The sequence below is a fragment of the Carya illinoinensis genome, chromosome 11 (assembly GCF_018687715.1).
Source record: "Carya illinoinensis cultivar Pawnee chromosome 11, C.illinoinensisPawnee_v1, whole genome shotgun sequence".
Lineage (NCBI taxonomy): Eukaryota > Viridiplantae > Streptophyta > Magnoliopsida > Fagales > Juglandaceae > Carya > Carya illinoinensis.
The window spans coordinates 14906128-14974536 of NC_056762.1; the positions used below are offsets into that span (position 1 = coordinate 14906128).

Here is a 68409-nt window from a genome sequence, read left to right on the forward strand (position 1 = left end):
AACAAGAATGATATTGGACATGATGGTTGAAGGGGAGCTACTATCTCAGAGCAATAGCAGAGGTACCCAATGTTGTTCCTCAAGTGATGTTTAGAAGGCTCTCCCATCAACCTAGTTTAAAATTAATTGGGATAGTGCTGTGGATAAGTCAAATGGATTGATTGGCATAGGAGTAGCAATAAGAGACTGTAAGGGTTAGATCATAGCCACCACGAGACATAAGAAACAGTTTTTCCATGACCCTCTATTGGCTGAATCATAAGGAGCTATTGTAGCTATTCATTTGGCTTTGGATTTGGGATTGCAAAAGATTTTCATCGAGGGGGACTCACTTCAAATAACAAAGGCCTTCCAAGAAGATAAGAAAGTTTGGAGTAGCTCTAGCATATTTATGTGTGAAGCAAGGTTATGTCTTAAATATCTTGCAAAGTGAGATATTTTTCATGTTAGGAGAAATGGCAATACTATAGCCCATTTACTTGCAAAAGATATTCTTACCATTTCTGATTTCATTGTAACCATGGAGGAAGCCCCTCCTTGTATCTCATCACTATTATAATGAAATGGCATAAGGGTATTACCTTTTTAAAAAAAAATAAAAGAAAAAGTTGAATAAAAATATTATAAAATTAAATTATTGATAGAATATAATTTTTTAATATAATTTTTGTTTGAGATTTAAAAAATTAAATTATTATTATTTTTATTTTGTTTAGATGTTTAAAAAAGTTGTAATGATTAGATGAAAAAATTAAATATTTGAGATTGAAATTTTTTATATTTATAGTATTTGGATTTTGATATGAGATGACTTAAGAGAAATTTGTTATCCAAACTAGGTTTAAGAAAAAAATGTTATAAATATAATATATATTTTAACTTAATTAATATGTGATTTATTAGTTTTATTTAAATATAGAGTTTTGTTATTTATTATTCCCATATATTATATTTTTTTTAGATTATTTTTTTTAAATTAATTGAATTTTTTTATTCATTATCCATATGTTAAATATTTGGTAAAAGAAAAAAAAATATGATATATGATATACGATGGTAAAGAATAGAATTATTCTTAAATATATATTATTTTTAATTAGAAGACAAAGAATGATAAATCACATAAATTGTACTATCTAATGGAGGTAGAATTTTCTATAAGGCGGCCTAGAATATAATTTTCTTCAAACTTTCCTTCCTGTCTCTCTTGCTGTCTGTCTCTCCCGCGCAGAAAATCTGAAGCACATGGATCCAAACAAGGAAGAATTTCTCAAAGAATTCGGTGCGGATTACGGATACCCAAACGGCCCCAAGACTATCGACGAAATCCGAGCTACTGAGTTCAAAAGATTAAATGGTCGGATTTTCTTTTTCTCGATTACAAGGAACTCGATACTTTCAAAGTTTCACTTTTTGTTTTTATTTTTTGGTTAGTCTCTCTCAAGAAACTATAAACTTAGCTCGATTAGTAGTGGTTGAGTATCTTGTTTGTTTATTTCGATTGTTTTGGTTTGAATTTTTGGAATGGTAGGTCTTGTATACTTGGATCATGCTGGGGCTACTCTGTACTCTGAGTTGCAGATGGAGGCAGTCTTCAAAGATCTCGCCACTAATGTTTATGGAAATCCTCGTATCCTATTTAAGCCTTTCAGTTACCATTGGAATTATTTGGGTTGTGTTGGGATTTGATGGGCTAACTCTTATCAGTTGGAATGAAGGCTGGATTAGGAGATCATGGTATGGATTGGAGGGGCTTGAGTGTTTTTTTTAATCTTTTTAAAGGTGGTGCGTCAGTTCCTACTATAAGTTAACCTGAATGATAAAATCACATAAAGAACGGAATAATCCACATTCGCTGCTACGCTACACATGAACACATTGCTCTTGTCAGGGTTAGAAATATCATTTGAAAATGACGTAGGACTAACTCTTTTGAGAAATGGATTTAGCGTGACCGCTTTCTTTTGGTAATTTTAAATGCAAATATTAATAGATTTCAAATCATCCATTTTTCTTACAAAGATAAAACAGATCGTACATTCTAAATGATTCACATGAACTTTAGATTGGAATCCATTCTTCCCCAAATTATTAATCCAAGCACAAGGTGCCAAAGCTTGAGCTTCCTTTAGCGCATAAAAGTATTTTGAAAATGTTGATAATAGGATGCCTAATATAGAGAGTAGTGTGTTCAATTTAAATACTGTAGTGGACAGGTTCTCTTTCTAAGGAATATCCTAATGCCTATAAGATTAGCTCCATCAGACGTGCAGCATATTTTAGGTTTAAGCAGAGCATATTCAGGAAAATGACTAGTGTCAACTTGGGGAGTTAAAAGGGCAAGTGAACTACCCAAGTTAAAACATTATCAAAGCTATGGATGTCTTTAATTAGTAAATTTTCTTTTTCGGACTGACATTATTCGTTAATCTATTTCTTAGCCAAATCTCATATTTGAATAAGAATTTGCTTGGATTACTCATTGCTAAAATATAACTTAAAGAATTTAGTTTATTTTTTTCCATTAGCATAAGCTTTTAAGACAGCTAGTGATTTAAAACTCATAATGTTGGCTTAAATTGCTAGAGTCACAAATGTTTAAATTAAATGTTTAACCCCTAGGGGTTGGCTTAAGTGGTAAAGGCCTTGGGCTTGAGGGTATGCTTCCCCCCCAGGTCTAAGGGTCAAATCCCTTTGGGTGTAAACAATTTTTAGGGGCGATCAGACTGGGGGGTTTTCTCCTTGAATTACCTGAGGTGCACTTGCGGGAAACTCTTTGCCGAGGGTCAATGCACCCTTGGGATTAGTTGGGATGTTGTTCCCAGACACCTGGTGCCAATCAAAGGAAAAAAAAAGGTTGTTGGATCAAGCCTTCGACTTACGATGCACTTTTAATTTAAATTTAGGGTCCATGGAAACTTTTGAGTTAGTTTGGAAAGAATAGTGGTGTTATACTCTTGCTCCTTTATCTCCTGCTTAATTCCCTATTGTATTTATTGGTAAGTTATGCAAGCACTTGGTGGATCTTGAACATAAAACCTCATTCCCAAATTCATTTTTAGAGGGAGGGAGGGAGGGAGAGGTTCATTCGAATATGAAGATGAAGTAGGTATTTTCGATGGGCAAGAGAAAGTTCCATCTGAGTCAGAATAATTGACTGTACTAATTGCTTTATGGGTTTGGAAAAAGTTTAAGAACAATTTTCAGTGCTCACCGATACCTTGTGGTGGATTGGGGGTGCATAATTTGAGGGTCTTCAACAAAGCACTTTTGGGGAAATGGTTGTGGAGATATCATATGGAAAAACGAGGGGGGGGGGGATTTGGGAGTATTTGGGGGGCTGGTTTTCTAATGAAGTTAGGGGGACATATGGTGTGGGATTGTGAAAAAATATTTGATCTGGATGGGAGAGATTCTCCAAGTTTTTCAGATTTGCAATTGGAAGTGGTCATGGTGTTTATTTTTGGCATTATGTCTGGTGGGGTGAAAGGGCTTTAAAGCAGGTTTTTCCCTTGTTCTACCAAATTTCTATTGACAAAGAGGCTGTTGTGGCTGATTTATTGGTGTTTTCTAATGGTTATGTCCGGTGGAATGTTAGTTTTTTGAGAGCGACTCAATATTGGGAATTGGATATGTTCGCTGATTTCTTTGACTTGTTGCATCCTATGTCATATGACAACGTGTTGGAGGATAGGATGATTTGGAATCCTAGTAGAAATAAAAAGTTCTAGGTGCATTCCTTCTATAAGGCTCTCTCAGGATTTTTTTAATGATCATTGTTTTCCTTGGAAGGGAGGATTTTCTGTTTGGGACTTACTTTGGGTCTTTTGTGGATATTTTAATATAGTCAGGTTCCCTAGTGAAAGGGAGGGGGCATCCACATCGACAGGCGCAATGGAAGCTTTTTCAGAGTTGATATTTGATTTGAATCTTGTGGACTTGTTGCTGCAGGGGGGGCTTATACTTGGTCCAATTGTCTACGGGGGTCCCGATTGAATAGATTTCTAGTCTCTTCTTCTTGGGAGAAGTGTTTCCCGGATCTATGCTAGAAAAGGTTGCCACGGGTGTGTTTTGATCATTTCCCAATTTTGCTTGATTGTGGTGGCATTCATGGGGGTAGACGTTCATTCAAATTCGAGAATATGTGGCTGGAAGTTGAAGGATTTGTGGGGAAGGTAAGGGATTGGTGGGATGACTATTCTTTTGATGGTACTCGTAGCTTCATTGTGGTGGGTAAACTTAAAGCTCCCAAGTTTGATGTAAAAAAGTGGAATGTAGAAGTTTTTAGACATACAAAAGTGCAGAAAAAATATCCTATGGGAAGAGTTGCATGCTTTGGAGGAAGGGGATGTTAATGAGGCTTATTTGTCAAGGAAGAATGCGGTTGTGATTGAAGTTGAGAAAGTCTTGCTGATGGAAGAGATATCTTGGAGGCAAAAATCTAGGGTGCTTTGGTTGAAGGAGACAAGTGTACCAAGTTCTTTCACAAGGTGGCCAATTCACATAGGCGCAACAACGCTATTGAAGTCCTCCATTTAGGCTCACAGGTGTTGCATTCTACTGAAGAAATTCAAGACCACACAGTGCAGTATTATGAGGAACTCCTTGCTGAAAAAGTAGATTGGCACCCCAAACTTGATGGTTTAAGTTTTGAACAGCTGGGTTCGGAGGTAGCAGAATGGTTGGAGAGGCCGTTTGAGGAAGAGGAGGTGCATCTTGTGGTGAAAGGTATGTGTAAAGACAAAGTCTCGGGCCCGGATGGTTTTTTCATGGCTTTCTTTCAAGAATGTTGGGATATAGTGAAGGAGGAAGTAATGAAGATTTTTCATGATTTTCATTCTAGTCATAAGTTTGAAAAGTCACTAAACGCTACATTTATTGCTCTCATTCCGAAGATAGTGGGTGCCAATGACTTGAAAGATTTCCGGTCTATTAGTTTGGTAGGTGGGAGTTATAAAATCATCTCTAAGGTGTTAGCTAAGCGCATGAGCGTGGCAATGGATAGTCTCATATCCAAACCTCAAAATGCTTTCATTCGGGGCCGGCAAATTTTAGACTCAGTCTTGATAGCAAATGAGTGTCTGGACAGTTGGTTAAGGGAAGGCATTCCGGGGGTCCTTTGCAAGCTAGACATGGAAAAAGCTTATGACTATGTGAGCTGGGATTTTCTTTTCTATATGCTTAGAAGATGTGGTTTTGGGGATAAGTGGCGTGAATGGATCAAGCATTGTGTATCAACAGCTTAGTTTTCAGTTCTAGTGAATGGAAGATCATGTGGCTTTTTCCAATCTTCTAGGGGTTTGAGACAAGGAGACCCGCTATCCCCTTTCCTGTTTGTTATTGTGATGGAGGCTTTGAGTCGCATGGTGGAGGCTGCCGTAAAGGGGGGCTCTCTCTCTGGTTTTTCAGTGGTAGCAATAGTAATGTTAGCACCATTTCTCATTTACTTTATGCGGATGATACCCTCATTCTTTGTGATGCAGATAGTGGCTAGATTCGAACCCTAAGGGCATTGTTGTTGTGTTTTGAAGATGTATCGGGGCTCAAGGTGAACTTAGAGAAGTCAAAGTTGGTCCTGGTGGGGGACGTGAGCAATATAGTCTCTTTAGCGGAGCTATTGGGTTGTAAAATTACGTCCCTTCCTTTAAAATACTTAGGACTTCCCTTGGGGGCACCTTATAAAGCAATGAGCATTTGGGATGGAGTAGTAGAGAAGATTGAGAAAAGATTATCAGGTTGGAAGCGGTTATACCTATCTAAAGGGGGAAGATTAACTCTCATTAAAAGCACCCTATCCAATCTTCCCACCTACTATCTTTCCCTGTTCCCTTTACCGGTGAAGGTGGCAAACCAAATAGAGAAGTTGTTCAGAGCTTTCCTGTGGGGGGCATGGGGGAGGAATTCAAATTTCACCTTGTAAGTTTGCAAAGGGTGACCTGGCTGATTGTGAATGGGAGGTTAGGGATGCAAAATTTGAGTGTGTTTAACAAGGCATTATTGGGGAAGTGGTTGTGGAGATATCAATTGGAAGGGAACTCGCTGTGGAGGGAGGTCATTGAGCAAAAGTATGGTTGTGCGTGGGGGGAATGGTGTTCTTTAGAGGGTAGGGGGTTATATGGAGTAAGCCTGTGGAAATTCATAAGAAAGGGATGGAATGCTTTTGAAAAACATCTAAAGTTTGAGGTGGGTGATGGAGCACGAACCCGCTTTTGGTTAGATGCATGGAGTGGGGAGAGTTCTCTTTGTACTACATTTCCTGCAGTATTTAACTTGGCTGGAAACCAGCAGGCCTCAATTTCAGAAATACTATGTCGTGCCAATGGGACGGTAACTTGGAATTTCACTTTGACAAGAAATGCTCAGGATTGGGAACTTGAAGAGCTGGTAGATTTTTACAGCTATTTGTATTCAGTAAATCTAGGCATCAATGGGGTGACCGTATGTTGTCGACTCACACGGGGAGTAAAAAGTTTACTGTTAAATCTTTTTATAACGCCTTGACAATCCAACAGACTACTTTCTTTCCGTGGAAGAGTATATGGAAGGTGTTAGTACCTTCTAAAGTTGCTTTCTTTACTTGGACAGCCGCTTAGGGGAAGATTTTAACGATTGATAACCTTAGAAAGCGATGTATGGTTGTCATGGAGTGGTGCTATATGTGCAAAAAGAGTGGGGAATTGATAGATCACCTGATTTTACATTGTGAGGTGGCTGGGGAGTTATGGGCCGGAATCTTTAGTAGAGCCGGGCTAAATTGGGTTATGCCTAGGAGTGTGGTGGAGGTATTTGCATGCTGGAATAGATCTCACAACAGCGCTCAACTAGCAGCAGTGTGGCGGATGATACCCTTGTGCTTAATGTGGTGTTTATGGTCGGAAAGGAATGAGAGGTGCTTTAATGATAAGGAGCGTGGAGTGGGGGAAATCTGGAACTTTTTTGTATTCCCTCTGTTTCAATGGTTTTCTGCTATTGTTCTAAAGGGCAGGAATGTTCATGAGTTTCTATTTTCTTTATAGCCCACTAGAATGTAACTAGGTGTCTCACTTTGTATACTCCCTGTGTACTTGGGCATTGCCTAGTTTCTTCATATTCAATAAAGATTATTACTTATCAAAAAAAAAAAAAGGCAATTGGTGAGAGATACTTGAAAGTGACATTTTTGTTATATTGGAACTGCTATTTGTAAGGAATGGAAGATTGTAACACCCCTTCTGAAGGGTTAGTGTCGTAACTGAGCACCTAGGATTTTGAAATTAATGTTCCTTTTTTTCTGGTTCAAATAATTTTGAAGCTTGTCTCAATTTTCTGAATTTCAGTTGCTATTTGACTGTTTTAAAGAAAAACTTTACAGAAAGGAGTTGATTTTTATTTGCACTGTTGTAGGAGGAAGAAACTAATTAACAAACTAATATATTAAATAAAAACTCAGACACAAGCACACATGTATAACACAACTGACCTACTAAAAAGCATGCATGCTTAATACTTATACTAACATAAACAAACATGTACTATGCACAACTCATTAAACTTATCTTTCCCTTTCTTTAATGGTCAGCACACCTTAACCACCTTGTGTAGGGTTGTGCACGGAATCCACTGACTGTGGCCACAAGGGTAATTGCTTATTTTATTATAACATACTATGGTGGACCATGCTTAGGTCCGTGGCTTGCACATCCACCCATAACTGCATTGGTACCATGCATCTCTCGTGGCCAATATTAAAGTTTCTTTCATAACTTGTTTTTTATATTTCTTACCATGATGCATATAGAATACATAATGACATAGCTTATCATAATCCTAAATGAAACATATCATGATGCATGTAAAACATAAAATAACATGACATTGGAACTCACTTTTATCATATCATAACTGGGTACGTAAAAGGGAGCTTTCAATAAAAAGGCCATACATACATAATACTTAAAAAACATTATGTGCCATACATGTAAGGGTATGATCATGCTACTTACCTCTCTGGTTCTATTGATAACAAATGCATCAATAATCGCCTACTTGAAGTTTCTGGAAAATGGTTGGACTTGATAGGGTGAGGCTGGTTCTTTTTTCAATCTCCTGAAATTGCAGCAGTTATCGAGGGTTAGGGATTGGTTTTCTTGTAGAACATCACATGGGATTGTTATAAAAGCTTTCCAGACTCACAGCAGCCTCTGTTTTTTCTAGTTTTCAGGCCATACAGTCCTTTTAAGGAGACATGAAAAACCTAATAATAGGGCTGTACGAATTAACTCAGTTTGTTTTGGAAAGGGGTTCTAATAATCCTAATGGCTAGGAGTTCTATTCTTAGGATCCATTTAGGAGTCATAAATGGGGCTGGTTTCCACTTTTCACAAATTTAACAGCCAAAAATCAGATGGGCTTTGGCTAGAAAATAATTGGGCTTATCCATCCATATATGGGCCTAATGGGCTGAACCTACTCCATTTTGAATCTAGATCCAAAATTTCGTATCCAATCCTATCTCCTCAATGCTAGATCCTCAAATAATAAAACATAAAAAGATTGGGCCCTTGCTCCAATCTTATAAAGCCAAAAAAATTGGGTCTGGATGTAACACTTTTGCCCTTCGTCATTACTTTTCTGTGTTATGAATTATCCTATTTTTAGAGGGAAGGTATATTTGTATGTTTGAATCTTTATGATTGCATTACATCAAGTGAGATGCCTTAATCTAAACCTAGATAGCCAAAGTGACTCCAGCTATGCTACTTGTGACATTGTGAGGGAAGCCCGACAGCAGGTACCATATGTTATCTTTAGGAGCTTGTGATGTGTGTACATAAGGTTTTGGGAATATCAGGTTCCACCTTTATCTCTGCTTTATTATAAAGGATCTTAATTTTTTTTTTCTCAAAGTTCATTTTCAAAGTTATCTGCAGACCTTACTTATGGTTCTCAATGCTCTCAATTATTGGTGGTGACTGATATTATGTTTCCATCTTTTGTTTGTATGCAACTGATACTTTGTTCCAAGTTTTAGATTTTCCACGAGTTGTTGACAGTCGTGTGAGTGCCCAACAGGTCCTTGATTATTTCAATGCATCCCCAAAAGAATACAAATGCATATTCACTTCTGGGGCAACTGCAGCATTAAAGCTAGTTGGGGAGGCATTTCCATGGAGCGACCAGAGTTGTTTTATGTACACGATGGAAAATCACAATAGTGTACTTGGGATCAGAGAGTATCCTACTATTTAAGCTTTCTTGATCATCCTATTATTGGATGGGGCTAAGCACTCTTTTTCACCATTTTGAGTATTTTATGTATAGTTATGCTTTTCATTTTGCTTAATGTGGTAGCCTCTACTAGGAGGATGACTGCTACTCCGAGCCACCACAAGTAGATATTATAAGCTGTCGGCAATAGATGATTGGCTACTTGTAGAAACAAAGATGTGAAGGCAGTTACAAAACCACTAGTTCTCAAGTTTTACAGACACTGATAGCAGGAACCCAAGTTTTATGTTGCTTTGTGTGGGTGAATCGAAATGGAAAAGCTGAGGCATGTTTCTCCTTCTAAAGTAAATTTGTTGACTAATGTGCTGTTTTGTTGAGCCGCCAATGAGCTTAGCCATGTATGAGTAAGTAGAATCTTGGCTCAGTAAGAGCTCATATATTTTGTTTATTTTTGAAGTGGTCCTTGATGCATTCATGTGAACGAGGAAATTGTTTCGAAGGTACCAAATTGACAGGCATTATTATTATTGTTGTTGTTATTAATATTATAAAAAAAGTATTATTATTATTATTATAAAAAAATTATTATTATTATATATGTCAAATATACAAACAAATCTATGTGTATATGTATAAAATACATTCTTATGCATGTGTATTTGTATGTTAGGAATTCTGAAATGAGTTACGCTACATGTAGTCACTTTTGTGTACTCCTTGTACATTACACTGATATAATTGGCCAAAGCAATTATTTTATATTAAAAAAATAATGTAGCCAATCATATCAGTGGAATGCGTAATGAGTACGAAAAAGTTACTATATATAGAGTTTTTGTTTTGAAATAAAAGGGAATTACATTTAAGCGCCTATTTTGTTAGAAGTTTAGGTGGTGCAATGTTAAAAGTTGTAGTATGTTAAACATATCAAGAATCATGAAGTTGATGTTTAAAGCTGAAGTGAACCTAGACAACTCACTTGACTCGCCCCTAAATGATGTTAGAGCATGATATTCTTGTGTATGCATATTACCTTGGGATATAGTGCTAATCTGGTGATTGCTCCCATGTTTATCTTTTTGCAATGCCATTGCTGTTGCATAAAACCTCGATTTTGTAGATGAAGTTTTTAATAGACATGCCATAGTTTCTGCCATATTCCATGGCTGTATAATCCTTATCAAAATTTTAGATATGCTCTCAGTCAAGGTAGTGCAGCCTTTGCAATAGATATTGAAGAGTCTTTGGACCATTCTAGGGGCAATCTAATGTCTGTCAAGGTATCCCAGCACCAAATACAAAGGAGAAATGAAGCAAGATTCTTTGAAAAAGAGCCAACAGGTAACTCCAAGGTTAATAACGGACACATCTAGTGTTGTTCCATCTCACATCTTACTAAAACTTTTATATAAGCCATTGGCATAGATTATTACATGGTGATCATGATTTTAATGGTCTTAAATGGATGTTAAATTATTGATGTAGTGATGAATATTTTGCTTCTTAAGGAAATTCTAGATATCAAAATCATAATTAGCTCTTGTTGCACGAGCTTGGGACTTTGATGACTTGCATAAAACTGGCTACGCATTAGCTTTCAATGATTTTGGCTTGTGCCTCACTAAATTCTTGAATTTTTTATTTCACTGATCATTTTGGTAATAATTTCATTTGTCTATCTCTGTCTCTCTCTCTCTCATAATTTCCTCCAATATGCTTTATCTACGTTGAAGTTCTTTGAGAATTATATGTGATTTGCAGAATCTGATGGTTTATTTATCTTTCCATCTGATCTTTAGTTTCAAAGACTTTCTTGTTAATGTAATTTCTTTCTTGTTTATCTAATTTCTCTTCTTTCCTTAATATCTGCCCTTTCTGAAATAAGCCGGGCTATTTGCCACTTTATTTACCATCCACAGCCAACCCATTTTGTAACACCCCGTTCCCGTAGGATAGAGACGTTACTAACAAACATGATAAAATGCCCGGTAAAGAGACTCATTACTCTGAAATACCTCATTTATTGAAAAAAAAACTTAATCCTTGTGTAAATGACACTTATTCATCTCTAAATTCTTATACTAAATCTACTCCTGGTCATCCAGCTCTGCATCATCATAATCACCATCTGTGGCAATCAACATAGAAGAAAACAAAAATACAAACAACAAAAATGAGTCGAATACTTAGTAAATAATACATCATACCGTAAAATACTATCTAGCTTAGCATAAATTTGGTTTTTAAAACCTTATCATAACTTTCATATAACATTCATGGATTAACAAGAGCGGAAACATTCATAATCATGGCAAACATGAAGCGTGAATGCATGAGTAACTTGTCTATCTTGAATTGTACTTATTTCATGGCGAACCACGCTTGAGTCCATGGCACCACATAACTTGTCATGTAGTGAAACACGCTTGAGTCCGTGTTTCACTTAACTTGCATAACATGAAGCGAAATACGCTTGAGTCCGTATTTTACTTATCCTGCTTGACGTGGAGTAAAACACGCTTGGGTCCGTGTTTCACTTATCTTGCTTGACATTGAGTGAAACACGCTTGGGTCCGTGTTTCACTTATCTTGCTTGACATAGAGTGAAACACGCTTGGGTCTGTGTTTCACTTATCTTGCTTGACATGAAGTGAAACATGCTTGCTTGACATGAAGTGAAACATGCTTGGGTCCATGTTCACTTAACTTGCATGACATGGAGTGAAACACGCTTGAGTCCGTGTTTCACTTAACTTGTGGTAACCACGCTTGAGTCCGTGGTACCATCTTAGCATAATTGTGGTAAACACGCTTGGGTCCGTGTTACCTTAAAATGTTTATCTTTCTTGATGCATGATAATTTTCTTGGACTTCTTAGACTTTTCTAGCATGGCATATTCTTGTACATGGCATGGCATAACATGATATATTCTTGTACATCGTATAGTATAGCATGACATGGCCTAACATGATTTAATCATTTTATGACATTTCATGGCATGCATGATCTGAGAACTAATGACCATGTCATACATGATCTGGCTATTTATTACATGGCATGCTTGACTTAAGTTATTGCATGAACAATACATGGCATATATGGTCTAAGTACTATATGAATGAAGCATGCATGATCTGGCTATTTTAATTCATAGAATACCTATCTTAAATTATTATATGATCATATCATGACTTCCATGTGATTTTAGTAACATTTAATCTATCAATCAACAATTCATAAAAGCATAACATATATAGAGGCTTACTTTCATGTAAATCATTGTAATTCATAGAAGTTCATGAAAGCGATCGAACCTTGACTTGGCTCTTAGCGCAACGTAGATAACCATCAAAACCATATCATATTATCATACCCAATTATAATATTTACATTACGCATACATTTATATGATCATACTATTTACCTCTTAGCGCTGCGTCCGAAATCTCACGTCGTAGCTCGTGACCTATACGAGGCATTAGACTTTACTAATCTTTCTAGAAAACGTGTCGTAGCAATCTAATTACTTAAAATATTACCATAGAGATAATCTAATAAATAAGTAATTAATAAAAAGAATAAATATAATCATAACATAAATAAATAATTTCTAACTGAATTAACCTAAATTCTAGGTTCGTATGTTACACATGTGCAACTATCTCTAACAAGTTAGGATTCGCTTCAGCCCTAGCTTCTTCTCTCAGATTTCAAAAGTCTTCTATCTTTTCTGATAAATTTAAATAATTTGCAACCACAATTAGCATTTTACACTTAAAAAAGCTAAGCTAAGAGTGTATTTTATTATTGTTTTGGTTTTGTTTGGAGTCTTTGACACTATCTCACTATGTACTTTACCTATTGCAGGTGGTGCGTATAACCTATTTGCCTTTCCCTCAGAGTGTAATTTCTCAGGATTGAGATTCAGCCTTGACTTGGTGAAGATTATTAAGGAAGATTCAGATAGAATTTTGGAAGGCTCTCCATTTTGCAGGTATATACCTTGTACCATGTTATGCATTATTTTTCCTACTTTACTGCCCAGTTTCTTCAATGACATATTAGAGTGGTGTGGGCCAGACTCCCCTATAGCAAGTGGGCACACGTAGAATATTTAATTATTGGGTTGAAGTGTGGAGTTAGAATTCGACCTTAAGACCTCTGCTTTGATACTATGTGAAATTATCATTTGTCTTAAAAGTTTAAGCTAATGGGAAGATGTAGATTTAATTATTTATAACCTTAACAAACATCATCAACTGGAACTAATTCTGATTGTGTCAAATTGATTTTCAACCTCGACATGGATTCAAAACATAGAAACAAGCTTCACAAATTGCATAAGTGCTCACAAAAAATTAGTGTCATCTGCAAAAAGAATATAAGATATGAGTAGATTGTCTGTGTTCCTTTGCCCATTGAGAAAATTGATAAGCGTCCCCATTCCCCTGTTGCACACGACCTTTTACTCAGAGCTTGCATGACCACTCAAAGAGGGGAAGGTCACATTGATGCCAATTGCATGAACTTTTTTTAAACACACAGGGTGTGCTGATCAAAGGAGATAATCGCACAATGGGAACACACTGTCCTGTCCACTCACACCAATTCAAAAACCACATCTCAACAACTAAAATAAAAATCCCATTGATGTGGCCATAATTTTTTGCAAAATTTAGTTTACATTACACCCTTGAGATTTAAATGAATTCTGTCGTCTAGACATTCATCGGCAATCACAACTTCGTCTAAAATCTGTCTCCCTATGTTGAATACATTCGGGGCTGACAACATGACCTTTTACAATGCAGTTTTCATCCTGTTAGCCACGACTTCGTAATTATTCTCAGAAGGTTGATGGGTCGAAATTTCCTTATCTCCACACCCTCTTCTTTCTTAGGAATAAGTGCTATAAAAGTGGCATTAAGACCTCGTTCAAATTTACTTTAAGTCCCTCTATATTAGAGTTGTGTTACACTTCCTGCCACAGTGGAGTGGGCCACTGGCTGCTCGTTTACATCCCCAGTTCTGGAAGTATCCCTCATATTCATCACCTTATTGGCTTGTGGTCTAAACATAGGAGAGCCAACTTCAGTCATTGTTGTTGACTTCTGAGCCTTTGGTAGCATCCACAACACAACTGGAGTCTATGGCAAGATTTCCCAGTGACTTTTGGCCTAGGTTCTGACAATCAGCATTTTTGATAAAAGTCATGGTTTGTTTTGAAAGTAGTACAACTGACGCACCCAACCCAAACCTGCTACTTTGTTAGTCAGATTGAACATTAGAAGGTCCTTGATCTAAAATCCAGTCTTGGCATAGGTGCAAAGGTCTTTAGAGCCCTGCCCACATCTTACGTTTCACTGTAATGTGGGCTGGTTCTTAATCTTGTTCCTTTAGTATCTATCATGCTGGGCTGGACTTTTTTATAGCTGTCAATGAAATAAAACTGCAGCAGCCAGAGGCCATTACAAATAACACCCATGTGAGCTCACCATACTTTGCTATGGCCTTATCCTGGCTATGGATGCTTGAACAGAATTTGAAGATATATGTCTCACTTCCTACCCTGGTGGGCTTTGAAAATCCAGTTAATTCTTTCTTCTGAATGAGCTTCTGTTGTTAATTCAAACTACCATACAACCCTCCTCAGCGCAAAACTCAAAAAGTTTTGATTCAATGATAACTCTGCTAAAAAAACTATCCTTGAACACTATGGTCATGTATTTTGTGAAAGTGAGAGAATTTAAGAATTTATGACAAAGAATAATGGAAAGAATCTGCTTTTCAGGCTTCTCATTGTAAGCGTTTATGGAGGAAAAATACTTCTATATTTCTTTAATTGATGTACAAACATATATATATATATATACACTACATACACTTGACACTTATACCCTCACACACTTATAATAATTACAAACATATCTTCTAACACTCCCCCTCAAGCTGGGGCATATATATCATATAAACCCAGCTTGAAAAAAATATGTTTTAACTGATTCCAACACAAAGACTTAGTAAACACATCTGCAAGTTGATCAGTAGACTTCACAAAAGGTATAACAATGTCACCACTTAGTATTTTATCTTAAATGAAGTGACAATCAATCTCTATATGTTTAGTCCTCTTATGGAACACAGGGTCAGAGGCAATATGCATTGAGGCTTGATTATCACAAAATAACTCGAGATGGGTGTGAGCTGGAAACCCAATCTCTTGAAGGAAGTGTTGCAATCATGTCAGCTCACTAGTAGTGTGAATCATTGCCTCGTATTCAGCTTCTGCACTAGACTGAGCTACTACTCCTTGTTTTTTACTCTTCCATGTGACCAAGTTACCTTCTACAAAAGTATAATATGTAGTAGTAAATCTTCTATCTGAAGCTGATCCTGCCCAGTCAGCATCTGAAAAGGCTTCAACCCTAAAATGTCCATTTGGTCGATACATTAATTCAAGACCAGGTGCTCGCTTAAGATAACGAAGAATATGGATTATAGCATCCCAATGTGAGACCCTAGGCATTTGTAAAAATTGACTCAGTTCACTCACTGCATAAGAGATATCTGGTCTAGTAATAGTGAGATAATTCAATTTCCCAACAAGTTTTTGATACCTACCTGGATCTCCAAACAACTCCCATTCCTCTTTCAAGAATTTACGATTTGGGTCCATAGGGGTGTCAATAGGTCGTGCACCCAACACGCCGGTTTCTTTAAGAAGATCAAGTACATATTTCCTCTGAGATAGGTTGATACCCTCTTTAGATTTACTGACTTCAATTCCAAGGAAATATCTGAGCTTGCCCAAGTCTTTTGTCTGAACCTGATAATATAAACACTATTTCAACCTAGCAATTCCAACAGTCACTCCCAGTAATTACAATGTCATCCACATATAAAACCAACAAAATGTAACCTGCATCACTATGTAAGTGAAATATCGAATGATCTGTTTGGCATCTAATTAGACCAAATGAAAATACAACATCAGAAAACTTCCCAAACCATGCTCGAGGAGATTGTTTTAAACCATATAATGCATTTTTTAACTTGCATACAGTACCTCAATACTCCCATTGAGCAGTGAACCCAGGTGGTTGCTCTATATAAACTTATTCATGCAAGTCGTCATGTAGAAATGCATTCTTAACATCCAACTAAAGTAAAGGCTAGTCTAAATTAGCAGCAAGAGACATCAACACTCAAACGGAGGAGATTTTGGCAACTGGGGAGAAAGTCTCCTCGTAATCAGTGCCATATGTTTGAGTGTAACCCTTAGCAACCAAACGGGCTTTTAGACGTTCCACCGAACCATCAAGATGAAATTTGATTGTATATGCTCATTTACAGCCAATAGGTTGCTCACCAAGTGGTAGTGGAGCAAGTTCCCATATCTCATTATGATGAAGGGCATCCATTTTATTTTTCATAGCTGTCCTCCATCTCGGATCGGATAAAGCATCCTGAATTGTCTTAGGAATAGAAAGTTTTGAAAGTTGAGAGGTAAAGCATGAGAATGGAGGAGATAGAGCATGATATGAGACAAATTGACTAATTGGATGTCGAGTAACACAAGATCGAGTACCTTTGCGGAGAGTAATAGGTGGAGAGTTTGAAATACTAGATAACGTAAGATCCGAAGATGGAGATACGGTTGGTGAAGGCATGGAAGCTGGCAGTTGTGAACGACAAGAGTAAACCTGTAAAGGAACCAGGGGAGGGGGTGGAGGAGGAGGACTGGCGACAGGAGGAGAAAGTGTAAAAGTAAGTAATGGTAGAGGATTATACTCAACACTCAAGGATGTGTCAGAGAAATAGGGTATAGACTCAAAGAAGGTAACATCAACACTAATGAAATAGCGTCTAAGAACAGAACTATAACAACGATACCTTTTTCGAGTCCGAGAATAACCAACAAAAAAACATTTGGTAGAACGAGGATCAAGCTTATAAAAACCCGGGCTAAGGTTATGAACATAGCAAACACACCCAAAGATTTTTGGAGGAAGGATAAATGATGGAGATGAAGGAAACAAGATGGAGAAAGGAGAGGAACCGTCAAGAACTGATGAAAGCATACGGTTAATAAGATAACAAGCAGTAAGAACACCATCACTCCAAAATCGTTTAGGAACATGCATGTGCAATAAAAGTGCTCGGGTTATATCTAACAAATGACGATTTTTGCGTTCAACCACTCCATTTTCTTGGGGTGTATAAGAACACGAAATTTGATGAACAATTCAAGTAGCAAAGGCACTAGATAGATACTCTCTAGCATTATCAGAATGCAAAACCTGAACCCTTTTATTAAATTGAGTTTTAATTTTTTTCCAAAACACTTTGAACACAGAAAGAAGTTCAGATCTTGCCTTCATCATAAACACCCATGTCACACGAGAGTAGTCATCAATAAATGTGACAAAATACTAAAATGTGTTTGATTCAATGTTGATTGGACCCCATATATTAGAGTGAACCAATTCAAAAGGACTCGAGGCTCTTTTATCAATTTGAGGCATAAAAGACACACGATGATGTTTACTAATTTGACATGCTTCACAAGGAACGGGAGACATATTTCCTAGATTTTTGACCTAACGCTTCAAAAGGGAAAGAGGGGGGTGACCAAGACGACAATTCCATTCATAAGCAGATGATGAGGAGGATGTAAGAACTTGAGTGGGTGATTGTTTAACATCTAGATAATATAAGCCACCAGCTTCATGCCCCGTACCAATCTTGTTTCCTGTATTGAGATCCTGAAAAACACATGAAGAGGGATAAAGGTCACTGAACATTGAAGACTTTGAGTAATTTTACTAATGGACAACAAACTAAATAGATAACTAGGAGCATATAGAACAAATGACAAGGATATAGAGTCAGCGACCTTAGTGGATCCAATGCCTGTAACTTTAGCAAGAGAACCATTAGCAAGAGTAACACTTTTTGGAGATGTCGTAGTATCTAACTTAGATAAGATAGAGGATCGACCAGTTAGATGTTCATTAGCTCGCGAATCAATGATCCACGGATTTTGAGTGGATGAGGCAGGACATGGGGACGTTGAAACCCGTGTGCGACCCAAAAGCTTCTCATACTCATCATTTCATATACTAATAATTTCTTGGCAAATGGATGCAGAAAAACAAATATCACAACTGAACTTGGAGATTGTAACTCCACACAATATCTTAGAAAAATCACAATTCAACTTGGAAAAGTAGAGAAACACAACCTGAAAATGTAGAAACTTATCCCAAGTACCTGGAAAATAACTCTAAGAACAAAATTTTGGTCTGTATGAGCCGAAATTGGGCCTGTTTCGGGTCTGTCTTGGACTGTTTCGGCCTGAACTAGCCTGTTTTGGATGAATTTCAGCCTGTTTCGGGTCTGTCTAGGACTGTTTCGGCCTGAACCAGCCTGTTTCGGATGAATTTCGGCCTGTACCAGGTTTCAGCTATACTGGCTTCAAAAACTAATCTGAAACGGGAATAGGTTATTCCTAACCAAGGATAAGGTAAGTTGGGTTTACCTTATACGTGTTACCAAACAGGAGTTATTCCAGATAGGAATACACACTTAATCGGCTATTCAAACTCAAGATTAGATAGCTTGTACCTGCAACCAAACAGCCCAGAACTTTAACCTTTGGCCGGCGACAGAGGCCCTTCCCGGCAGCAATGACTATGCAGGTAGCCACAGAAAATTCCTGCGAGTCTACCCCTGCTGCCTGGTACTAGAGACGACGCTGGAAAGTGGCCGGAAAACACTTCAAAGAGCTTCCGGCCGCTGAAAATGTTTCCTCCAACCATCACAAACTGATCGGAAAGCTCAGAAAACCACCAACACTTCAAACAACATCTCTGATACCATGTAAACATTTATGGAGGAAAAATACTTTTATATTTCTTTAATTGATGTACAAACATATATATATACACTACATACACTTGACACTTATACACTCACGCACTTTCTAACACTCATAAATAATTTTCTAGTTGAGACTTGCTTTAAAGGGATTTTGTACAAAGGTATATTTTTTGATCGACAAACAAGATTCTATTGAGCATATAGATTTGCACATAGGTAATGTTTATGTTGTTAGTTTGATTGATCCTGATTTGCCTATCTATGAGCTTCTTTCTTACAAATGTATGTCTAGAACTAAGCAAGCACATAAATCTTATCTAAATTTGCAGCAAAGAATTTGTAGTTATTCACAGTATTTCCACATATTTTGAATATTCAATTTTAGTTGTGCAATCACAACCATTGGTAAATGTTTATAAAGCTCTCCCCCAATTTGTCCACTTTTGGAAAAGAAATGATATTTGCAATCGTGGAATGCGTAAGCGCTACACAACCCTTTTGAAAAAAGTGAATAAATACGAGACCTAGATGGAAAAAAACTAATTTTTTTAATAGTGGACCCCACTATTTTTCAAAAGGATTGCGCGGTCTTTGTACACTCCACGACTATATTTAGCATTACTCATCTTATAGAGGGTCTTGACTTTTTCTTTCTAATTATTGTTAGAGGACATAGTTGTAATTAGTGTAAAGAGGACATGGTTGTTATTAGTGTAACTTATGAGAATATAATTGTCATTTGTATGTAGTATGTATATGGTGTGGAAAATCAATGAATAAGTATTCTATGTATGACTACATGTATTAGAGTGATGAGTAGTTGGTTGGTGGTGGTTGTGCGATGGAGCTATTGGTGGTTAGTGGCACAAAGTAGTTAGTGGTGGTTAGTGTGGTATCACTGTCATTGTTTGTGCACTCCAATGGTTTTTCCTCTTCGTCGTTGGCAACCGGTAGATTTTTTCAAGGTGTTTTTGGTGCTCTTAGGGTGTCGTCTCCAGTACTGGGCACCAGAATTGAGCTTGCCGTCATTCTCTATGCACTCTAGCAAGTTTCCCGTCGTCATCGGCTGCCAAAAGGCTTGTTTGTAGCCAGCGACGTCCAGGTCTTAGAGTGTTTGGTTGCAGGCCTCAACTATCCAATCCTTGAGTGCTTATGCCCCCAAGCTGGAGTAAGAGCTTATTCCTATCCGAAATAACACTTGTTTGGTAATGAGAATATGGTAAACCCAGCTTCACTTATCCTCGTTTAGGATAACTTATTCCCTGTTTTAGGTTAGTTTTGAAGCTGGTACTAGCGATATCTGATACAGGCTGGTTCAGACTCAATATAGGCCGGTTCAGGGCTTATACATTTCGGTTTAGACCCGATACAGGCCAATTTTGGGATGATACGTGCTTGTTTTGACTGGTACAAGTTGATTTTATTTGATACAGATCTGTAATTTGGGTTCTTAAGCTAGGTTTCTACTTTTCGAGATTGTGTTTCTCAGTTTTTCGTCCAAGTTGTGTGGATTCATTGTCTCCAAGTTGAATTGTGATATTTTTCTCCACGGCAACTAAATTTGAGTCACTGACTCTTGCACCAAACTTTAATATGCCTATGACTTAGTGAAGTTGAATGGAAAAAATTATTTGTTGTGGTCAAAATCTATTGAAATGTTTTTGAAAGGCAAGGGTCTTCGTTCCCACTTGGTTGATCCAATGCCTGACTCAACTAGTTCTACATTTGCTCAATGAGATCAAGAAGATGCTCAAATCTTGTCTCAGATATCAACCATTATTGAGCCTAATATTTGCACTAGCTTAATACATTTTGACACCACTCAAGAGGTGTGAAGGCATCTCAAATAGATGTATTCAAGTGTTGGGAACATAACTCGTATTTGTGAGTTGTCTTAGCAATTCTTTGGGTTGGAACAAGGTGCTTTGGGCTTGGAAGAGTATTATTCTCAAGTGATGAACATATGTGAAGAACTCAAAATGCATCAACCTATCACTTTTGATGTTTCAAGTATGCTACAACAATGTGAAGAGTTTAATATTATTCGGTTTCTTGTTGGCTCAAAACCTGAGTATGAGTTGGTGTGTTCTCAAATTTTGGCAAGTCCATAGCTTCCCTCATTTCTTGATGTGTTCTCTCGACTTCAATGAGCCACATTATCAAGACAAGGATCTTAGTTATCTTTTGATCAAAGTAGTGAGAGATTCGGTTTAGTTGCCTCCTTTGTTGCTCCTAGTGGGCGTGGAGGCTCGGGTGGTAGAGGTGCACGTGGGGGACAAGATGCTACATCATCGTCAACGAGCTCCAACCTGACTCCAAAGATGATTAGCATATCAAAGGATGAGTATGATAAGCTTTTGGGTCGCACACGTTCGGCTTTATTTTCCATAGCTACTTTTGCCCATTCAATTACAATGTCTGCATGTCTTGTCCCATCTACTGAAGATATATGGATCATTGATTCAGAAGCTAATGAACATCTGACGGGTTTGTCTTATTCCTTATCTAAGTTAGATACTATGACATCTCCAAAGAGTATTGCTCTTGCTAATGGTTCTCTTGCTAAAGTTACAAGCATTGGATCCACTAAAATTCTTGTCATCTATTCTCCATGCTCCTAGTTTTCCCTTTAGTTTGCTGTCCATTAGTAAAATTACTCAAAATCTTCAATGTTATGTATGACCTTTTATTCCTCTATATGTATCTAGTTTTCCCTTTAGTTTGCTGTCCATTAGTAAAATTACTCAAAATCTTCAATGTTATGCTCTATATGTATCTTTCATCATCTCAAGATAGGGAAGAAGATTGGTATGGGGCATAAAGCTGGTGGTGTCAAATAGTCACCCACTTGAGCCTTCACATCCACTCGTACCCTCACATCCTCATCATTATCTACTTTTGAATGGCATTGCCGCCTTAGACACCCATCTTTTTTTCTTTTGAAACGTCAAGTTAGGAATCTTAGAAATGTGTCTTCTTTTCCTTGTGAAGCATGCTAGCTTAGCAAACTCAATTGTGTGTCTTTTGTACCTCGAGTTGATAATCGAGTATCTAGTCCTTTTGAATTGGTTCATTTTGATATATTGGAACCAATGAACGTTGTATTAAACATGTTTCAGTATTTTGTTACATTTGTTGATGACTATTTTCGTATTACATGGTTGTTTCTGATGAAGGCACGATCTGAACTTCTTTCCATATTCAAAGTATTTTGGGAAGAAATTAAAACTCAATTTAGACGAAAAGTTCAAGTTTTGCATTCTGACAATGCTAAAAATATCAATCTAATGGCTTTGCTACTTAAGTAATAAAGGAATTGTTCATTAAACTTCATGCTCTTATACATCCCAAAAGAATGGAGTGGCTAAACACAAAAATCACCGTTTGTTATATGTAACATGAGCACTTTTACTGCACATGCATGTTCTTAAACATTTTTCGAGTGATGGTGTTTTTATTGTGTGTCACCCTATTAACCGTATGCCTTCATCAGTCCTCGATACCTCTCCCTTCTCCATCTTGTTCATTTCCTCTCCATCTTTTTCTCTCCCTCCAAAAACTTTCGGTGTGTTTTCTATGTTCATAGCCTTGGCTCAGGCCTTGATAAGCTTCATCCACGTGCTACCAAGTTTTTCTTTGTTGGTAATTCCCGGACTCAAAAATGATATCACTGCCATAGTCCTGTTCTTATACGTTACTTCACGAGTTTTGAAGTCACATTCTTTGAGTCCATATCCTATTTCTCGGACACATCTTCAATTTTTGAGTGTGATCCTCTACCATTACCTACTCTTACCCTTTCTTTTGCATGCTCACCCATTTTTACCCAACTCTCCTCAGTGCCTTCTCTTGTTCAACCCATATTTACAAGTGTACTCATGTAGCTTGCGAACCCCAGCTCCCATGCCTCCACCAACCTTGTCTCCATATTTAGATCATGAGTTACCTAGTATTTTAGACTCTCCACCTATTGATCTCTGAAAAGGTACTCGCTCTTGTGTTACTCAACATCCAATTAGCCAATATATCTCTTGTCATGCCTTATCTCCATAATTTTCATGTTTTACTTCTCAACTTTCAAAATTTTCTGTTCCTAAGACAGTTTATGATGCTTTATCTAATTCGAGAAGGAGGACAATTATGGAAAATGAAATAGATGCTCTTCACCATAATGAGACATGGGATCTTGTTCCTATACCACTTGATAAACAACTTGTTGGTTGTAGATGGGTATATACAATCAAATTCCACCTTGATGGTTTTGTGAAATGTCAGAAAGCCCGCTTGGTTGCTAAAGGTTACATTTAAACTTATGGTATTGATTACGACAATACCTTCTTCTCAGTTGCGAAAATTTCTTCTATTTGAGTATTGATCTCTTTTGCTACTAATTTGGATTGACCCTTATTTCAGTTGGATGCTAAAAATGCATTCCTACATGGCGACTTAAATGAGGAAGTGTATATGGAGTAACCACCTGGGTTTGTTGCTCAGGGGCAGTGTCGAGATACTGTGTATAAGTTAAAAAAGACATTATATGGTTTGGAACAATCTTATTGAGCATGGTTTGGGAGGTTCTCTGATGCTGTATTGGCATTTGGTCTTCATAGATGCCAAACAGACTACTTGGTATTTCACCTACATAGTGATGCAGGTCATATTTTGTTGGTTGTATATATAGATGACATTGTAATTACTAGGAGTGACTCGGTTGGAATTGCTAGGCTAAAACAATTTTTACATTATCAGTTTTAGACAAAAGACTTGGGCAAACTTAAGATACTTTCTTGGAATTGAAGTCAGTAGATCTAAAAAAGGTGTTGACCTATCTTAGAGAAAATATGTACTTGACATTATGGAAGAAATTGGCATGTTGGGTTGATACTCTTGACCCAGATCGTAAAATCTTGAAAGAGGAAGATGAGTTGTTTGTAGATCCAAGTAGGTATCAAAGACTTGTTGGGAAATTAAATTAGCTTACTATAACTAGACCTGATATCTCTTATGTAGTGAGTTTAGTGAGCCAAATTCTACAAACACCTAGGGTCTTACATTAGGTTGCTGTAATCCATATTCTTTGTTATCTTAAGCGAGCTTCTAGCCTTGGATTGTTGTATAGATCAAAATCAAATGGACATCTTAGAATTGAAGCTTTGTTAGATGCTGATTGGGCAGGATCTCCTTCACTGAATATTGTACTTTTATGGGAGGTAAGTTGGTTATATGGAAGAGTAAGAAGCAAACAGTAATAGCTTGGTCTAGTGTAGAAATTGAATACAGAGCAATGGCTCACACTACTAGTGAGTTGACATGGTTGCAACACTTTCTTCAAGAAATTGGGTTTCCAGCTCCTATCCCTCTTCAATTATTTTGTCATAATCAAGCTGCAGTGTATATTGCATTTAATCTTATGTTCCATGAGAGGAATAAACACATTGAGATTGATTGTCACTTCATTCGGGATAGGATACTAAGTGGTGACATTTTTACACCCTTTGTGAAATCTGCTGATCAACTTGCAGATATGTTTACCAAACCACAGTGTTATAGTTGGTTAAAGCTTATTTGTTCCAAGTTAGGTTTATATGATATATATGCCTCAGCTTGAGGGGGAGTGTTAGAGGACATAGTTGTAATTAGTGTAAAGAGGACATGGTTGTAATTAGTGTAACTTATGAGGGTATTATTGTCCTTTGTATGTAGTATGTATATGCAGTTGAACATCAATGAATAACAAGAAGTATTCTATGCACTACGACAATTATGAAGAGACATAATGGGGTGAAATAGTGAGATGAAATTGAGTGCTAGATTTAAGCAAATGAGATGACTTGACTTGCTGAAAATATGCATAATCTTGAAGAAATAAAATCTTCAGGCGGCCTTTAGCCACAAGTGTTTGTGTTCCCTTTTGCAGAATCTTTGACCATGTTGTGCATGCCAATAAGTGCATGCAAGTTTGGTCTGAACTTTGATCGTTAGCATATTTTATTGTTGCTGTTGGTGTATCTAAAAGGATAGCTCTTTGCTAGTATTCTGTTTCCTGAAATTGATTTCAGTGATTTGTATCATTTGATGAATCCAAAATTTATCTTCTTATTTCACAACAGTGGACGCTGGATGGTTTTAATTGACGCGGCAAAGGGTTGTGCAACACAAACACTTGATTTATCAAAGCATCCTGCAGACTTTGTTGTCATCTCCTTCTATAAAGTATGTGAGTAGATATGAAAACCAGCAAACCAGCTATAAGAAACTACTACCTTCAGATATTGATCTTTTATCTCCATATTGATTTTTTAAAGCTATTTGGCTATCCAACTGGGCTTGGAGCTCTCATCGCTAGAAATGGTAAGTGTTGATGCCAATAGATTGGTTTTTTATTTTAAATTATTATGTTATGGTGGTCTAAGAGGTTTTTCATATATTGTGTGATTGCTTCCCGTAGATAAAATTTGCACAGCACATCTCACACACACAAGTGTACATATGGTGTGAGAATGAGAGGGTATTCCATTTGTTCTTGTTTTATTTTTTAATTTTTTTGTTCACTTTTTACGCCCATGATTCTTGCAAAATGTGCTATTGTCTTACAATTTTGATGCCTAGGTAAATGAACCATTGTTTACAAGTATTCACTTCAGTTGTGTCCTTTATGAATTTTATATAATGTAGTAATGATGAGGTCTATGAAGTCCATTGTGAATCTACTCTTGTAGCTCCAGAATTATCTTTGTGATATATATGATGGTTTTATGTATTTAAAACCCATAAGCTACGCACTACCATCTTGGTCACAATTTCCAATTTGTTTTAGCCCTGCCTTCCACTTCTTAAGTAAATTCTGAAACATCATTTGCTTCTCCTTTTCATTCAACCCTATACACGACAAAATTCTTGACTTCATTTTAACACTGTTTGAGCCCTTACCCTTAGCTCTGCTCTCGTTTGCCCACTGCCTCCTCTGGTATCATATTTTACAGAGCAAGTTAGGAGAACTTTCCGAACATTGTTCCTATGCTCAGCTGGCATCAATGGCAGTGAAGATAGCCTGCACCTCATCCTCAAACCCATCAATGGCATCCCCACAATTTTTTAATTTTTTAATTTTTATTTATTTTTATTTTTTTAAACTTTGTGCAATACCCATTTTGAAGAATAAGGGCTACAAAAAACAGGACTATTTTCTAACGGCTCACAAAATCTCGTATTACCCCCATTCAAAACCACCATCTCAGTGGAAGCGAAAGAATTAACCCCAAGGGGTTGCCTCAAGTGATAAGGGCCTTGATCTGGGGGGTATGCTCTCCCCAAGTCTAAGGTTTGGACCTTTTGGGTGCAAACAATTTCTTGGGCCCATGTCCCTTAGTGAAAAGCTGATGATTTACCTTATCCGTGTGATGAGAATGCATTACACGGGTCCAGGCTTCACTGGTCAAACAACAATGTGTTTCCACGGTCTTCGGGATTCCTCTTCATCAAAGGAAGGTGCACGAGAATTGATAACCATGCCATAGTGATTGGTTGCTGCCTCGCTTTCATTTATGAATTAACCATTTCAGCTTCAGTAAGAGGCAAAATATCATCTCCCATGGCATTATCAGCATTCTCTGTGCACTTCCCCCAACTGTTTGCCCCCCTTCATATCAGCTTCTTTCACTGCAAACCTGTTTGCAGTGAATAACCATGTGTACTTAAAATTAGATTTATTTTTTTAATATTTTGGGGATATCTATATATTGTTTTTCAATGATACAACCACTTTAGTATTTTGTTTCTACCTTCACCCTAACTAGTTCCTGCAACATTATTTTATTAATAGTTTTTTATGTTCTGTATTTAGGAAAGGAAACAATTGGTACTATGTATCCACCTATAACTTTTATGTATGGTAGTAGTTTATATTTTTCCTTTATTCTCCTTTTTCGTTTTCTTTTCCTTCTCTATCTGATCAATTTTTGACCTCAATACCACATCTAGTAAAGACCGAAAGAACCATTCTTGTGCTTTTCATGCCAACATGTCTTATTTGTTTTAGTGTTTGTGTGTGTGTGTTTCTTTTAAGGAATTTGATTGTTTTCAGTGCATCATCTGATGAATGTAAGCTTTAGAAGTATCAATTTTATTAGACTTACCGATCTTTGAGAGACCAAAAAAAAAAAAAAAATGCTTGCCCTTATTTTTCTCTGTGATTTTTTTAATCTGCAGATGCTGCAAAGTTATTGAAGAAAACTTACTTTAGCGGAGGTTTGTGCTTAGATGTATGATTTGCAATTAGTACACATTATGGTTGTACAATTGTTTCACCATAAGAGCTTTACAGGCACAGTTGCTGCCTCAATTGCTGACACCGACTTTATTAAAAGAAGACAAGAGATTGAGGAATTGTTTGAGGATGGAACTACTTCATTCTTGAGCATAGCATCCATTCGTCATGGTTTCAAAATGCTGAATTCCCTAACCATGCCTTCAATATCTAGGTATGTAAAATTGGTTTCTTTATAGTATGTTATCGTTTCTATCCATGATTAAAATGGACAAATCTTTATTTGTTTAACAATATTCTGTTATTATATGGTGTGGTTGATCGTTGATAGAAAAAAGCTATATTCCTTGTTATTGTATTATAGTCAAATAATATAGATTGTTTCTTTGGGCCTTTGCTCAAAAACTTCTTTATGGAGGTATTATACTTGTCTCTGTTATAAAATACATCCTAGTCCAATGATGGGATTGCATTCACTTGGTTAACATATTAATGGAATGGAAAATGGGTGTGAAAATGAGTTAAATTACAGTTTCTTGTCATGCAAATTCATTACATTATATTAGAATAAGAAAATCTCTCTTAGGGGATGCTTGCAGAGTGAGATGCGATGAGAATTTTGTGAATAGTAGTAAGATGGCTTGTGAATAGTAGTGAGATAGTTTGAGTTAAGTATTTTTTGGTTTTTGAGAAAAGACAAAAAGTTGAATAAAAAATATTATGACGTTAAAATATTGTTAGAATATAATTTTTTAATATAATTTTTGTTTTGGGATTTGAAAAAGTTGAATTGTTTATTGTTTGAAAGTTTAGGAAAATTGTATTGATTAGTTTGAAAAAGTTTTTTTTTTTTGATAGGTAAAACAAAACTTTATTGATCAATGAATAGGCATAGCCATGTATAGTACCAAAAAGAAAGCCAACAATGCCCTATACTAAGTAGGCACATTAGCGACAAGAAAATCATGTAGGTCCATGCCATTGAAATCCACAGCAATGGCCCAAGTACAAAGAGTTCTATAAAATAAAACTTTAAGTTCCTCAAGCGATCTGTCTTTGTCTTCAAATGTCCAATCATTGCATTCCTACTACAGGTATCACATTATGCATATAGGGACCATCTTCCAGACATCCTTGATCTGTTGCATGCCTCTTAGATGTGACCAACTGGCTAGCGCTGCTACCACTGTCTCTGGCATTACCCAAGCCAAATCTAATCTACTTAACACCTCGTTCCTTAATACTCTAGTGGTCTCGCAATGCAATAGGAGATGATTCACATATTCGCCCCCTGCTCTACACATGCAACACTAGTCTAAGATGATCACCCTTCATTTCCTCAAGTTGTCGGTTGTGAAAATCTTACCCAAAGCAGCTGTCCACATGAAGAAAGCGGCTTTGGGGGGCGCCTAATTTCTCCACAACTTTCTCCATGGAAATTGAATATTAGACTCTTGAGTGAGAGTCTTATAGAAAGAGCGGACCGAAAACCTACCTTTACCTACAGGCGTCCACCACAAGACATCTTCTTGCTGATTGCTCGGTTTTATAGAGTAGAAAAGGCTGAAAAAATCTACAAAGCTGCTCATTTCCCAGTCTTGTACTACTCGACTAAAATTGGCGTTCCATTGGAGTTGCCCCTCGGATATCTCCCTGACTTCCGCTATTGAAATATCTTTATTACTAGCAATTTGAAAGAAAAATCCTCTTGGTGAGTACTATTATTGCATCAAATGTCTTTCCAGAATTTGATCCAGGAGCCCTCCCCCAAGTGGAATCTAGTATGTTGAGAAAACAACTCCCATCCCCTTCTAATGTGTTTCCACAAACCCACCCCCATACATGTCTCTTACCTCTCTAGTGCACCAACCCCCCCATAGACCTCCATATTTGCTTTCAATCACCAACTTCTATAAAGCTTTTGGTTCTTTATTATATTTCCACAGCCATTTACCATGTAATGCCCGATTAAAGATCCTCTTATTTATGATGCCCAACCCCCCATTTGAGATAGGGTGATATACCGTCTCCCACTTGACTAAGTGAAACTTGAACTCCTCCCCCACTCCACTCCACAAGAAATCTCATTGGAGTTTCTCGATTCGGAACACCACACTTGCAGGTATGGGGAACAAAAATAAAAAGTAAGTTGGTAGATTGGGCAAAGTGCTCTTAATTAAGGTGACCCTACCTCCTTTCGACAAATACATCATTTTCCATCCCGCCAGTCTCCGCTCAACTTTTTGGATCACAGAATCCCATAGAGACACCGCTCTCAATGGAGCTCCCAACAGAAGGCCCAAGTAGTTCATAGGAAGAGAGGCTATCTTACACCCTAGTGTGTTGGCCAGCTGTCGTATATTGCTAACACCTCCAATAGCACCAACTCTGATTTGCCAAAATTCATTTTTAACCCAGTTGCTGTTTCAAAACAAAGTAACAAGGCCTTCAGAGCTCGAGTCTAGTTGAGATTTGCCTCATAGAAGATAAGAGTATCATCTGTGAACAACAAATGAGAAATGTTAATGACTCCCTTCACCGAGGTTCCAATCGAGAAGCCAACCACGAAACCACTAGTAACCATTGTTGAGGTCATCCAGCTTAGCACCTCCATCATGATAACAAATAGTGAAGGAGACAATGGGTCCTGTCTTAAGCCTCGGGTGCTGTGAAAAAACCAACTAGAGAGCCATTTAACAACATTGAAAATTTCACTGTTGATATGCGCTAGCAGATCCACGAACACCATCTCTCGCCAAAAACACACCTCTCAAGAAGGTATAGGAGGAAATCCCAGTTCATGTGATCATAAGCCTTCTCCATGTCAAGCTTGCAAATGATCCTGGGTGTGCCCTCCTTCAATCTACAATCTAGACATTCATTTGCAATAAGAGCCACATCTAGAATTTGTCTCCCTTTTAGAAAAGTATGTTGGGGATTTGTGATGATCTTCTCCAATACGTCTCTTAGTTGGTTCACAAGCACTTTGGATATGATCTTGTACACCCCATTTACTAGGCTAATAGGCTGAAACTATGAGACCTCGGTAGCCCCCCCACCTTCTTCGGAATCAATGCAAGAAAAGTGTTGTTAATACTTTTCTCAAATTTTCCAAACACTAATTGCTCTTGAAACACCCTCATAAGGTCTTCCTTTAGCACTTCCCAACATGTTTGAAAGAAACCCATAGAAAAACCATCTGGCCCTAGTGCCTTGTCTTTAACCATTTTCTTCACTACCTCAAAAACCTCCACGTCCTCAAAAGCCCTCTCCATCCGAGACACATCATTCAGCCCCATGGAGCCAAAGGTAAGCCCACAAGGGTGGGCCGCCAACCCACCTGCTCAATTAGTAGTTGCTCAAAGAAATCCATTGCATGATTGTGAATTACCTGCTCTTCCCTACATTCAACACCGTCAATTTTCAGCATTTCAATGTTATTGTTTCTCCTTTCAGAGTTTGCAATTCTATGAAAGAATTTTGTGTTTTGGTCACCTTCCCTTAACCACAAGGCTCTCGATTTTTTATCCCAAGACGTCTCTTCTAATAATATAATCCTTTCAAATTCCGCAACCAACAACGCTTTCGCACTAGTTCTTCCTGTGTAAAAGCCTGTGTCTCTTGGAGCCTCTCTAGTTCCTTGATCTCCATCACCTTACTTCTCTTGCGCTCCCCAATATCTTCAAATGATTGTGTATTCCAAAGCTTCAGATCTTTTTTTAATGCTTTCAACTTTCCAGCAAACACGAAGCTGGGGTGCCTTCAATCTAATACAAGGACCACCATTGTCTTACCCTGTCTACAAAACCTTAGGATTTCAGCCACGTGTTTTGATATTTGAAATACCGACGACTTCTTCGGAGACCACCAAAATCAAGCATAATAGGCCAATGATCCAAACAAAGACGAGGCATTCGCTTTTGCCACACATCCGGATAATGACTTTCCCAGTCTAGTGATATTAAAAATCGATCTAATTGAGACTATGTCTGATTATTAGACCGCGTAGCGGAACCCCCAGCTAAAGGCAAATCCACCAAGTTCAACTCAAAGATGCATTCTAAAAACTCTGTCATTGTTGGCCTCATTCATCTATTGCCCGAACACTCACTTGGGAATCTTATGACATTAAATCACTTGGGAATCTTATGACATTGAAGTCGCCCCCAATACACCAAGGGAGGTCCCACCAGCTATGTACACCAGCTAGTTCTTTCCACAAATATCTTTTATTGTTATCTAAGTTTGGACCATCTACACCTACAAAAGCCCACAAAAAATTATCTGTAACGCTCTTGAAAAAGCATGCCACCAAGTATAGCCCAATAAACTCCTTCATTTTCTCCACCACCCGTCTATCCCACATCACCAAAACACCTCCTGATGCCCCATTAGAGGCCATAAACACCCAATCCATGTGTACACAACTCCAAATACTTCGTACAATTTTTCTATCAATCCTTTTCAACTTAGTCTCCTGTAGACAAATAATGTCCGCCTTCCACTCCCAAAGCAATTTTCTTACTTGTAGACGCTTGTTAGCCTTGTTGAGCCCGTGGACGTTCCATGATACAAATTTTGGAATCATTGGGTAGAGGCCAGCCCTTTCCCCTTCGTTGCTGGAGCTGCCCTCAGAGTTCATAGACCAAGTCAACCATTTCAGCTCTCACTGTTTTTTTTATCCAATTTTTCTATGACTTTGGTGCCCTACTTCAATGGCTGTAAGGGGTCTTTTTTCTCGCTCCATATACTTCTATGATTAGTTTGAAAGTGTTTGTATTTGAGTGATATTTGGGAATGAGATGAGATGGGATGAGATAAAAATAATTTCCAAACATCTCCTTGGAGAACAGAAGATTAGAATCAAATAGAAAGGAACATCTACAGCACATTTTGTGCATCAAACTTTGAAAGATATACCTTTGAGCTGTATTTTCAAATGACGAAAGAAAAAGAAAAGAATTGCAACAAAGAATAAGGGTGCAACAAAGAAGTGCCACCCAGCCCTTGCCCCTGCCTGGGCAGGTTGACCATATTCTACCCCACCCCCGGCCCTGCCCTAACACCTTGACCACCCAACCCCAGAGAACGGGTGGGTGGATTTTCCAACCAATTTTCTTGCCTCGTAAATCCAAACCCCAAATGCATAGATCCAAACCTTAAACCTAGAGATCTAAAGCCCAAATTCATATATCCAAAAGAATACTCAGATCCAAAAAATATACACATCAAAACAAAATATATGTAGATAAAAGAAAAGACAGATCTGCATAGACACACAAACTGGTTTTGGGTTTGCGCAAAGACCAATGACCAATTTTGACCATGGATCTCCTTAGAGACGCATGGCTCGGCGTGGCGGTGGGTGTGTGCTGTGGAAAAGAGGATGAGAAGAAGAGGAAGACAAGGAGGAGATGAAGAAGAGGAGTGTGCAGCTGGAAAGAAAAAATGAGGCGGACGGGAAAAATCTAGGGTATTTTCAAGCAGGCGAGTAAAAATCTGGGTGGGTTCCCTGCTCTCCCATTCCCCATGGGGGGGCGGAGGGTGACCCAGCCCCCACCCTACAAAGAATGCAACAAAATTAAATGAATGAGTTTTGAGTAGAAGCTAGTTAAACATATAACAGTTTGTAAGTATGATACACTCAGAAACTATAAGAAAACAAGAAAAAAAAATTATCACACCTCACAAAATGGGGACTCACAAATAAGATTAGCTGAAGGAAAGAGATGAATGTGTCTTGCCAACTACAAGTGAGAAAAGGATCTGTTGTTTATTTCACGGTTCTCTACTATGAAGCCATAGTTCCTATTTAATTTATGGCCGTAAGACAAAATCATGGTCCATGTTTTATTTAGAATAGGAAAGAATGACTGAAGTGAGTTCATGGATTTCCCAATCAAGTTATGGGCTAATCATTTAATGTCTACTGCTTTAATTATATGCCACTTCTTGAACTGATTTTAATTTATTTAAATATCGACGTTTTTGTTACTGTCACAAATCAATGTTTTGCCATCAAAAGCCAAGCAAAAAATGTCTGCCAACTCTTATACTTCTTTTTAAGATGAGTCTGCCACATAAATTAATGATTGGTGTATAGATGTATATTTATTATTCACCTTGCTGTTCATGCTCCTTTTTTTATCTCTACTTTTATTGTTTACTTTATTTCCTTTAAGAGGGTCTGTGCACTTCTGAGATTAGTTGGAACTTTTTCCTGGACACCCAGTGCCATTAAAAAAAAACTTTATATTATTATGTTTTGTTCTAAAGTGTACATCACCATTACCTTTCAGGCATACGACATCACTTACCACATACGTGAGGAAGATGCTCTTGGCCTTAAAGCATGAAAATGGAGCCAGTGTGTGCACACTTTACAGAAGTGACAATGTGAAGGTTAATTTTGTTAATTAAGTTAATAGCTAATGTTACTATTTTAAAGTCGCCGCAGTCTGCACTACACTCATCTGATAGTTCATTTATCTACCATAATGGTGTGATGCAAAATCATAATCATTGATATTGTTGATATAGTAGATGCTATCACAGATACAATCAATCATACTCAATCCTATTGAACTACGTGATGTTAAACTTTAGGGGAAAGGCTGCCAAAGTGTTTACTTAAAAGAATGGAATTTGTTGAGTATTACTCTGGTTTTTAGGTTACGAGTATTACTCTGAAACAGGGGTAAATCCCTCTTGGGCTTTGGCCATTAAAGTATTTTTGTAATTTAAGTCTTGTCTGGACATTTGGAATATCATAGAATTATGTGAATAGTAGTGAAATGGTTTGAACTAAAAGTATTTGGGAAAAGGAGAGAGAAAAAGTTGAATAAAAATATTATAAAGTTGAAAAATTGTTTGAATATAATTTTTTTTATATAGGTAAAACTAAAGGTTTATTGATATAAGAGACATCGCCCAAGTCCACTGACACTATACAATGAACATGCCTAATTAAATCTAAGCACTAGTGAAAGATACAAGCAAATCAAGAAGATTTTCTGTAATACAAATAATGGCCAAAGCCCAAGAGGGTAAAGTCTTGTAAAAAAATCACTTCAGCTCATCCAATGAATGCTCCATGTCTTCAAAGCAACTCTTGTTTTTCTCCTGCCACAAGCACCACATAATGCAATGAGGGATCACAAAGTGGGGACTGGGTCCAATATTTCTTTTTGGCATGATGTTTGGTGTGGTGATTTAGCTCTTAAATTAGCATTTCCTAGCCTTTTCAGGATTGCTAAATGTAAAGGGGCGGCTGTGGTGGATTCTTACTTGTTTTCTAACAACATGTTAAATTGGGAAGTGACTGAAGCTGCTGATTTCTATGCAAAACTTTATGATTCTAAGATTGATCAGACCAGGGATGATATGATGCACTGGACTCATGATACTAAGAGCAGATTTTCTGTGAAATCCTATTAGAAGGTGTTAATTAGTCATGGTAATATAACATTTCCCTGGAAATGTATTTGGAAAGCTAGAGTGCCCAGTAAAGTTGCATTTTTTTGCTGGTTGGTGTCGCTTGAGAAAGTTTTAACTACCGATAATTTGAGGAAAAGGGGCTTTTATGTGACGGACTGGTGCACCATGTGTAAAAATGATGGTGAATCTGTTAACCATTTGTTTCTTCATTGTAAAATGGTGACAGCTTTGTGGAATGAGTTATTTGCAAAGGTAGGCATCAATTTGGTGATGCCTTTTCATGTGGTGGCAAGGTGCAGCAGGAAGTGGATGAAGTTCAGTGGAGTGGAGAATGATTCCCCTATGCTTATTTTGGTGTTTATGGCTTGAGAGAAATGGGAGGTGTTTTGAAGATCGTGAACGCACAAGGATGGAATTTAGTGACTTTTTCTTCAATACTTTAAATTTTTGGGTGAACAATCTTGTGAGGATATCAACATTTGTAATGCTTTTTTAGTACTGTTTTTGCTTTAGATTGTACTTAACTGTATTCTCTTGTATGCTTCCTGTGTACTTGGGTTATACCTATTTACTTTGAATAAAATCTCTTTTACCTATCAAAAAAAAAAAAAAAAACTAATCCATGCCACCCTTGTCCTATTAAAGATCTCATTCCATAAACGCTGGACTGCCTCACAATGTAACAAAAGATGATCTACTGATTTCCCATCACTCTTGCACGTAAAGCATTAATCTGAAATAATGAGACCACGCTTTCTCACATTATCCGAGGTGAGAATCCACCCAAGAGATGTTGTCAAAACAAAGAAGGCAATTTTGGGAGGTACCTTGCACTTCCAGATAGCCTTTCAAGTATAACTATGATCATTAGAAAATCCCAAGAGAGCCTTATAGAAGGAGCGCACCAAGAATTTTTATTTCCACTCGGATTCCACAACAGCCTATCCTCCATCTCATTGCAAGTTGACATTGCATATAACGGATCAAAGAAATCAGCAAACATATCCAACTCATAGTCTTGAGCCACTCTTGAAAATCTCACATTCCAATGAAGTGCACCATTAGATAGTACCAATAAATCAGCCACAGCAGCCTCTTTGTTGCAAAAAATTTGGTATAGCTTAGGAAACATCTGCTTTAGTGCCCTTTTACTGCACCACACATCGTGCCAAAAGTAAACACTTTGCCTCTTCCATTTGCGATTCTGAAAAATTGAGAGAATCTTCCCCATCCACCTCTTTTAAGTTTTTCCACAATCCCACGCCATGTGTCCCCCTAACTTCATTAGAGCACCAAACCCCCTCCCACCCCCCCCCCCCCAAAAAAAAAAAAAAAAAAAAAAACACAAATACTCTTATACTTAGAATCTATTACTTCTCTCCATAAGCCCTCTCCTTCCCTAGGATACCTCCACAACCATTTTCCCAAAAGTAGACCGTTTCATTACGCACCCCCAACCTACCACATGGTATTGGTGAGCAAACTTTATCCCAATCCACAAGGTGGAACTTAGTTTCCTCCCTCATGTCTCCTCAAAAGAAGTTACGAAAATTTTTTTCAATATGAGAGGCCACACTTGCAGGTAATGGAAATAAGGATAGAAAATAAGTAGGGAGGTTAGATAAAGTGCTCTTAATGTGAGTTACCACCCTTGGACAAATCGTTTCCACCCAGCCAATCTTCTTTCGATTTTTGTCTTGAAAGCAGCCCCCAGTGGAAGACCAAGGTAGTTCAGGGGAAGCAAAGCAATCCTACAACCCAAGATAGTTGCCAAGCCCTAAATATTGTTCACACCACCCACAAGAACCATTTCGGACTTCGAGAGATTTACCCTCAGGCCTGAAACTGCTTCAAAGCAAAGTAATACTGCCCTTAAGTATTACATATGATCACTGTCCTGCTCACAAAAAGGTAGCGTGTCATCAGCAAATAGAAGGTTAGATATAGTAATACCTCCCACAGAAAATCCAGTAATAAAGCCTCCATTAACAGCTGCTCTCAACATACAACTCAATATTTCCATAACAATGACAAACAACAAAGGGGAGAGGGGATTCCCTTGTCTTAATCTCCTAAAACTGTTAAAGAATCCTTCCGGTGCTCCATTCACCAAAACCGAGTAATGAACCATAGTTATACAATGCCTAATCCATGATATCCATCTATTCCTGAAATCGCACATCCTATGTAAATAACATAGAAAATCCCAATTAACACGGTCTTATGCCTTCTCCATGTTCAGCTTGCACAAGAGTCCAAGTATACCCTTCTTGATTCTACAATCTAGGCATTTGTTGGCAATCAACTCCAAGATTTGTCTCCCCTTCACAAACATGTTTTGAGATTTTGATATAATACTACTCATTATCTTACTCGTACGATTGGCAAACACTTTTGAAATAATCTTATACACCCCATTAATGAGACTAATAGGCCGAAAATCTTTCACTTCCACTATCCCAACTTTCTTAGGGATAAGAGCAATAAAAGACACATTAATATTTTTTCCGAATTTACCAAAGGTGTATAACTCTTGAAAAACCTACATAATATCGTCCCCCACCACATCCCAACAATCATGATAAAATGCCATTGAAAACCCATTCGGCCCTGGGCTTTATCCTTGGCCATCCTACGGATCACCCGAAGAACCTCCTCTGCTTCAAAATGTCTCTCCAACCACAAAGAGCTTACTTGATTGATATTCTCAAAAGGCATACCATCCGGTTTGGTCCTCCATGGGGATTTTTCAGTAAGTAGGTCTTCGTAGAAATTGAAAATATGATTCTTAATAGCATCATAATCAGAGTAAACCTATCCCTCAACTTGAAGCACCTCGATAGCATTATTCCTATGGTGAGAATTAGCCATCTGGTGGAAAATTTTTGTATAGTGGTCCCCTTCCTTCAGCCAAATGGCTCTTGACTTTTGTCTCCACGAGACTTCCTCCATTAGTAACACCTTCTCCAACTTCAAAGTGATAGCTAATTTCCTGCAAGAGTCCTCAGAACACTTCCCTTTCCTCCAAGTCCTTTAATTCCTCCATAAGAGACCTGTTTTGACTATTCATGTGTCTGAAGGCTTTAGTATTCCACCTCTTCAAATCCATCTTCAGTAGTGCTTTCAATTTCCCAGCCAGGATAAAGCTAGGTGAACCCTCCAAAGAATATGAGGACCACCATGACTTCACTTTCTTCACAAAAAACTCAACTTTCAGCCACATATTTACAAACTTAAAGTATCTTTTACCCTTGTGAATGCCTCCACAATCCTATACAATGGAGAAATGGTATGAGCAAACTCTATCCAATCTTTTATGTAGAAAGGTAGAGTAATGTACCTCCCATGAAGAAGACACCAAAAATCTGTCCAAATGAGACCAAGCCCGATTATTAGACCAAGTGTGCACGCCACCAGCAAGTGGTAAATCCACCAGATCCATATTGAAAGTAAATTCAGAAAACTCATTCATGCTTGGCTATACTGAACTTCTTCTGATCTTTCACTAGGAAACCTAATGATATTAAAGTCAGCACCAATACACCACGGTAGGTTCCACCAGCTGCCCAAACTAGCTAACTCCTCCCATAAGCCCTTCCTTTGTGTGTCCACATTTGGCCCATGCACACCAATGAAAGCCGAACAAAAACTGGCCTCCACATTTTTAAACAAACATGCTACTGTATACTTCTCAGCACACTCCTAAATAGACTCAACCACCCTCGAGTCCCACATAATTAGGATGCCCCCGAATTCTCCCTGAGAGGCAAGATACACCCATCTCACAAATGGATAGCCCCCAAATGCTAGTTATGAAGCTACTATCCATGAATTCCATCTTAGAATTTTTTAAGAAGAAAAAGTTTTTGTGATGAAGCTAATATTTTTGTTTTGAAGTTTGATTTGAATTGAAAAGTATTTTGTATCTTAGTGATATTTGGGAAAGAAATTGTGAGAAGTTTAGAGAATTTCTCATCCCATCTCATTACCCAAATGTACCAATGGTTTAGGGGATTCTGGTCCTATGAAGTCTCACCCATCTGCTTGTTAGTAGGCTTTAGAAAATTTACTTTTGTGGCTATTATGTGTCATGTTGGGTTAGTTTTGTGGTCTTTTGGGTTTGGTTTGGGGTCCTGGCATATTGACTCTGATAACTTGGACCGCAATTCTATTGGTAGCAATTTATTTATTGACTTGTGATCATTTCTTAAGCTCGTGAAGAATATGGAAAAGCCAATTACTTTATGTTTAATACACCTTTCACATGGGTGTGATGCTCAAACCCATAGTTGTTATCTTCAGGTACTCTAGTGCGATTCTAGGTTTCTTTTGTCTCTTTTTTTTTTTTTGGATATCCATCTTGTCCGGGTCAACTTGCGCACACCTCAACTAATCCCATGGGCCCTGAAGTTAACGGCCAGTTAAACCTCCAGTGGCCCTAAGGGGACTCAAACTGGTGACCATTGGGGAGCAAATCCAAGACTTGACCAACTGAGTTACCCCTAGGGTTTTGTCTTTCTTTTTTCTCCTCTCCTATCTGTTTCTGACCAAGCTTTTATGATATAACCTACAATTGAAATCCAGAACTTCATCTTTTAGCCTTATCCTAATCTTTTCCTTCAAATTAGCCCCAGCCCAAGGCCCCAAAGCTCATTCCATCCCTGAATGAGTTTGAAGGCCCCAAACCAGATTGCAAATGTTCCAGAATGCACAGTGGCTTCCCTGTATCAGTTCTGGTTTCAGAGCTCTCCTGCATTAATTATAGTCTGTTCGTGATGCATCTATACTTCAAGTTCAAAACTTTTTCCATCATAGTGATAGAAATTGCTTAACCATCCATTTTCAAAACATTGGGTTGATTTTGAAAATTGGACGTTCAGAACATGGATGGCTGAAGGCCAAAAGCTTCTTACTCTTGAGAGAACAAGGATGCCTTAATGTTCCAGAATGCTCACTTTCTTCATCTGTGAACATTCTTGTGAGAAATGAAAACTACATATCATGTTCTCTTTTAGCTTGACCTGTGAATAGAACTTGGACTGTGAAACTCTTTTAGAACTCCTAATGATATGAGATTACCTTCGAACTGGACTACACCACCCAATAGGTGTCAGCCTCCCCGTGTTGAAGGCATAGACCCAACACACAAGATAAATTGGCTTCCTCTCCAAAAGTCAGTGTTGAACCAGTGAGTCATTTTTCTCCACTCCATCCCTATGAACATTTCTACCATGAAAAACACATCCGGTCTGAAGGTAACCTTACACTAATTTAAACCAAAATGTCCCTTCATTTTAGCTTTTTAATGGTAAAACTTAACACCATGCTATGTGCAGTGCCACTATAATGACCCGGCCCAATAAGTCTAAAGTTGGAATATTAATAATTTTTTTTGGGCCTAAATTATATTTAATGGACCATATTGGATAAGCTCACAAGCGATAAATTATTAAGGTTGATTAGATGTTTTAATTAGGCTCAATAACTAGGTTAAATCCCATTTATTATTTATTAAATGAATTAGACGCCTTTTAGAATTTAACAATTGGTTATTAGATATTTATTTCAAATTAAACTCATCATTGATAAAGTTGGCTACACAGCCTCAAGCACTCCCAATCTTACATTGAATGAACTACTAGATCATGTTTTTAAATTCAAATTCTCTTCTTGAATGATCGTGACTGAGTCCAACTCAAACTCGAAGTTATTGACATCCTATTCCAACAAAGATACCACTCTACAAGTCATGCTGACATTTTTTTTTTTTATAAATATACAAGTCATCCTTACATTAAAACTCTTTAACTGAGTCCAACTCAAACTGGTCATCACCCTTTCCCCAATCTCTCTATAAATATCTCCCTACCCCATGTTATTTTGAAAAAAAAAAAAAAAAAAAAAAAAAGAACCAGTAAACCTCCCAGTCCAGCACCGTGATTGATTGTGTCAGAAATTTTAAGAAGCAATACTACAACGTAAGTAGCTTAATCATAAATTAGGATTAGCATACATTAGCTAGTTATATATATATATATATATATATTATTACTAAAGCCAATTCCTTCAAAGCCAGTATTTACATACCGCACATGTCATGATATTTATAAGCATGTCAATCATCATGTTTCATTCTGCATGGTATAGTTATATATATTATGCATCTCACCTTGCATAAGACACGTAAGCTTTCATAAGATCAAGTGTAAGATAAGCTTATAACAGTTAATCAAATGGTCATTTAGATGCATGGTACCAATGCAGTTTTAGGGTGGGCATGCAAGCCACAGACTCAAGCGTGGTCCAACGTAGTACGCTAGGGTACTACACAGTCGGCTTCCTTTGTTGCAACAGGGGGAGTTAGTGCACAACCTTGCACACAGGGTTAAGTGTGTTGGCCAACAAGATAAGTCAAATAAGTCAAATAAATCAAACCAGACAGTTAATTCAGATAAATAAGTCATATGCATGGCATAAGCATCAGCATGATCAAACATGATTTTAAGTTCTCAGCATTAAATGGTTTTTGAAACAACCTTATGTTAAGTATTTTACGTTATGATGAGTTTCTTACTGAATCATTGACTCATTTTAGTTTATTTTTATGTTTTTAAATCACCCCAATTCAGGATAATTAGGACGATAGAGCTGCAAGATGGGACTTAGTCTAGGGAGGCGTGATAGTGGCCTGGATCATGTACATAATTTTAAGTTAGATTTTAAGTTATGATTTTTATGACACAGACTTTGAGAAATTTTAATAAATACTTCCGCAAACTCTCTCGTTTATGATTTCAATATTTTAATTCAAAATAACTCTATTTATTTTAAGGAATCTTTGTATCTGGTACAAGCATAAGAAAATATTTTTAAGTCAAGGTTTAGTAGTAGCACTTTGGCTTTCTCGAGAATTTCTAAAAGTGACTTTATTATTAAACCTAGGGATCGGGGTGTTACAGCCACCTTCACCCCCATTCAATATCTTTCATGACAGTATCTACAAAAAGAATATCTACCACCACTGATTTCTGGTGCACAACTTCTGTTCTTTCTTTCCTTCTTTTTTCTTTTTTTCCCAATTTCTTAGGTAAACATTAGTGGGATACTCAAGTTGTTCTTATTGGGTTGTTTCAGTTGTGCAACCAGATGTCGCTTAGTCTCCAAAGGTTATTTTTGAACCAGCAACTCCAGCCCTATGTCCATCTCTACCATGAAAAACACACCAAGCCATCTGTATGTTTTTTAAATTATAGATCACCGCCATTCCTCTCCAGCTGACAGCCACCTCCAGAGATCAAACTCGCTCAAAATTAAACACACACTCTCCAGCCCTGCAGAGATTTAATCTGCTGCTTAAAATTATTTAAAAAAATAAAAATAAATAAAAAAATAAAAAATAAAAAAAGAAAGAGAGAGAGAGAGAGAGAGAGAGAGAGAGAGAGAGAGAGAGAACAAAAAAACTCTCTCCATATGTCACAAATCCTGAGCACAGGAACTGGCATTAACCTACAGCAGATCAGATGATTTTTTCGTGTTTGTTTCTGAACAAAGCAGATGGATACAACTGATCGAAGAAGACAATAGATCTGTTTAGTACTTTTGCACTGTAGTCCTATGAAACACTGTTTTTAAATCATGTCAACCTCCCATTTAGTGGTGTAAAGTCGCACTTTACACCACATCCAGTCCAAATGTGGACTCAAATGATATTGCTTGTATAAAGTGATTAGTTTGGAATATTTGCCTTTGGAGGAGTCAAGTAGTTATGATGATACCTGCATTTTCATAAATTAGTTTGTGCCTTACATGAGTTTCGCAATTTCTCTGTTAGGTGGTATGTCATGGTTGGGGTCCTATTATTTCATTCAACTTAAGAAGGCCAGATAATTCTTGGTTTGGATACCGTGAAGTGGAAAAACTGGCATCCTTATCTCAAATTCAGTTACGGGTAATTATTTTACATTGATAAATCAAGCTGACAAGCAATGCTTGCATCAATGATTTTATTATTATTATTTTAGTTATTTAATTTGCATGGATGAATTTTTCTGCTTACTGAATTGCTAATTTGGTGTTTTTTTCTCCGTTAAGAGTGGGAATATGCATTAAATTTTTGTTGCAAAACCTATATAGTTGATTTTTTTTTTGAGTAGCTGCTATTTTATGTTGTGGATACTGTGGTTTAGGACTAGTCTGACATCAGCTGGTTTATTTAGACTTCTTGAAATTTACAAGTTTAATAGTTTTGCCAAATTTCATGTGGCTTTACTCTCTCAAACCATAAACTGCTTAGCTGGTTTCAATGGAACCTCCATCTGTGATCTGACATACCATGCTATTTCTCTTTCACCCAGGTGCGCAACATTGAGTGGGAAAGAACACTTGGCTTCCCCCAGGTTGTCATATGAGCAATATAAGATTCAATGAAGGTTCTTTCATGGTAGATTCGTGTTCCTAATTAGATTAGGGCAGGTTTGGGGAATGAGATGAGATGAAAAATATTGTGAATAGTATAGTAAGATAATTTGTGAATGGTAGTGAGATAGTTTGAGTTGAGTATTGTTTGGGTTTTGGGAAAGGAGAGAGAAAAAGTTGAATAAAAAATATTAGAAAGTAAAAATATTGTAAAAATATAGTTTTATAATATTTTTTTTATTTGGGGATTTGAAAAAGTTGGAATTATTTTTTATTTTTTATTTGGAAGTTTAAAAAAGTTGTAATGATTACTTGAAAATTTTGTATTTGAATTATGTTTGAGAATAAGATGAGATGAGATAACTTGAGAATAAATGAGAATTTTGTCTCATCCCATGCCCCAAATCTGCCCTAAATCCCTACAAATTTGACCATCTCACCCCAATGCCTTGGGTACTACGACCCTTTCTATATATTTGGCAGCACATACCCATGCCACATCCATGTCTATTACCCAGAGGTGTATAGGTCTAATCAAACTCTCTCTCTCTCTCTCTCTCTCTCTTTGGAAACAACTGAGCAATAGAATCTGATGAAATTTGAGCTGCAGGATGATTGTTGCCTGCAAAAAAAAAAAAAAAAAAGGCTAGAAATGATCTATATATTTATTCAACTTCAAGAGAGAAATAGGAAGAGAGCAAGAAGGCTGAGCAGTCCTAGATGAATGAAAGAAGGCTAGTGTGATCTGTAGTTTTTATTCTGATATATTTCTCAGAAGTACTCTAGATTTATTGATTGTTCTACTAATAATTTTATTCTCACTAATTTCCACCAATCCACGTAGCATGTTGACTTTGGCTCTTTATTTATTTGTTATATAATTTCTTGCACATACCAGTGGCGGTGTGCAAGCTTTTTGTAGTCGTTCCATGAATTTCGCATTTCATATATGCCTATTTCTGTCCGTTGATGTCTTCTTTATTTCTTTTTTTAACTTTCATAGCATTGCTATCATGTTTTATTTTTTTACTTTTATTATTCTTTTCTTGCATCAGAGTATGCTCACCAAATAATTGGTTCTAATACAACTTTTAAAATCCTTTTCTTTTGTTGCTTCATGTTGTCAAGCCTTAAGCATAGTCTGATGGACATTTCCACTGCCCCTAAATATTGATGTTGATTATACATTGGGTTATGTTTTTATGTGTTTGTATGGCTAACAAGTTTGAATGTATAATGGACGTTATACTAATATTCATCTATTTCTTGGTAATATGGCTGGACCAAACCGAAACAAGTGATTTAAATTCTCATATTTTAAGAGAAATTTGATTGGTATCTTTTTGCATGCTTTTGTATGTAGACAGGATGTTTTTGCAATCCTGGAGCATGTGCAAAATATCTTGGCTTGTCTCACTCAGATCTTCTTTCAAATATTGAGGTATTGTTTGTTATTTTTCCATTTTTGGCTAATACTTCCTATCTTCATGCATTAACGACTCCATTGCATATCTCGGCTTGTTGAAAGTTTGTGATATGTCGTTAATGATTGGGCTTTCGAGTGTAGGCTGGCCATGTTTGCTGGGATGACTATGACGTGGTTAACGGAAAACCGGCAGGAGCTGTAAGAGTGTCCTTTGGTTATATGTCAACATATGAAGATGCCAAGGTAGATTTCTCTATTCTGAATCAAATTTTTAAGAAGAAAAAACTCTCATGCTCTTCATTCCTTTCATTTGATGGAGGAGTGTTTCTTTGAAATTTCAACAGATGGCTTACTTATTATGGATGTGGCTACTGGTATAAATCATAAATTTTTCCTATATTTTGTTGAGACTTTCTTTTGAGTCTTATTCCCCTTCTGTTTTATTATGCAGAAATTTATTGATTTTGTGAGAACTTCCTTTGTGTCATTGCCAAATCAAATTGGAAGGTACCACTTGAGAGAGAGGCCCAGCTCCTTTCTAAATGAAGGTTGCCTTTTTGTGCTGCTTCATGCTCTGCTCATTTTGAATTGAAATTTAGTTCAGATCCAAACCCTTCTCTCCATCAAAGTTCTAGTGTTCTTTTAATTGTTTATGAGTTATAATTAAATTGTCACACTATGGGCTCTCTTACAAAGATAAAAAATGGTATGTAGGTTTTATGGCCATTCCTGTCATGCTTATTCCCCCTAGACGATACATAAAAAATATTCTAGATTCGAGCTTCTTCTGCCAAACTTCTTAACTGGGATGAAGCATCTTTTAGGATGTGCATAGAACTCGATGGCATTATGAGTGTTTTGGTTCCTGAAAGTGACAATTACACTTCAACATTACTAGTAACACAAACTGAAATATAGGTGATCATAAATTGTGGTGAGATGCACAAATATATAACTGAGATGGAGAGAGATCAATTGTTGTCTCTCTCAAATATAGAACTGAGATAGAAATATTGAAGCGGATTGACCTATTGCTTGAAAGGGGAGAACAAAATCATAGGCAACCTATTTGAATGGATACTACAAACATCAAGGGTTTGATAAGATTATTGCTAGTCCTTGGTCTACTGGATTGTCAATAGAGGATGGTGCCAAATAGGATTAACACGATGTTGACATTGATGATGGAACTGAAAAATTGCTATTTTTAACCCCTTGTAGTGATGTTTTTGGCCCACATAGTTAACATCACAAATCATGGTATGAAGTCTTGGGCTGCCAAGTGCAAGTAAACAGCTACAAGTCATATAAAAATTTTGTAGGCTAGCACCGTATCCAAGTCATTACTGCTATGGTGCACAAGGATCTCTTATTGGGCTTTTCAATAGGATCCAAGAATGGAACAGCGTTAGAATCTCTCATCTATTGTTTGCAGATGACATTTTTGTCTATTGTGAGGCCAACAATGACCACTTCTGCTTCTTGTGCCATTTATTCTTATGCTTTAAAGTAGTATCTGGTTTGAACATGAACGTGGCCATGTTAGAATTGCTTCTGATTGCTAGAGTTGAGAATGTCGCTAGTTTAGTAGATGTCTGTAACACCCCGTTCCTGTAGATTAGAGATATTACTAACGTACATAACATATTTCCCGGTAAAGAGATTCATATCCTGAAATACCGCATTTATTGAAAACATTAACTAAATTGAACATAACTGTTTAGTTGAAAACTTAAAACTGAAAATGTAAAATAAAAACATAAACTAACCCTACGCATGACTTTTTATCCAAAAACATAAAAGAACTAAGTCCTTGCACTAGGTCTACTCCTAGTCCTCCGGCTTTACGTCCTTATAACCAACATCTGTGACATTTAAACATAGAAGAGAACAAACAAACAAACAAACAAACAAAAATGAGTCGAATACTCAGTAAATAGTACATCATACCGTAAAATATAAGTTAACAAGACTTAATTTTTGAAAGACTCTTCAAACAAACATTTATCATCCACAGATTCTCATAGCATGTCTATTCATCATCAACATGAGCGGAAACATACATAATCATGGCGAATATATAAACGTAAATGCATAATTTACTTAGTTATCTTGTCTTTCACTTATTATATGGTGAACCACACTTGAGTCCGTGACACCCCATAACTTGTCATGACATGGAATGAAACACACTTGAGTCCATGTTTCACTTTACATAAGGTGAACCACGCTTGAGTCCATGGCACCGCATAACATAACTTGTGGTGAATACGCTTAGGTCCGTGTCACCCTTAACATAACTTGTGATGAACAGTGTCATCCTTAACATAACTTGTGATGAACACGCTTAGGTCCGTGTCATCCTTAACGTAACTTGAAATGAAACACGCTTAGGTCCGTATTTCACTTAACCTAATTTGAAGTGAACCACACTTAGGTCCGTGTTTCACTTAACATATGGTGAACCACGCTTAGGTCCGTGTCACTCTTAATATCTTATCTTTCTTAATGCATGAGATCTTATTTAATATCATCAACTTTTCTAGCATGGCGTATACTTGTAAATGGCATAGCATAACATAGCATATCCTTATACATGGCATGGCATAACATGGCATATTCTTGTACATGGCACAATATGATCTAAACATAAACATTCCATGGCATACATTATCTGAGATCTATATGAACTTTACATAACATGCTTGATCTAAATGACATTACATAGCATATATGATCTAATCACTACATGAACATAGCATACATGATCTAGTTACTACATGAGCATGGCATACATAATCTAGCTACTTTATTACATGGCATACTTAATGAACATCTCATGGCTTCCATATGATTTTAGAATTATTTACTCCATCAAACAACAATCATTCATACAAGCATAATGTCATAATTCATCAAAGATCATGAAGGAAATCTAACCTTAACTTAGCTTGTAGCCTAGCTTAGACAACCATCATATTTCCATACACCATTAGAAAATTTACAGTACACATGCAATTATATGATCATACTAATTACCTCTTAGCGCTGCTTTCACAATCTCATGTTGTAGCTCGTAACCTATACGAGGCACTAATCATTACGAACTTTTCTAGAAGAATGTGTTGTAGCATTCTAAATACTTAAATATAATACCAAAAGGATAATTTAATAAATATTCAAATATAAACAGATTACATAAAATAATATAATTCCAAAACTCATAGCATAATACTTAATATTCTGTGTAAACATATATCTTAATAATTTTATAAAAGTTAGTTAAAGGTCAATTGGAATATTAACTAAGATAATAAGCTGAAACAAAATAAAAGAATACTTTAAAATATGCTTAAAAGCCCTTAAAAAAAAAAAAACCATTTAAAGTTACTAGAACAGTTTCTGTAAATACAACCAGCCCATTAAAATAATCAAGCCCACAAGAAATCAACTCACTTAACTATTAAGATATAATTCTGAAATATACTAGAATCAAGCCCAATTTAAAACAGACACAGCCCAAGTTTAAAATTAACTCCAGCCATAAAGCAAAGCCCATGTAAATAAAAACACCTTTAAATCCCATTAAGTCATATACCCTTAAAAAGCTGGAAGTATAATTGGCTTTTTGGAAACTCAACAGCAAAGTTTCATGGGCACAAAAGGAACTTCACCATCAATGAGATCTAGAGACTTCTTACTGCAGTTAAAAGATAAGGTTTGGTGCTACAAGACAAACACTCATGGGGTATTTTTGGAATTAACTCAAAACAACATGGATATTTTGAGAAAAACAGAAATAAACCATAAAAGGAGACCCCATGTTTTTCCAGCCTTTGGAGTTCTAGAAATAAATTATGTGTTTAAGGAAGTGGGCGTTGGGCTTAATTTTTTCCAGTCAGTTTGTAGAACTCCAAAGGCTGGAAAAAAACAGATGAAAGTAAAAGGCAGCATGTGATATCAGTGAGAATACAGCAGATGAAAAGTAATGGTGCGAGGCAAGAGAGAGAGAGAGATCCTGCCAGGAACTTACTGAAAATGGTTGGCGGTGGCTGGAAAAATGAGGGAGCTGCACAAGTAAGTTTCTCTATGTGTCAACTGGATTTTCTTGTGTTTAAAACTGAAGGTCCTGAGGGATTTTTCTTTTATAGTGAGGAAGAGGGAGATGCCATGAGTCTTGAGGATAAATTGGATAAGGTATAGAGTTGAGAGTTTGAATTCAACTAAACTTCGGAGAACTACTCCCACGAGGAAAGAAAAACTGAAAGGATGAGAGTTTTGAAGTGTTTGAATAAATAGTTTTCTGATTAGGAAAATCAAACACAGAATAAAAAGGGACTTATAGTTATCAAGATGAATCCTATTCAAAACCAAATTACTACCCAAAAATAATATGAATAATAATAATAATAATAAATCATACTTTTGGGATTGGATGTTACAATGTCCTTGGGGGTAAGGTTTCTACTTTACCCATGACCTATCTTAGCCTTCCCCTAAGAGCTCCCTTTAAAGTCAAAGCCCCTTGGGATGGTATTATTGAGAAGATGAAGCATTGTCTTTGTAATAACCCAAGTTAAACTCAAGTTACATCTAGGCTTACAATCTAAAAGAACTAGCAAATGTTTCTATTGGAGCCTTTGAAATCATTATAAACGGAACAAATTTCTATCTCCCAAGCAATGTAGGATTCTATCGCCACTGCCTGGACTTCATTCGAGGTCTAGGTGGCATGCTCAAGTCCCACCCTTTTGACTGGGATTGCTCTGATACCATTTCTAGTGACCTAAGAGAAGCCCAATCCATATTTAGGCATATACTTTTAAAGACTAATCCATGTTACAATTGAAGCCTCTTGAAACCATTATAAAGGGTAAAAACACCCTACCATGCAATGTAGGATCCCGTTCACAACTTCTTATCTCAAGCCAAGGTATTATAGTCTAGTTGGCTGGATATTTATGTAGATGTAGTAGAAGTATGTTGATTAAGAGCACACTCCAGTTTGCCTTTCTATAGCATGTGAGAGCATAAGATTTCATTTCTTATGTAGAGGAGCATAAGTTCCATCTTGTGAAGTGGCCAAAGGTGTGTTTGCCAGCTGCCGAAGATGGGTTGTGAGTGAGAAACTCAATTTTCTTTAAAAGAGCTATTACAAAGGTGATATACCTGTGAGAAAGAGAGCCTCTAGCCGGTGTAGACACTAGGTATGGGATGATCTTTGATGGGTACAGGTAAGGGGATTTCTTCCACTTTACTTGATAATTCAATGGTTAGGGCTTCCAGACTCGTTTTGGAATGATGTGTGGTATGGTGGTCAATCTTTAAGAAGTACATTCCTTAAGTTATTGAAGATCACTTGTAATAAGGAGTCTTATGTGATGGATCATTGTCATCCACTGCATAGCTCTACTTACGGGTGTGTATCTTCTGTCAGGAAGGCTATTGACCTAGAGGTAGATGTCTTCTTATCTTTCTTTGACCAGGTAGTATTTGGGTAGGGTAGGAAGTAATGGCAAAAATATAATGGTTTAGGGCCCATCTAGAAAATGAGTATTCGGAGCAAAGTCATTTTACAATTTGTTTTCTATTCATAACAACGCTTCTTTCCAAAGTTTTGAATTCTATTCTGGTGATCATTCTAGTTTAGGCACTAGAATGGAATATTTCAATAGCAGTACGTTCCAGTGTACCATTTCAGAATTATCTTTGTTTATAAATATATATATATATACACGTGTATGTGTATCATGCATGTATTTATATATAAGAATTGAAAATTTATAAAAGGAATAGAAATTAAATCTATAAAAAGGGAATGTAAAGATTTTGGTGTTAAAAGATAAAATTATAAAAAATAAAAAATAAAAATAAAAAAACCACAAACTGGAGTTGAGACACACAAAAGAAGCAAAGACAAATATAAAAAATAAAAGAGCTAAGAAAGTATTAAAATAATGGGATGAGAGAGAGAGAGAGAGAGAATGAGGGGACATACTTAAAGTTACAAAAATTTAACAATATAGAAATGCTGTCAAATTAATAATTTATAGAATTGCCATTTGGATTTCAAAATTACAAAAATGCCATCCTGATTCAAAATTTTCACAATTGTCATCCATAATGGAATGCAAATTCCGGCCGGAATGACCAGAATAGGCCAAAACGGACTGGAATCTAGAGGGAAATGGAACAAGTAGGTATAGTGGACCGGTTACTACATTGGAATGGAAAATTCCAGCCAGAACAGAATGGGAAATTCCTGTCAGAACATAACAGAAAATTCCGGCTGGAATGGTATAGAATACAAAACAATGCTCCTTTCCCTTGGAAGCTAATTGAGAAAAATAAGCCTCCTAGAGTTACTTTCTTATCTTAGACATTGGCTTTAGGGAACATTCTTACCTTGAAAAATTTGAGGAAGTTGGGTGTAATAACGGACAAACGGTGTTACATGTATAGGAAGAGTGGGGAATCAGTGGATCACCTTCTTCTATACTGTGAGGTTGGTACCTTCTATGGAACATGGTTTTGGCCTCTTTGGGATAGATTGGGTTATGTTGTCTCACATTATGAATCTATTACATGTTGCAAATGGTAGTTTGGTAGCCATCAATGTGCACTACTGTCGAGGATGACCCTGTCATACTTGTTGTCGTGTCTGTGGAGTAAAAAGAAATGACCACAGTTTCGAGGAGTATGAGAAATTGCTGCGGAGCTCAATCTGTCTTTCTTGACAGCCTTTTTCATTGGATTGTGGTCCAGTTTAGTGCTACATTTTATATTTCTACTTTTCAAGAAATTTTATCACTTTTCTCCTTCTGCTAGTTTGGTGGCTCTTATGGATATTTCCTCTGTATGAATATCCTCTGTATGGAGATAACACGTTCTTTAATAAAATTTACCATATAAAATAAAAAATCATAAATAAAAAAATAAAATAAAATTTACCGTATAAAAAGAAATGAGGTGATATTTAAAGAGCTTAATAAAATTTACCTTAGGTATCAAAAAGCAAATGAGGTGATAGCCAATTGTTGGGTAGCATGGGCACACATTTTCATATTAAGAACTTGGAGTCATTTTTGGCTTATGTATTTATCACATGTTATGTACTTTTCTATTACATAAGTACAAATGATTGCTCACTCAAGCATACTTTTTGCTCACATCCAAATAAAATTCACTTTTAATATCTTCTAGTAAAATCTAGTGTTTATTTGACTTATGTGTCCACAATATTGATACACAAGTGTAGCTTCCTGAGATATTAGTTGAGACTTTGTTCTTGGACACCTGGTGCCAGTTAAAAAAAAATTAAAAAAAACTTTGAAAAGTCATTTAGTGATTTGGTTGCAGAAAATTTGAAGATTTTCCCGTCAAAGGGGTAATTTAAGAAATAGAAAGTTTTACATTGGGTTTTTCAAACCTGACATGTTGACCCTTTGGCTTTTCAAATTTTACTTCTTGGGCTATAATAAGTACTAATATTAAGGGGCGGGGACTACAGCTTTGTTTGTGTCCCTGATTTATACTTTGTTTTAATGAAAATCCTCGTCTTTGTTAGTTGTTGGTGCTGTCATCAATTTTGCACTACTTATTCCTTCTCACCATTTTATTTCTTATTTCTGCCAATGGTATTTATATAACTGATGCATAAGCAAGCAATGCAGCTTTTTTTTTTTTAATACTCTTAGTGCCTGTTTGGGATTGCAGTAGGAAACAGAGCTTTCTATATTAGAGTTTTTCATTGTAGAGATTTGCTTTAAAAGCTGTTTACTGTTTGGTAAACATGTACCTAAAAGCGCTTTTAAAGTTAATTGTGGCAGTTTTTCAAAAATTTAGTGTTATCTCTAGGAGCTTTTCAACAAAAGCTTCAATTTGGTGCTTTTAAAAAAGTGGACTTTTTTAGTTGCTTAAATCACTTTTTATGAATTTATCAAGCATACATTTTTTCTTTAAAAGAACTTTTAGGCTATTAAAAGCACTTTGTAAGTGCCCCCAAAATCAAATCCAAATGGGCACTTACTGTTGATTCTAATGGACAGAAACACCATGCTACTTAATGCATCATCCAGTGTTTCTGACATCTGCATTATAAATTTCAGGTCCTAGAAAACTCTTAGCTGGTGGTGTCTTCCTCAAGTCCATTACCATCTACCCAATAAAATCATGTGCAGGATTCAGTGCAGCAAGTTGGCCTCTGAGCAGCACTGGTACTAGACACTATAAGAATTCTTCCTTTGTTGATTTATGTGCGATACACCATTGATTTCTTCATATTAATACTAAGTTTGACTGATGGGATATCATTTACTTATTTTTTCATGTATGGTAAAGCCACTTGTTGAGTACCATGGGTTTTTATACCTCAATGAACAACTTGGGGATAACATAGGTTTTACAAATGGGAGCTATGCATTAAGGGGAAATGACATATTTGATTTTATTGCTAACTTGTATATCATTTACATTAATTTCTATCCATTTGTCACTGCTAACTGTGAAGTCTTTTAATGCTCACACATCACTTTGGAATTTGATGATAATCAGGCAGTATAAATTTTCTGCAAATTGTGCATCATACAGGTTGTGTAGTGAAATATTATGCATTTATACAGTTGCAGTACTCACCTTTTATTTCTGGTATTCAACATTTTAGATCCATATTTGTTATAGTTCATAGCATCCTCTTTCACCGACTCGAGCAAGAAGAAAATCCTTTATGAGAACCACCCTGAGGGAGCTGTTTTCCCATTCATTTCCTTCAGTACCCTCAGGTACTTCATTTCCTCAGCTGTCCACTTCAACCAGCCACTGTCTTCGGACTCAATGAAGAAAATGGGATTCCTTGAACTCCTCATAGAACTGGACTATATCTTCTTTAACCTCCAACTTTGAGAATACCACCATTAAAAGTGACAAAAGAGAATGGCTTTCAAATCTTTCCAGAGCTCCTAATCTTGGACTGAATAAGAATGGAATGTTGTAGTAAAGAAACACTGTCCTAGCAGATTTATACAGTCAGATTGATCTTATTTTAAAACCAAACTATAATTAATTATAAGACCACCAATCTCTTCCCAATCTATTTCAGGGTGTGGTATTTCAGTTCTTTGAAATCTTTAGTATGTATACGCGTCTGATACACTGGTATTTGTGTAAATAGGTATTAGTTTTTTGAAAATTCCAAATACTAATTCTCTTTTCATTTCTTTTTGTAAATGTATCCAGCACTTATTTGACAGACTTCTATTTGTGTGAAGTATTTCCTCTATGTAAAGTGTGGATGTGTGTAATAGGGGGTTTAAGACGTATTTGACACTTTCAGTGTTGATACCTTTTTTTAATGAATAGTTCCTTGCTTTATTTATCTACAACCTCGTTTGTTTACCCAAACCTAAACTATCTCATCTTATCATTACAACTTTTTCAAATCTCCATATAAAATATAATAAACAATTCAACTTTTTCAAATCCCAAAACAAAATTAATATTAAAAAATTATATTATAACAATATTTTATTCGACTTTCAACAAAACATCTCATCTCATCTGAGCTGTGTAACCAAACGAGGCCTAAAAATTGAGAGCTTATATATTTAAAAAAAAAAAAAAATTATATTTGAGGATTTGATGCAGCTGTTTTTTTGTTTGTCTATGTTTGTGTGTGTGTGTTACTGTGTACATGTATGTTTATGCATATTTTTATCATGTTTATGCCATAAAGGTAAAAATGTAATGTATATCTCTATCTTAATCCTTTAGCATTCATATATCAATGGGCATACCATTTCTGTGTTTCATGGTTTGAAATGAGCATTTTGGCTTTGGTATCCATTACTGTTGTTAAGTTACTATGCAATTAGTTTGAGCAATATTTTCAGCTGTACATCTGTGAATTTTGAGCAGGTCTGCAATATGATCGTGAATGGCTTCTTAAAAGCTTAACTGGTGATATTCTTACACAGAAGAAGGTAATTTTTTTTATCTTTTAGTGGGTATATGGTTTTATATATAGCTAGTTTCAAACAAGCAATATCAAAGGCGATTGGTGACCTTGAGGTGCCTAGTCCTTGTATTGCCCCCCTGGGCCAGGAATGACATGATAGAAAGTTATCACCTGAGTGAATTAAGACACCAGTTCGTAACTATAGGCTGTTCACACAGAATATTCAAACTTAAGTATAACGGAATAAACTAATTCAATGTTCTTTTATAGAACGAGCTGAAGTTTCTTTATAATTTAATTGAAGTGAAAAATCAAAAGACGCGTACTTATAAATTATATATGTTTTAGATTACAGGTGGGGGAAAATTGGACATTTTAATAGGTCTTGAAGAACAATACCATCAAATTGTATTGAGATTTTTACAATGGAGTTAAGAGAGTGAAATACCACTTGTGGTGTGGTCTTGTGAGGAGAGGGGGATTGAGAGGAAAATGCACAAAAAAGCAGGGGTTAGTTACCCGGTAATCGTCCCAATAAAAGGATCTTCAAGTTTTGGCTGTTGTTATGGTTCTTTTCGTAGTTATTTTTTGGCTATTGGTTTAGTGGAGGCATCAACACCACTTTCTGAGTGGACAAAACTATCCTCCTATCGAACCATAAACAGCCATTCAATGGGGGACTATATTCAGCTGCAAAATAAGGGGGATTTTCTGGAGGCCCTTGCCTCGTGCACCTGAAAATTCTCATGTTCTTAACTTGCTTAAACCTCCACCTATGTATTTTAAGAGGTCTAAGGGTCGGTTTGGCAAACAATTGTTCTCAAGTATTCTCAGATATTATCATATATTTCCTTGCCAAATATCACTCAAACACAAAACATTTTCAACATTTTTATCTAATCATTACAACTGTCCCAAACTCCCACAAAAAAAAAAAAAAAAAAAAACACAAAAGACAATACTACATTTTTTTCAAAACAAAAATAATATTAAAAATAATATTTAAACTATTTTTTAACTTTCTATTATTTTTATTCAACTTTTTCTCTTTCCTTTCCCAAAACCCAATAAAACATATTAACTCAAACCATTTCACTACTATTTACAGATATACTAAAATATTTTAAGTATCCAAACAGGCCCCAGGTGTCTAAAGATGTATTTAGCATCTATATCATTAGCATAATTTATATGTAGATAGTGACAGCGCATTTGGAGGTTATCGAAGTGTTGCTCACAATTATTCTTATTATTAATTATTTTTGTTACATCAAGCTACTGAATTGACAGAAAGAAATGGTATATTTCCCCAGTTTTCTGTCATGCACTGAATTCTAAGTCCACGAGTTCTGTGAACAAGATTGTCTCATGTATGCCATGTTTTTTATTTCAGTTATGTAGCACTTGACCTCATGTATGGGCTGGCCTTCACCTTTTGTGCTCGTTGAAGCTTGTCGGTGAACATTAATGACTTAGTTTTAGATGAAAGATCTCATCTTTATTGACATGTTGAACTGGAAAATCTGGGTAGGATAGAATGATGCTATTAGGGTTGTCATCCCGCATTGCGCATTGTTAGATATTCCATCAAAAGTAATTGTTGTTTGACATTTAATAATTATTTACTTGAAAGATTTCAATTCCTCATTGCTCGATATTTCAGATTAAATTTTAATCTGTATGACTTGGTTTTTTAGGTTCCTGAAATGTGCCTTATAAGTACTTCAATTGACCTCCATCAAGGAATACTGTTTGTAGAGTCACCACGTTGCAAAGAGAGACTGCAGATTAACTTTAAATCAAATACATGTAATGGTAGTACTGGAGAAGACTTTCATATACACGGCCAGAGGTGAGATATGATATACATGCTAGTTATATTTCCTATTTCTAGTTGAATTAAAAAGCAATTATGACAAGCATGGGTTTCTTAATCCAAGCACTTTCCTGATCCAAAAACTTTTCTAATCCAACCAGTTTCCTAATCTGGCAACTTTGCCATCTGAACTAGTTTCCTAATCTGGACAAAGTTGAATTTCCTTTTAACCTTCAATTTAATATTATTAAAAAAAAAAAAAAAAAAAAAAAACTCCTCTGAAATTCCTGATGACCTTGTCAGGGCCATGTTACATAATGCTCCAAAATCACATGGTAGACCAAGTGGCTATGATTTCAAATGTAATGACCCAGAAGAAGCTCTAAGGTCAACTCTGATACTAGTTGTAACAACCCACGGAAAGTCTCAGCCACATCTGAGCTTATACCTGAAAATGATTAGTAATGGTTCCGATTAGTACTCTTAGGAATCATTATAAGGCCAGAGAATGCACTTTTATTATACTCATTCTCCTCATATTTCTCCCACCCAATGTAGGACTTAGTGAGGCATTACAAGTTTTAGAGGCTACTGAAAAATCCAAATGATGTAGGGAAAATAATTTCTTGAAATTCTCAATCATACAACCTTGTTCATTGATGTGCAATATGGCAAGTGCATAATGACAGAGTTGCCATATAAAGTTCTAGGTTTTCAGTTTATTGTCCGTCCTGAAACTTGCTAATAGTATATTTCTATTTACACACCTTACCATATTAGGGTTACCCGTGTTGAAATCTTAGATTTTACCTATCTCATTTTAAAACCAAAAAAAAATTAAAATGAAATATAAAAACGATCCTTTGAATTTTATGATTGTTTTGAAATATATTTGAAGTCTCACACATTCATACAATCCTATTTTAAATACAGTGGTTTTTCTGAAAATTGTATAAAACATGCATTCAATTCCTTTTATACATTGTCTTCATCATATTAAGTTCTCACAGTTGCAATTAAATTGTTGTGTTGGTTAGATATGAAGGCCGGAGTTACAACAACGAAGTAAATATTTGGTTTAGCCAAGCAGTTGGTCAACCTTGCTGTCTGTTGCGGTGTTCAATGTCCAATTATTACTTGAATAATAGCAGATGTGTGGGAATGCGTAGAGATGTCCAGAGCAGATTGAATTTTGTCAATGAAGCACAATTCTTATTAATATCCAAGGAGAGCGTATCTGACCTCAATGACAGGATAAGCTCAAGTATGTATTTGTATTGTATTGACTGTTGTACGAGTCAATTAAATCTGTTACCTTCTAGCTTTCTTTGAAAATGCTCCTTTTTTTGGCACACCTAGGATGCTTAGAAATTACTTGAGGATATATAATATATGGACCTTCCCTTGGAAGTATTGCATTAGTCATTCAATCTAGAAAAACTCGTACCCTGAATTTTATAGAGTATGAAACCTCTTACTATAGATTAGAAGTTATATCAAGTATTTTAAAAGTTGGTTAGGACCGAGCCAAGATCAGGCAAAAGTTGGATTAGCAGAAAATATTTTTTATAGGTAAATTGAAATTTTATTAAGTCAAGTAAATAGGCATTGCCCAAGTACACAGGGAAGTACATGAAAAAGAACACCTAGTTACAAGTTAGGTTCCAAAAATGATACAAAAAGCTTAAAGACTAGATTCATTGAATTCAATAACAGAAGCCCAAAGAAGTAAGGTATGGAAAAAGAAACTTCCAAGTTCATCCAAAGAACGCTCCCTATCTTCAAAACTCCGGTCATTCCTTTCAAGCCAAATGCACCACAGGAGACATAAAAGGAATCATTCTCCATACAGCAGCCACATGGAGGTTGCCTTGAAGATCTTTCCAACAAGCAAAAAGATCCACCACCCTCCTAGGCATTGCCAATGCAAGTCCAGTCCTGCTAACAATCTTGTCCTAACACCCTCCTTGCCACCACGCAGTGCGATAATAAATGATTCACAAATTCACTACTTTTTTTACATGTAGCACCAATATATATCAATAAGTCCACACTTTCTCAAGTTTTCCACAGTCAAGATTTTCCCAAGAGAGGCAGTCCAGCCGGAAAAAAGCTATTTGGAAGGCACCTTACTCCAAATGCATTTCCAAGGAAAAAGAATATGGCTTTGATATGACTAAACTTGTAGAATGATCGAACAGTGAACTTATTTCCATTATGCCTACAAAGCATCCTGTCTACCTCAAAGCTAACAATGCTCAAAATGTATAACAAGCTGAAAAACTCAGAAATAGCTCCAATTTCCCAATCCTAGGCAGCTCTGAGAAAACAAACATTCCACTGAGAAGAACCATTAGAGCTGTCCAGAAGATCTAACACTGAAGCCCTCCTAATCAAGAGCAATCTAGGAAAAGGAAGAAAACACGTTCTTGAGGGTGAGATAACTGCAACAAGTATCATGCCAAAGTCTGATCCTGGATCCGGTAACCCCCTGATGCACTGAAATTGTTCATAAGACTGAGCTGTATAAGAGAGTACTAAAATTTGAGCCATAGAAAATTCTCCATAGCTGGACTTTTTCTATATTTGGAACTTTTGTATCATTTGGTGCTTAGAAATATTTTTGAATTGTTATACATACGGTTGCAGACATGAAAAACAGTGCTCTTGGGGTTGCAGTTCAAGTCAACCCAATGAGATTTCGGCCCAATCTTGTCATATCTGGAGGTGAACCATATGCCGAAGATGGATGGAGAACTCTTAAAATTGGAGACAACTGTTTTACGGTAAGTTCTTGTAACTTTGAACCATAACCATAGTGTGTTCTAACAGAGAGAACAAAGAGTTGGCTAATTCCTGTCATAAGTGAAACTTTAGCCTTGTTATGTTGTTCAGCATTAAAGATGTAATCTCATCTTTCCATACCTTCTTCACTTACACAATGCTTTTTTATTTTTTTATTTTTTTTATTTTTTATTTTACTTATACAATGCTTGTTGCATGCAATGTAATAAATTTGTAGCATCCATTCCAACCATTATTGAATATTTATTTGTATATTTCCACAATCTTGCTCACATTTTGTAGTGTTTACTTGCTGCATACATCATTAAAAGTTGATATAAAGCTTTTCAAGTTTTATTGGTGGTGAATGTTTTGGCCTCATTTTTTAATTCTTCTAGCAGGAAAAGGGAACAAAAATATTGTTGATGGGAAACTATTTGTTGCTATAAACCTCATAATGCTAATAATATCGTTATATCTTAAAAAATGAGTACAAGGAACCTTATGAAGCCAAAAATAATTGTATTCAAAATCATATATACTTGATTGTCAGAAGGAATATGAAGAGTGTGCACTTTTCAGATTCATAAGCTTTTCATTGGTCATCCCTGCCTCTTTTTCGCAGTCACAGGGTGGATGCAACCGCTGCCAGATGATTAATCTTGTTAATGAAGGTGGACAAATGCAGAAGTCAAATGAGCCTTTGGCTACTTTAGCATCATATAGGAGAGTGAAGGTCAGCCAGAATAGATATTTGAATTTTGATACTTGTTTGATTTTTTTTCTCTATTCTTAGCGCACGTAACATTGAACTTTACATTGGGGCAGGGGAAGATTCTATTTGGGATTCTGCTGAGATACGAGACTGCGGATGAAGTAGAGCAGGAAACTAATTCATGGCTTCAAGTAGGACAGGAAATACATCCAAATTCCTTTTAAGTTTGAAGAATAAGCGTGAAAGGTGTATCCGTGCTATCTGACAGGGGTGTTACTGATCTGTTTTGTGAACTTTATGAGGGCATTAACAGTTATATCCACAAATCTAAGCAGGTGTATACAGAAAATTGCAGAAAAATACGAGGCAAACGTTGGAAATAGAATACTCGTCCTATGTAGAAATTATTCAAATAAAGTATTCAAGTTTATACAGTACATTCATTCTTAAGCCAGTTACAGTCTCCTAGGCGAATGGGATAGAGGATTATATTCTTTTAAACTTCATAGTGCAATAGTGGCTCTAGTTACATCTCTGAATTATCCACACCCAAGGTTTATACAAAATAGCTTATTTGAACATAGTTGCCAAATGAAGCCTCTGTATTTCATGTGGATTCATGCCCTACAGAATCAGCTTTCAGCATTTATTTATTTATTTTTAAATGTTTCCTTTTCCCAAGAGAAATGGCAAGCCATTTATATTTAATCTTAATCTAAATCTAAATGGATCGATAATCAGTTTGGTACTCCTCCAAATGTTGGTTATGATTTCTTAAATCTCAATCACCCATCCCATTTCTTTCTTTGTATAGTGGAAGCCACCCTCGGCATTATTACATTAAAACTCAATATCAGAGCTAGGCCATGGCTCAAACATAACTTGTGGGAGCCTTCGTGGCTTTTTGTGAGGGATGTAAATTGGTCTGGTCCAGTATTGGGTTTAGGTTTTTCATTTTTTTCAGATCAAACTAGACTGGACCAAACATTTATAGGGAACCAATAGTTATCGGTTCGGTCCAATTATTTTATCATAGTCAGGTCCAATTATTTTGTCATAGTCATACCCAAGTAAGAAGCCACTTCTATTTTATTAGTAGGAAAAAAAAAAATCAGTATAAAAAATTGTAGAGGAATCACATGGTTTGACATTTGAATTGTTTTAATTAAAAATATTTAATAAAAAAAAATCAAAATTTGAAACTTGTTGACCATGTTGCCCTTTTTCCAATTTGCACCATAAAGTCATTGAGAATCAAAAACTATCAACTTGCATAATAAACTAATAAATTTTGATAATTTGCATCATCGTTTGAGATTACAATCTTGACGGTCAAATATAAAAAAATCTGGTAGTTTAATTTTATGGTACTAATAATGGAAGTTTCAATATGCAAAAAGTAATAGTTTATACGACTAATTGATTATATTATCAATAAATTGCAATCGCTTTTCGGTTAAGATCCAACAACTCTGGACTAGGTTTGTTTACTAATTAATATATAATAATAATTAAGTAGATACTGATTCCCTTCTGACTATATTAGAAGTTCTATTATATACAGTAATTTTTATTTATTTTTTATTAACTTTACTAGTATTATTGATTAAAATAATTATTTTATATTAAATAAAAAGTAATATAATCAATTAAAAGAAAAAATTTAATTGTAAGCGATTCTATATACCAATTAATACCTATATTTATCTAATGTGATTGATTAGAAAGTAAATTTTATTAAAAATAATATTAATTTAAATTTTAAATATAAAAATATCAATATTAAACTATTAATATATAAATTTATTTATACGTAATAAAACTCTTAATAAAAAACGTAAAAGAGTTATACATAAAATTTTTATTGTTTGAATAGGCATTTCTTAATCAAAACTACTGGTCAACTGTCCCTATAAATTTCACGATTTTGACCAATGCACAAGCCGTCACAAGAAATAATAAAATATAAAGAATTTTGTGGACGACGGAGCACGAGTTATAGAAGCAGACAAAAACACAAAGTCGAAGGTTCCAAGACCCATTTTCATGGCTCTTGACCAACGACTTGGACTTTTTCTCCAGCCCCCACCTTTTTTTCCTTGGTCACTCTTTAATGGATCCTTGACTAAAATCCTCTTCATATTATTCAAAGCCTTTTAGAGAGAGAGAGAGAGAGGGAGAGAGAGAGAGAGAGAGAGATTGAATTCGAGATAATGGTACAAAACTCAGACCAACTGTTGATGTGTGGTTAGAGACTTGTACAAAATTCAAATGGTGGACTCTGAAAGTAGGGACCAAACTGGGTGGACGAGGTCGCCTTGGACAAACAAGCATTCCCTCCCAATTACAAATCAATCATGGCCATAATTTTCTTGTAATCTTATCGTAGAGCTCTATAAGGAAAACTAAATCCTATATTTAGTAGCTAAAACAAAAATGTAAGAATTCTAAAGTAGTTTACGAAATGAGATAAAATGATAATTTTAGAAATAATAATAAAATAGTTTATGAATTGTAGTTAGTAAAATAGTTTGAGTTAAAATATTTTAATGGATTTTAAGAAATAATAAAGTTAAATAAAAAATATTATAAAGTTAAAATATTGTTATATATAATATTATTTTTGTTTTAAAATTTAAAAAAGTAGTATTATTTTTTATATTTTATTTTAAAATTTGAGAAAGTTGTAATAATTAGATGAAATAATTGAATATTTGAAATTAAAAAAACAACAACATAATTGATTAAGTTGTAGTTCAACTAATTTCGTTTCACCACCATACCAAATGAAAAGATAAAGATGTGGGTCCTCTCTTTGTAGAGTAAATTTACTCCTAAGCCGGTCTGTTTTACCAACACCACACACTCTGGCATGGCAACTAGACCACGAACCCAGTCTGGTCGCCACGCCACAGTTTCACATCGCTTCCTCTCATATCTCCTTGTCACGCAAATCCCTTTCTTCTCCCTCATATCCCTTCCTCCTCGTCTCCCCTCAGATCTCAACTCCTTTCATCTATTATCTTTGTTGCCCAGATGACTAACACAAGAGGGGGGGTGAATTGAGTTGTATTAAAAAAAAATAACAATTATAAATCAAATATATAATATAAAATATAAACAAAATATGAAATAACAATAAATATAAAGAGTAAGGGTAAGAGAGAAGCAAACTCAGTATGTTAACGAGGTTCGACCCCACTGCCTACGTTCTCGCCTCAAGCTACCCCTTGAGGATTCCTAAATTCACTATTCAACCTCCTTCAGGTGGAGATAGAAACCTATTACACCTTTGAACAACACCGCTACAAAGGATCCGTGTAGAACACCCTCTACACTTGCAATCACCTTACACGTGGTGATTCAACTATTCCCCATGTAGAATACTTTCTACACACACAAGGGTTATACACACCCTTTTTCTGATACAAAAGCTGATAGTGGGTAGGTTATCAGAAAACACTCCTCAACGAGTGAAATAAGAACAATACAGCGCAAACTATATCTCTCAAAATGAACAAGGATTAAAGCTCAATGTTTAGAGAAGAAAGAATGAAAGCTTTGAATGAATGTTGTATGCTCTTGGTGTTGTGAATGTGAAGCTCTCAAATGATCTATTTATAGGCATATGAGCTTCATATTCAAATTTAAAAAGATTCACATGTCAAAGACAACATCATTCACTTTTTCAAAAAATTCAAATAAAAGGTTCTTATTTTTCAATTGTCAAAGACAACATCATTCACTTTTTCAAAGAATTCAAATAAAAGGTTCTTCTTTTTCAATTGTCAAAGACAACATCATTCACTTTTTCAAAAAAATCAAACCTAATCTTTTTACTTTTGGCATATGACAAAATGAGCATACTTTCATTTTCAAAAAATTCAAACCTAATTTTTTACTTTTTGTATAAGTCTAAAAAAGCATCAATCACTTTTGAAAAAATTCAAATAAAACATGCACATGTGAAAGATGACAATCAATCATCTTTAATATTTTCAAAGTTCAACCCTTTAATCAAGGCATGCACATGCAAAAGATGACAATCAATCATCTTTAATATTTTCAAAGTTCAACCCTTTAATCAAGACATGCACATGCAAAAGATGACAATCAATCATCTTTCAAAATTTTCAAATTTAATTTTCAAAAATATTCATGCACATGTGGAAAATGTATTTTAATGCTTTATGATAAAATATTAATTTTGAGCATTAATCCTAATTTCGAATTTTGAAGAGATTTACAACATTACTCTATAATTTTAATGTGAACTTGTTCCCTTCTTGCTCATGCTTGTTTCCTTGATGTGCTTGACTCCATTGTGTAGACAACTTGAGCTTGAGACTTCTTTATTCTTTGAATTCATTTGTTATCATCAAAATCCATGTGTAAATATATAATTACACAAAACTTGAAATCTTGAGTTCAACAATCTTAAACTCACTTCCCTCCTATCTCTCATCTCACTTCCCTCCCATCTCTCATTCCACGTCTCTCCACAGATCTCAACTCCTCCCATCTCTAATCTTACACTCACTAGTTTAGTTATGAACTCTGCACTCTCAAAGTTCCTCCTAACCAAGTACCAAAAGCTGTGCTTCAATCAAAAAGCATTTCTTCATGACCATCTCCTTGAGGGTCTTAACTTTAAATTAGCTGCTAGAATAATTTCAGTGACCATTAACATTTTCGATGCCATTAGAGCCTCCAAGATTTCCACTTCACAAGATAATTTTTCCACTTGGAAAAAAACTTTGAAGGCTTTTGAGGTGGGCATGAACGCGGTGGGCTTCTAGCTTGCACGGCTAGAGCAACTTATGAATAATAACTTAAATCAAAAAGGTATAGAGAAGCTACAGTTGAACGAGCTCATGCTAAAGAGGAGATAAAAGCTATAGAGACAGCTTCTGGAAGCAAAAGAGAAAATGAATAGTCTTGATATCGAAATTGAGAATCTAGATGTAACTGCCGATAAGCTTGAAATTTTGGTTGTAGAAGTAGCTAATACCCCTTGATTGTTCGATCAATTGACTTTGTCAGCGTTGTCCGACGGTGGTTAGAGGGACAAAGACAGGCACAACATGGGAGAAGGCGAAGAAAATCAAAATGAGTACTAGGATGGAGATTTGGAATAGAGACAAGGGTAAAATGTGTAATTTATTTTTTAAAAAATAAAAAACTACGTCATTATTAACGTGTGGTGCTAGAGAAAAAAGGGTAGGAGAGTAGAAGTACCCCTCTTTTTGTAATAATAAAGAAGAGAAAATGGGAGACCCAATCACCACACGTGGCTGTACCATATGAAAATTTGTAAGAAGAAGAAGATTATAGATGTTGTGTACGTGGCAAATTGAGAAAGGAAGGGAGGCATGTAAGCATAAAAGTTAAAGGGACAAAACTGGTATTAATTAGCTGATTAGGACGTGACATTTATGGTGATCCCTGTGTTCTTGACTTTGGCAAAATATGGGAAAATTTTCAAAGCAAAAAAAGAAGTCAGTCTTGTTACGCTTATAATAAATGTTATCATATATGTTGACTGGGCAATACGTAAAAGTCTACCACTTCTTTATTATCCTATACATCACCACACATATTACTGTTTCCTTTCTTTTCAAACAACAAAGTCAGCAATTGTGCTTTTTTCTTTTTAGAACATTTTATTCAGTCAAAAAGAAAGCCCTTTCCTTTTACCCAATCATGCGCATTAATTTTACGTTATATTATTTAGTGCTTGTTTAGATGTTGAGATCACGTCAAGAAAATTAATGGATTTTTATGGAGGGTCTGGGTCCTATTTACAACTTAAAAATCAATTTTCTAAGGAAAAATGGTAATATGAGTGCAACTATAGTAGTGAAAAAGGTTCCTCCTAAACTTTGGTGTAAAAGAAATATTGAGCCTTTGCCCTTTAGGGTGGTTGGAGAGATCACAAAATGCTATCTTCTCTTTTTACAAAAAAAAATCTCTCTAAAAACCCAAAAGCCCCCTCTTCAGTTTGGCGGGGACCAACTCTCCATGATCTTCACTTCCCCTCTCTATATCCATAGTGTTTCTCTTATTTTTTGTAGTTTTCTTCTCTATCATGTTGGAAAATGCTTGATTTACTGCCTTCCAGCCACCGATTCTATACATGCACCACCCCAAACCACTGTACTCCCCATGTTCTGATCTACAATATAGGCCAAGAAACACTGTCGTCTGACCAACACATGCATGAGGCTCACACGCCTCCCAATCCGAGCAGAAGGTCCACACACGGCACCAACAAATTCTTTGGATTCAAATCTTCAAGATGTGCCCGCCCCACCACATACCGCCGGTACAATGGCCGACCCTCATTTGGTGTAATCAGTGATTGTGGCTTTTCATCTCTAGTTACCACATTGTGTTCCTACCTTCCACGAAGGAGAACATAGGGTGGTGAAAGTGAAACTCTCCTACAAAAATGCCCCAAAATAGTCGACTACTTTGCCTTACTACCTATTGAGATTGTTAATGTGTAAATTTGCACAACAAATTAGAACGGAAGAAAGAATTATCTTCAGTCCATGATGATGATTCAGACGTCGATACGGTACTTTTTATGTTGATCCATAAAATAAATAGTAAACAAACGAATAAAAGTAAATAAAGAAAGACATAAAAATTTACGTAGTTCAACATAAAAGTTTATATCTACAGGTAGTTTAGATGAAAAATCCACTATAATTGATAATTTTACAATCTCTTATAAACTCACATATCGCTCAACACAACGGAGAAATTTAGCTAATCTAGGCATAAAGCAGTCGTACGTAGAGAGTTTCTGAAGCCTCTCTTATTTGTAGAGATCTCTTCATTTTATATTTATCTATTTTTTTCCTTAGAGTGATAGAGTCTAAACTTATCCTATGAAATTTTTTCATTTTACGAGTCTGAGCCAACTTTTACAAAGATATAATGTCAAAACCATCAATCCACTTGTAGGATCAAATCAAACTGCTTTTAATGGTTCCCTGCATGGCTTAGCCAATGAACATAGGCCCGAACCTATGGTTTATTTTGCGCCCCCCCCCCCCCCCCCCCCCGGTTTTTATGTTTTACCATATTTCCCTTCGAGCACAGCAGTTATTGTAATGGGTTTTTGTATAGGACGCGGCCTCAGTACCCCCTCCTTTTGTATATCAATCTCTGTTTTAATTTAATAAAATTTTGATTAAAAAAAGTTAAAGGTCGCACATATATATGCTTGGTACGTGCCAACAATCCTGTATATATGTTGAACCAAGACATGATTGGTTCACATTAGTTCTACTTAAAGGCATTTCCACTCGGAACAATGTGTACGTTGCTACAAGAAATATGGTATTTTCTGGTGGTTGCAATCGCTGCAAAAAGTGGTATAGATAGCAAAACATTTTTAGCAACCAAAATAAATCGTTGCATGTTGGACACCAACGTCTAGATGAAACATGCGCTTAAGATTAAAATATGAAAAAATTTAATTGTAAGTATAACTGCGTACTAATATATACATCAATTTAATATAATTGATTAAAAAGTAGATTCTATTAAAAATAGTGTTAATTTAAATTTTGAATATAAAAGAATCAGTATTAATATACAGATTAGTACACGACTTTACTTATACTTAACAAAACTCTTAAAATATTTCTATGAACTTAAATCTAAAATCCAACACAAAGTACTCCCTTCCTCCAATAACAGAGGAATATTACTCCATTCTGTACGTCGACAGTGATCCGTACGTCCAACAAATTTAAGACTTTTTGAGGCGACTATGAAGTTGTTTAATTTTAGTGGTCTAGTGGATCCGAGACATCAGCATCAGTACTGAAGAGGAGGAGGAAGGGCCGAGGGGTTTCTGGAATATTGTGGTGAAAGTCAAGGAGGAGTTGCAATTAATTAATTAGTTGGTGGATATAAAAACAAATTAGTAGTAATAATTGATGGGAGACGTCGACCATGCATATATTATATATATACAGAAAGCCAAGCTTTGAACCCTAAAGCAAGTTCATGTGCTCGTGAGCTACGATATTCCATCTATCAACTGCACGTATTAATTGTCGTTTTTCTTAATTTTCTTGTATTTAGTAGTTCTTGAAAATGATATTTATGAGTAATAACAAGCGTGTAGCTTGGTCGATGTTCAACAAACTATATATCCATCCACCAATAGCTAGCTAGTTCACCTTTTTTGATTCCCCCGGCCTCATGAGTCAAGGAATTATGTATTAATAGACGACCATATACAATCCAGCTAGCTAGCTAACTAGGGCTATTAAATGATAAAACAGTACTCTTTTAACAAACTCTATGATCTAAAATGGAAGTATTTATATATTGAGTATTATTTTATGCAAATAGAGAACTCTAGAAAAATTTGAGGACATGAACCTACTTTGTATGTCACTGATGATCTTTCCCTATATATATTCTAACTCAAATTCGAGGAGACAGTACTCTAAGATATGCAACCAGATGCAATGTCTCATGTCC

General features: G+C 36.1%; 1 protein-coding gene across 9 annotated transcripts; it reads left to right on the forward strand.

Moving 5' to 3' along the window:
* The first annotated feature begins 1139 nt into the window (after nt 1-1139).
* On the forward strand, nt 1140-60521 carry LOC122280794 (molybdenum cofactor sulfurase). Of its 9 annotated transcripts, none has more exons than XM_043091821.1 (24): nt 1140-1429; nt 1532-1630; nt 8712-8770; nt 9052-9212; nt 10400-10548; nt 13076-13202; nt 25201-25303; nt 25396-25441; nt 27299-27337; nt 27414-27570; nt 33656-33758; nt 42625-42741; nt 43148-43189; nt 44572-44649; nt 44776-44877; nt 44979-45008; nt 45086-45182; nt 52743-52850; nt 54547-54611; nt 56284-56438; nt 57440-57666; nt 59052-59188; nt 59812-59922; nt 60015-60521. In XM_043091821.1, exons 1-24 carry the CDS (start codon nt 1246-1248, stop codon nt 60123-60125), a joined length of 2607 nt encoding a protein of 868 aa, XP_042947755.1. In that variant the 5' UTR covers nt 1140-1245; the 3' UTR covers nt 60126-60521. The 9 variants fall into 9 exon arrangements, with proteins under 9 accessions (XP_042947755.1, XP_042947757.1, XP_042947760.1 ...); XM_043091823.1 differs by having other exon boundaries at nt 59082-59188; XM_043091826.1 differs by having other exon boundaries at nt 1141-1357.
* Nucleotides 60522-68409: the final 7888 nt, after the last annotated feature.

Bases quoted from the DNA above. Each gene is read 5' to 3' on its own strand.
- LOC122280794 (XM_043091821.1), top strand. From the start codon at position 1,246: ATGGATCCAAACAAGGAAGAATTTCTCAAAGAATTCGGTGCGGATTAC. The intron at 1,631-8,711 runs GTATCCTATTTA...ATCTAAACCTAG, and splicing joins TAATGTTTATGGAAATCCTC to ATAGCCAAAGTGACTCCAGC. The intron at 42,742-43,147 runs GTAATTATTTTA...TCTTTCACCCAG, and splicing joins TATCTCAAATTCAGTTACGG to GTGCGCAACATTGAGTGGGA.